Source organism: Takifugu flavidus, chromosome 1 (genome assembly GCF_003711565.1).
Source record: "Takifugu flavidus isolate HTHZ2018 chromosome 1, ASM371156v2, whole genome shotgun sequence".
Taxonomy (NCBI): Eukaryota; Metazoa; Chordata; class Actinopteri; order Tetraodontiformes; family Tetraodontidae; genus Takifugu; species Takifugu flavidus.
The window spans coordinates 8,951,585-9,017,943 of NC_079520.1; the positions used below are offsets into that span (position 1 = coordinate 8,951,585).

The following is a 66,359-nucleotide window of genomic DNA, read 5'->3' on the forward strand; positions in this document are numbered from 1 at the left end:
TTACTCAAACATTCTGAGGAAGATTTATCTGCTGTGAGACTTTACATTTTCGGGGGGGCTATCCTTAGAGAAGCGCCGAAACTTGAGAATTTCTCAGCTTTCAACCGGGTTCATGCCAGTGTAGCAGCAGGGTCATATTTGGACCCGCTCAAACGGCCCACAAAATTCACTGTATTATTAATGTATTTTAATTCAGTCCATTTGCTGTGAAGTGTTGCAGAGATTATTCGTTTTTCCTATAAAATGAATGTAAATATTAATGGTTGGGGGAATATTTTATCATAGTATTATTAACTTTTCGTAAAAAGTCTTTCAGTTTGGACTGAAATCGGCGCAGAATAATGGAATCTGACAGAACAGCCACCATAAATAAGAACCACCTGGATGAATAATGTAATGGAATCATTTGATCAATCCATTTGACCCATCGTTATTATGGATCTAAATATTTGGCACCGGTGCACTGGTTGATCCCATGTCCCCTTTTTTGAAAATGGTTTCTCCCATTAATGAAGGGATCAACTGTGCTGTTAACCAGGGGGGCACTGGAACTGTTGGGCAGACCCTGTGCACCCTGCACACGCCTCCACACCACACACACACACACACACACACACACACACACCACACACACACACACACGCACACACACACACACACGCACACACACACACACACACAACACACACACACACACGCACGCACGCACGCACGCACGCACGCACGCACGCACGCACGCACGCACGCACACACACACACACACACACACACACACACACACATTCACACCAGCACCTACTGTGGGAGCAATTTTAGGTTTTCAATCAACCAAATCTGCTTGTTTTTGGACCCTGAAAGAAACCTTGAGTACCTGGAAAACCCTCACAGGCACATGAGGTTCAACCTTCACACTGACATGTGCCACCACAACACCCTTCTTTATTCATGCTGTTATTACACAAGTGTTGCTGTTAGAAGTGATGCCCTCATTGTTGGTAGTTGTTAGAATAATCTTAAACACCACAGCATTTGTTTCTACTATGATCAAGAAATAGCAACTGGGAGGGAGTTTTTTTGTGCTTAAATGAGATGGACTGACAAGGGTTCAGCGAGGCAGTGTGGGGGGGGGGGGGGGGGGGGGGAATGGGGGCATATGAAATTAAGAAGCATTTTCCTAAATATGACTCATCAACCCTGATGTGTGTCTTTAGTTTGAACAAATCCCTGCAGCGGGATTTCCTCTCATATCCGTCAGCTTCCAAACGTACAGCCCAGCATCATGAAAGCACGGTGGCGCTACAACAAAGCTTTCATGCCAAAACGTTCACAGTTTATGAAGCCTGATCAACCAAATGGAACCAAAGGCAATTATAAATGACAATACCATTTAGCAAAGCATGCCATTTCTGACAAAAGGCTGACAAAAAAACTCATTAGCAGCTTACATGTGCCATAACATCCATGGCCATTTAATTAAGGCGATTCCAGCATTGAACCCTCTCCCCTCTTTTTAATCCACCAGGACAAAAACAAACTATCAGTACAAATTCCACAGTTGAAACTTGAAAAAAAGCAACAGCCACTTAAGTTCCATTGTTCAAATTTGTCTTATTAAACTAAAGTGGCTATTATTTTGGAATTTCTCGTCTGCTACAAGACATCTGACTCAAAACGCCACCAAAGTTCCTGTCGCTCCTCCCGTGCAGCCCTGGAAAAGTCATGAGCGCAGTAAATGGGTATTTGTGCATGCTGATCATGCCGCCAACCGCCACGCAAACAATCGCCAGACAATAGGCCCTAACTGGACTGTGACAGCGTAATTACTGTGTGAACATAATAAAATTCTCTTTACATAGGTCAGTCTGAAAGCATAATTAAAAAAGGGTTATAGATTCTATTTATTAAAGCAATTAAACCAAAAAGCAAAAAGTAATTATGTGTGGAGGCAGTAATAGTGTTGGTCAACAGCATTTATTTTTAGAGAGAAATTTGTCATCTTCACCTCCCTAATGCACAACAGGCGTCCTTTAATTTACAGTGGATGATTTTATTATGTTAGAGAGGTTTTTTTTTTTTTTTAAATTGTGCAACAATTATGTTTATAATGCCAAAACCTGAGCTGCATTTAATGAAATCATTATTGTGTGATAATTGTGAGTAAATGCGAGATCTGAATCATCTCCCTCTACGTTCGGACTTAATGAATCGTTACTATTCAAACTATACCGGTTTATAATTATGTTAAATTGGCCATCTTATCAGCAGTCAGAGACTTGGGATTATCAGCGTCTTGACTGTGTGGAAGGTGCCAAATTCCTCATGGACACCCCTCTGTTCCCTGCACAAAGGGGGGGGTGGGGTGGGGTGGTGGTGGTGGGGGATTATAGTGGGAGGTTAAACTCCACAGTTTCCTCTTAAAGGATGTAAAGAGAGGTAGCACACCAATGTACGCCCGCTTTATGAAGGGAATCAGACAGACGGGTCTGTGGGGCATTAGCATCCACTTGACTTTGAGTGCAGCTGATTTTACAAGCCAACACATACACAGAGCTGACACATCAACTGTGTCCATCTCTGCAATTGTGTCAGGTAAATGAATTCAGATGATATGTTAATGTGGAGGGGAAGTACGTTGCCCTAGTTAGCATATGGGCCACTTGCCTTTCAGAAACTTATTATCATTCAGCCTGCACATTTCTGAAAATTATGGTAATAATCTAATTGTCAGGATGGAGGAGGAAAAAAATGTCAGCGTTTCCTATGGTGAGGTCATTGACAATTTGATTAAAAAAAAGAAGTATTTTTTCTTCTTCTAAGGTGTCTAGATGATGACTGACCTAAACTGGCAGAATATGAAAGATGGTGTGAAAAATGAGAGATTTTAAACAAACATGTACGTCTGGAGAAACACAACCACGTGTTTCGGCTCCCTGCCCCCGGCCCACCGCCACATTATCACATCAGCTCACATGCAGTGCTCTCTTAACACCCATATCATCATCACACACTGACTGAACTCAACGCGAACCCCCCCCAACCCCAGTAAAAACAACAACAACAACAACAACACTGCTCAGGACTGCTGAATCAGACAGCGGCAGGGCCTCACAGGTGCAGCACCAGGTGATCCCTGCGGTTGTGGCCCTCTGAGGTGAAAGTCTTCTGGTTTCCTTTTGTTCCACCTCTTGTCATTGGGAATGTGAACAGCAGAGGGCAGCTTGAATGCATAAATACAAACTAGAAGGGCGCATCCATCAGTCATCGCGGGCACGTGCTGCTTTACGTCTCTGGGTTTCCCAGCATGCCGCTCGGCTCCCGTCTGACAGCTCCGCGGACCACGGAGGGCCGGGGACTGTGATCAGCATAGGCTCCATCTCAGGGCCACGCGGGGGACCTGCTGCAGGGTGAGGGAATAAAGGAAGTCTGTAATTGACCAACTGCGGCCAAGGAGCAGGTAATATTGTGACACTAGTGATCCAAAATGTGAGTGGAATCAGATTTTTGGGACTCTGCTTCTGTTTTCTCTTCTGCAGGTTTCTCAAGCAGGACTCTGTTTTTGTTGCTAAACCATGTGTTGTGCCATTGTCTGCCCTTCCTCCCCAGCTGTCTCGCTATTGCTCCTCACTCAGCCTGTCTCTCTCTCTCCATCCAACCCCCCCTTTCTCTCTCTCTCCCCCTTCCTCCATGGCTCAAGATGAATCTGCCAGCGTGTGCCCGTGCTCTTCATCACTGTCAGGTGCCCCATGGTGGTCCTCCTCCTCTTTCTCAAACTGGGAACCAACCGCTGGCTGGAATTATTCTTCACCTCCAAAACTCTCCCTACTGTTTCTAAATAAATGTGTCTGTAGTAACCGAGGAGTGCTGCTCATCCATCTTTACCGTGCGGTGTGGGGAGCGTGCGGCGTTTGCTGAGCGAGACAGAGAGCCTAATAAGCCTCAGTCGTCGTAACACACAAAGTGCTTAATGTAATTTTCTGACACTGGTCTAGAAAGTTCTCCCCCCTTAATTTAGAGGATGACTTTGTAATTAATTCATATCCAAGTAACCCAAATGGAATTGTCCAACCATTTTCTGCAAGTTTTGTTAGATTCAATTACTTCTCTGTGTGGCTGGAGCTCACTGGACAAGAATGACAGCTGATTTAAACCTACAGCTCGCTGCAAAGGTGACGGCCGTGCCTTCTTTTGACAGAGTCGTGCAACATATAGGAGTTTAAAATGAAAGAATGCCATATCTAGATTCTAAAAGAGGTCTAAATTCCTCTGCTTCTCAGCAGAAAATATTCTTTTATAGAGTGATAAGTATTAAAAAAGTACCTGCAGCACATTACTGACAGTCAACTTGCATGACCTGTAATATTAGACCTTTGCAGGAGGAAAGAGTCTCATCCCTCAACACACATGTGCACTTATTAAGTTCCCCAAGTTCAATTTGAAATGGTTTTGTAATTAACAAGAAAGCCGAGCTTAAAAATGTCACATTTATTTCCTATCTCTGAAATTCAGCGCTGAAACAGAGTGATGTGTGTTTTATAGCGGCTGTGATAAGAGGCTTACACATTCAAAATCTCAATATAGATCATTTGACAAACGTCTTTGGTGGCCACTCGTTAAATTGGTTTCACCCGCATATTTGGGCCTTATTTAAAAGATATCTTTGAATGGTGGTAAGCAGTTTAGCTCCTTTCAAAAGAGGAAGGGTGATGCAAATGAACTCAATTTCACTCTGTTTTGTTTAATCTAAAACAGTAAGTTTTTTCCCCCTCAGTCTTTTCTCCCAGTTTATAGCTGCTATATTCTGCTGTAGATTAATAGAGCTTAGACATACCTTTCTGAATTTAAGTCAGGCTAATTCCCTTCATTGCACATCAAGGACACAAGAACACACTATCTGATGGTTCCGTGCATTCATTACATTAATGAATCAAATATGAATAAGTGTTCCTAAACGTTAATATTAATGCGGTTGTGTGGTGGGGCTGAACTATCCTATGGTATTCATTCTTCCAGTGCTCATAAAAAAGACACAAAATATAAACGGCGGTGCTTTTCTTTTGTGCTAATTGAGGGAAGCGATTTTTATTGCGCAACTAAATGCTGTCCCAGATATCGCAATTAACATGCCGACTCTCGGCAATCTGTCACTAAACTGCAGGCAGATAAAATCTAAAAAGGGATTGTTCCTACTGGTTTGGGTTTTTTCCTCCTTTTTTTGGACACATCTGTGCAGGACAACATTAACAGCTGCATTTGTACCCAGCGTGTTGTGGGTGGAGAGAAGAGGGAGACATGATTGTGTTTTGCATTGTTGAAATCTTTAAAAGGATCACGCTGCATGGCCTTGAAATAACACGTCGCAGCATGGTTCCACACCACGCACATCCTCCCGCCTCCAAAAAAAAAACAAAAAACAGTACGGTGTCTTCTTACTACCGAGGGCATCAACAAGCTGGTTGCAATTCAGGACGACTCAAACGTTGGCTGTCAACAGAGCTCCCATCAAAAGCCGCGGCACCATCCAGTGCCTGGAGCGCCCGGCTCTGTCCTCTTCTCCAGCCTGAGAGCTCCCTGGCAGCTGCACGCTTGCGCGCCGGCTGAGGTCAAAGCCGTCACTTCAGAGGGCACTGTCAAATCTCTGCCAGCATTAGAGGATGTGGGAGTGCTCCCCACAATCACCCAGATGTTTCCAATCAGCTGGGCTTCTCCTCGCCTTTTCCAGAGACATCTTTGTGAGAGATAATGAGCAAAAACTGTGATTAAATGGAAGCTTTTTTTGTAAGTTTGCATGTGAATCATAAATACTAGTTAGCATTGAATCTGATGAGTGGATCTAACTTAAGCCACTTAGATGGATGCCGTCTGTTCAAGGTAACTTAAAAAAATAAGAAAAATACAAATTTTCTAAACATCTAGGAAGTTTGTATTTACAGCCATATGATCATTGGATGCAGCCTCTTTCTGGAAAGTTCCCTGTCAAAACTGTGATGATGGTTTAATTGGCTCCCTGAGATTAAGCTGAACTAGTAAAATGGTAGAAAATGGAATTAAAGTGCTGTAAATGTGTGTGGCAATGCGATCATTTGCTAGAATGGGAAGATCTATAGTGTGATCTTAAGTTATTGCTCCAGGTTAAACTCCTACGGTCGTATTCTCCAAACCTTTCTTAAATCAAGTCTTTGTCCTACACTCTTACATTACTTTTGCTATTATTTGAAGCCTGGTGGCATCGATATCATATCTAAGCAGTAGGAAATGTAAATGATCAGAAGAGAATTCTTTTGTCCATCTGGCTTTAATCTAGTCGAACAGAGCATTATCCTGAGTTGGATACTTGTAACCGCAGGAGCACAAATGAATCATCCTTGACTTCTCAGCCTCGCCACAGTGAGACGAATCCCGTCTCGACCACTGAATGCAAATCACCACAATTTAGACCGTTGTATTCAGTGGGAGACCATCGCTAAACGGTCAGACGAGCTAGTCACAGATATTAAAATAAATTATGTCTAATTTGAATTTTAGTCACGCTGCATTAACTAATAGAAAGTTATTAACATTTCAAAAGACAGAAGAAAAGGCTTGTGCCTGCAAAATTAACAGTGGCTGGGCTGACCTGTAAGCCATGCAGCCTGATCACTGTAATGACAGCATAATGGCATATTTACATTAAAATCTGAGCAGCTAATATGGGCTTCAGAATGGGAGACTCAGTCAAGGATTATTTAGTCTGGCCTGTTGGCCTCTCGCTGAATGTTTCCTTCTTAACTTCAACACAAAGCAAAAAGTTCTAATTTCATGACTATTTATGTGCCTGGTCGCCATGGCGTGTGTTCGCTCGCTCTCCCACCACCCCGATGTTCTCTTTCGTTCCAACCTTTTATCTTTCATCTCTTCTTTCTTTTCCCTCCCTGCTCTTTAAACGCAATTATCATTTCACTTCAGACATGTCGGAATCCCACACTTAAGTTGTATCTTGAAGAGCCTTATTGGGATGAATGGAATTCCTCTCCGACAGAGATGAGTGGCTCTCGCCGGCCAACCCTGAACTTTCTGATACTGGAGCCCTTTCAAACAAGACACGAAATTTCTTTGCATTTCAAATATTCCTAATTCATTTTCGCCCTTCTGTGATTTTCAGCCGCGTTATGTTAAGGATGTGAGCACAGGCATGATAGGATCAGCAGTGGAGAGGTTTTAGGTTTCAGGTTTAATTGGTCTGCAATCTGCGACGGACTGAAAATCTTCTGTGGAACCAACCAAGCTCTGAATATGAAGTCGGGTATGAAGCGTGTGAAGTGCGATATGGACTAATATGGCCTGGTCTTTAAAAAAAAAAGCACTTGTGTTGAAAAAGACATTTGAAAAGTTGTTTACTTATAATTTAATGTTTAAAGTTTGTCTTAAATATCATTTATTGTTTTCACAAAAAAGCACTGGGCAGCTGTCAACCTTACATTTACATTCTATGTATAAACTCAAAGATACCATTGATCAATACTGACCAGGATGTCTGCATAATATAAATGGATTTCTTCTATTTTTGTGTAGCTGGTGCACCTATCACAGATCTGCGATGATACTTTATGTTCATTCTAATGATTATTTTCTGAATTGGCAGAACTGTTCATATATGTATATATATATATATATATATATATATATATACCCACACACATACACATTCATGAGGCATTCATTTGTTCTTTGGCTTTAATTTTATTTGATTTGGGGAGAGCACAACCTCACAGTATGTAAATGTACCATATACTCTATAATAATATATCTTAGTTACAGTCATGAATGTTAATATATCAGCATTCTGAGTGTAAATCTGTTGTCCTCAATCTACCTTCTAATGATGATTTTGTCCTGTTTAAAAGATTCTATTATTGCCACATGCACGCTGCATGACTGCTGGCGACCAGCGCGAGGCTCCTGCAGGTGGGAGGCGTTGACGTGTATTTAAAAGTGCAGAATGACATCGAGTGTTTAGTGTTGCTGCATGTTCCCGGAGTCGGTTTGGACCTGACCATCTGCTCCCCTGGTCAGATGGAGCTCTGCTTTTGGCAACGCTCAGAGCGATTCCTCTGGCCTCCATCTCAAAGGAGCGCCGGTATTATCAGATTTCTCTCCCCTTGAAAGCCCGACAGTAGCGCTACGAGAATAACAATACAGTTGGAGAAGGACGCAGGATAAAATGGAGGGAGTGGCACAACAATAACAACAAGTTATCTTCCCAGCAGCCAGACTTTCACATTACAGATGGACTCACTTCAAATACGCGCTGAATTAATATCCTAATGAAGCTTGGAGTGGCCATTAGGTGTGTGTAATGCGGCTCCAGGGGGTTGCGATGGATGTCCAGCAGCTCCAGGACCTCTTTTGTGTGAAATCACCTCAGCAGTTGCTTTTATTAGTATAACATTAGAGGAAAAGGGAAGATGCCACAGAAAGATAACATTTTATTACTCCAGTTCCCAGGGAGCCATGCTCTCGCTGTCACACACACAGAATGCATGCTGTTTTAGTTCATTTTGCAGCTAAATATCTTGGTTACAAATAGCCCTGTCTGTGCAACAACATTTGGGCAATTATCACCAAAGTGTCCCCATGTTGTCTGAGATGCTTTATTTTGTGCAACACTTCCAGCTGCGAGAAATCCTTCCTCGCAGCTGGAAATGCAGGAATACGGTGTAAATTCCATTCACATTAAAATACTGAATTGTCCTCTTTTCCCCACATCTTCTCCCCTTGCTCCCTTCCTCCCTCTCCTTTTTTCCTTTTGACAGGGATGGTGCATGCCTCTGCTTCTTTATCGTTTCATATTTTCAGGGAATGGATTGCTCTCCACTGTCACTGGGCTCTGGCCAAGAATTCATTTTTAGCAGGTCAATTGTTTCAGAATGTCATCTTTGACAGGAACCAAACGGCACGGTGAACACAAGCAAAGCCACAGCCTGCTGATCTTGTTTTATTTTCCCTTGTTTCCATCAGCGCGCCTCATAGATTGTAACCATGCAGTACAAAAAGCAGACGAGTGTCCATATAGAAATCAATATCAAATTAAAACGCTCCTCACTCATGAATAAAAAGGCTAAAAGAAAAATGGCGGTGGATGGTTGGTCGGGGTGGGGGCTGGGGGCTTCTGGAGCTGCAGGACTCTACAGTAAACTAATGAAGGTTATGTTGCATGGCAGAATTCCGTAATTGCAACGCACAAGTGAGGCATTAGGCAGGATGTAGCTAATGGAAAACAATCACATTTAACATGGCTCCTTGGTTCGAGCTGCTCAATAAGTGAGCAGCAGGTTGGCTCATAGCAAGCAGGAGGCAGGGAGGGGGGTGTTAGCGCGCCACAAGGTTTTAATGTGATCGGACTATAACAGACAATCTATTTACAGTGTGCTCTGGGGAGCTAATAAACAAATGTTGAGTAATTTCAGCCAGCAGTAATTACCCTTGCAGCTGACAAGGAGAGAGTGATACTCTCTCCTTCACCTCCAGCTCAGGCGAGGAGGTGTGGACTCTTCGGAGAGGTCCTCCTCTGCTCATATAGATGTGGCTGCTGGCCAACACTCGACCACGGATCGTTTACAGCACACCAGCTCTCCGTTCACAGCCGTGCGCCACATTCTACACAATTGCACAATCTTTCTCCAGCAACAGAACAAATAATTGGGAAAGAACAGATTTGTCGCATAAATATCTAAAACTTATGGGAACAATTGTGCTTCTAATCAATGTTTCAATACAATGATGAGTAATTGGAACCTGGCCCCTTTTATAAATGATCAGGCAGAAAACAAATAGTAAGTTTACGAAGCCAACGAATGTCTTTGCAGGCTGAACGGGCAGGAAGGCCAAAGGCACCGTTATCCAGGGAGCTCCGTCTTAATCCTCTGGCTTCAGTAGAATGGATGTTTATGCAAATATGTCCCCATTGATTTGTGCCTTTCTTTGATGGAAAGAGATGGAGAAAACCACACATAATTAGATAGAGATAATCATTACAGAATAATCATTGATGGATTATGTTTACATCAGTGGAGAGAGGAGGACGTTGAATGCAGCCACTCGATGCAGTAATGATCACAGTAATGGAGTTCAATTCTTAATAGCAATATTACTAGTTTATGGCAGAAATTCACAAGGGTTTTCGTGCCATGATGCTGTCAAGGTTTTGTGCTGTAAGCAGCTTGAGCGGCGTTTTCTGCTGCAGATCATGCATATAGTGCTTTAGCCTCCGTCCCCTCTGTCAGTTTGACCAGCCTGGCACAAACAATGCCACATATCAGATCGCCGTGTTCTCTCTAGAATAACAAGGGGGTGGGGGGAACGGCGTGCGGCGTGCAGTCTGAGAGGCTGACAGACGGAAAGTGAGGCAGCCTATCCCTTATCCTCAGACAGGCAGATGTCCCCTCTCCCTGCGTGGCCGGCTGCTGACCAGGGGAGAGCCAGGCGGCTGCTGAAATGAAGAAACTTGAGAGCTCCTCAGGGGGTGAGCTGGTCATTTGATGTCCAGCACAAGAGCAGAGCATGATGCTGAATGAGCTAAGGGAGCGAGGCAGCCTCTGCAGTCTGTTACAAAGGCCCGTCATCACGGCTAAAGGAGGACAAAATATAGAAAAGAAGCTGCCATCATGATCCCTCATCTGTGTTGTGAGAGAAAATAGTCCTAGCTAGAATGTGTGGCTCGCACAATAAAGTCTGTCCTGTCACAAATGCTATTATCTATCATTTATTCATCTTTTTAATAACACATGGGACAAAAGAGGAGTGACAGCGACACAATCCTGCAACTCTCGTTCCACTGAAACATGTCAAACTTCACAGCCACAATAGAGCAGCTACATCTTTCTTACCTGGCAAAAGGTTGAGTCTTGCAGGCAGTGGAGGGCCTTTGAAGGCTACAGAGTGTCTGAGATGAGAGGAAGCCCTGCCTGCAGAGGGATCAGCCATGTCGAAGTGCCAGTGCTGCCGCGCTGTAATTAATCGCCAGTGATGGCAGCCTGTCGTCCCGCAGCCTCGCTCGCCGTCTCCCTCACGACAAAACCTCGCGGTCAGGAGACGCTAGGCAACATTAGCTGCCTGCGCTGTTTCCATTTCATGAAAAGGGGCAGCGGTTTGTGCGTGCGTGTGGGTGGAGGTGTCCCTGGATTGGACTATAGATATAGAAGTACCGCCGGGGCTCAGGAAGGTAGAGCGACGGTGTATAAGCCATGGCTGTGTAACTTTCATCTTGGAGGAGATTTGGAGAGGTTTCAGACCACAGAGACTTCTTAATTCTCACTAATTCATTTGCGTTCCAGATTCACTGGGCCTGGGATAACCTGGGAATGATAATGAACTCACAAGGGGAGTGCCTGGTCCCTTGCCTTTGAATGTGCTCAGAATAGATTGAGATAATCTTTCACTGAATCTTTCTGCAGAAGAAGAATCCTATTAAGAGTGATTGCTGGCTCAAAGATGCACTCCGGTGTACGACCTCAAGTTTAAACCTCTCTACCTCAGAGTAGTGTGGATGTCAACAGCAATCTCCTAACACACGGAAAAATTAAATATGGATGAATCAATGACTCCACAGCCATACAGAATTTCAATTCTAAAATCACACTTCATAATGAATATTTATTTGCAATCATCAATCGATACATTCTACCCACAAGCCTTTTCAAAAATGTTTCTTCCTCCTTGCTAATCACGCATCATCCAAACTATTTATTATTGTTACACATGTGGGAGCAGCCCATTTACATTTATGGATTGAGATGCCATTCTGAGTGTAGCACACCAGCGAGTGCTGCAGACCTACAGTATGTGTAAATATATTATTGTTCATTTCTGAAATGTAACAGTCCGTGTTTGTGCTGTGTGATCATGACTGAAATAGACTGAAATAACAATCATACAGTCCATTCTTTGCAGCAGGCTGCCAATGAGTGGGGAGATTTTCAAGAGATTTATAGTTTTGTGGAGTTCTAAGAGATAGCTAGCAAACTCTTGTGTAAAAAAAAAAAAAAAAAAGGCAAGGAAAGCTGCCTTACTTCAGGGCTGGTCTCATCTTTGGTCAAACAGAAGTGAGCTTAATTTGTGGGTCTGCCTGGGGAATTTCAAAGGAAAAAAAGCTTTGAGTGACGCCGAGCTTGAGCTCCCTGATGTTAGTGAGATGAATGAAAGCAGGGTCTATAGGCTACGGGCCTTCTCACACTCCCATATTAACAGAGGCCTTTCAAGTTCTCATCAGGATAATTATATAGGTTGCAGTAAAACAGAGGAGAGTGATTTAAAGGACCAACATTTATCGGTCTGATTAAACTATATCCCTGTTTGTGATGAAATTGAGCTAAGTTCTTGTCTCCTGACATTTTCTGCATTGCTTTTAGTAATTTGAGTCCTGCCCGTGGATAAATTGTTGTATTCAGCGGACAAAACAAAGGGCAGACTTTTTTTTGACAGCTTCTTTTTGCCAAACACACAAAAAACTCCTTCTTTGTCTCATAGTATTTCTCAACAGAAGACTTACTGTGCCGTTGTAAGGAATTGGCTGCCCTTGAGAGAATGACCTAACATTGACAGGACTAAATATAAAGCTTGTCTTTATACGGTGGACAATTCACCAGTTGCAGTCATGGGAATGACTCTAATCAATAGAAATGTGGGTGTAACGCACGGTTTATTCCTGGTTCTGCTTTATGTACAAAGAAATCCTGGGCATTGCTAAGATAATGGGAGCCACTCAATTTCCCCTGAAAGCCTGTGTTGAGACGGTTGCTGCTCTGAGTGTGTACGAACGCTATCTGATCGGCCTCGGAGGCTTCCCAATGAGACGGGCGATTAGGTACAGCAAACAAGCCCCATCGGCTGCTAAAATTGATGACTCAATGCCGGATGACAGACAACTCTATTTGTATCAAGATAAAGTGCCAGCCATAGAGTATCAATCAAAACTGAGTGATTATTGAGCATAAAGGAAGACATTTGTAATACCGTTAAACCAAAACATGCCTCTGTTCACGTCTGGCAGGCAGCCATGCATGTGAAGGTGGATTTGACGGACAGAGATAGAGAGAGAAAGAAAGAGAGAGAGAGAAAGAAAGAGAGAGAGAGCACAAGACAAAAAACACCTTTGGGGCAATCATTCCTGGCAATGTGCTGCCAGCTGTACAAAAGACATGTACAGATAGAGATTTTATACTCTCTCTCTCTCTCTATATATATATATATATACAGTATATGCATTTTTACTGCATGTGTATATTTTCATTTATCCCATTCTTTACGCTTGAGTGCAACATTAGCCTAAAGACTGCCTATGCAAAAAGAAAACATAAGTCAAAGTTTTTTAATTGCTTATTTACGGGTCACTGTCAAAACCAAGATGAAAACAAAAACGTGATGGCTCATTATAATTAGAACAGTGAGCATTTGCCGCTTATTTAGAGAAAAAATGGAAGCGGTTTCTGTATCTAACCACCAGGTGTAGAAAACTGAGGTAGTTTGTCCCCACAAGTGTGTTCTGACTGCCCCGTGGTGGCCGGCTGCAGTACCTAATGATGGTAGCATTCCCACAATGTTCAATCAAATAATATCTTCTAATATCCAATCAATCAAACAAGAATGACCACTTCTGATTTTGGTGTTTGGTACTTTGCTATCTGACCGCCTCGATTAGATGGAGTTTATGAATTGTACTGCACATCGCCACTAGGGGGGAAATGTTGGTTCAGTTTTCTTTGCAGCTGTGTGCCCTATTGGTTGACTGCTAAAGCAGAGAAATAAGATAAAAACCACAGTAGTTGTGTTTAAACCATTTGCAGTGTAGATTCAGACATTTGGAATCAAGCATACAGGCATCAATCAAGGAAAGTAAAGTGAGAAAACCCTGAGACAAAATGTCTTTGATATTCTTCTGAGGCTTTCATTCAAGTCAGCCTGACCTCAGCATCTTAGCCGCTGTTGTTTTCCATATTCCTGTCAGAGATGTTGAGAAAACCAGTGTGCCAGCCAGGAGCATAATACAGACCTCTTCAATAGTCCACTGACAATGTGGCATTAAGAAGTATCTTGTTCCAGGAGGCAGTGATCAAAGTAAACAACATGCTGGGTATAATGTGGTGTCTGCACAGTTTGACATTTTCCTCTGATTTTCATATCTTTCCCTGAAATGACAGTCTATGTAACATGTGGGGACCTTAAAAATGCCACCGCTGATATGAAATCAATTTGCATTTCCCCAGTGCCTGGATAACACAGCCCTGTCAGAGGGCCCTGCAGATCTGCTGGAGATAATGACGTTATGGAGAGCGGCTCGCGCAGTGGAAAGGAAGAAATTGAAAGAGCGGCGTTCGGTGTTTCCTATGATTGCCCTGACTGGAGGATGTGTGGCTAGCGGACGTGCAGCCCCCCCTGTCTTTGCTCCCCATTAGCTCCACTTGTATCCAGACAGAGGTTAAGACGGACTAAAGGGATCCACCAATGTAAACACTGTCTCTTCATCCCAACAGTATCATAAAACTCAAATGAGAGGCCTCTCAGTGCACCTACAGCTAACGCTCTACAATTTATCGTTATTAATCAACACGATTAATAGCAATTAAATGGGGATTTTAAAGGGCCTAATGGGGTAAACACCTTCATGTTATCCCATTTACTGCTGGTTGGAACCATTTACAGGAATGGTGCGTGATCAACACAATGATTACATTTTCTTACCGAAGATTACCAAGTAACGGTAACTACGTACCACTTTGGTCATTTTGCGACCTATGTGAGAGTCCACTAGCCGTGTGTAAAGCCAGATTGAAGTGCACAACCCAGAATCTTTCTAAACAGGGATGGTTGACAGAAGTGACCTGAGGACATTTAGACATGATGACATGGTTGAGGAGATCATGAGGTACACCCCCCCCCCTTTTGAAGCAGCCCTGATTTCATAACGCTCAGGCTGTAAAAGACAGCGGATTCCAGCAGACTTCTCATCACTTTGCTTATTTCTGGCTGTGTTGAAATATTAACCCCACACATGTGCAACGGCTCTTGGGAATGTTTCTGTCAATTGGTGTGAATAAACTGGAAGCCAACTTCCTCAGATGGAGTTTCAATCACTCATTTTAAACACCCCACATGACCTGAGCTACTTTCTCTTTCCTTTACATCGAATTAGCATTTCTACGCTGCCAACAGGCAGGAAATTGGTGAACCTGCTGCATCGCATTTCATTAGTCAACTCACAACTACAAGCATCCATAAATACACCCAAATATGTTGTTTCCTCTGGCAGTTTTGGACTGAGTTTTTTAGACTTTTATGAGACTAATTTTACAAAAATCTGCAAAATCTTTCCGTAAAGGCTGGTGAATTTAATACTTGATTTCATACAGCTCAAACAATGAAGTGATGGCTTTGCTGGTTATGAAACCACTGACATCTAAAGGAGTATAACTTGTTGATGCTCAAGCATTTGCATGAAGAGCAGAAATGGTTGCATTTTTCTTCTTTACTGGTCAGCTCTTCTCTTGAATGTATTCAATAAATGATTAGACTCCTGGGTCACGCTTTGACTCGTGAAAACGATTTTGACTTTGTTTCGATGTATCTCATTATTTTTTTTCAAATCAAGATAAAATTGCCTTGACCAAAAAGGTCACATCACCCAAGTCTTAAGTGCGGGCTGTGGAGTGTATGGCAGGAGCGATGCTGCTGAGGGACTTCTGCAATTTAAACATTGTTGAAATAAATTATCACAATCAAAAAGACGGTCAACTTTGTGCTCCACTGGGGCTAATGTGAATATTATGGCAGTCGGTTGCGCAGCGCCAATAACAATTGTCAATTTGTGGAGGCTCCTATTCACTTTTGCAGATTAGCTCTGCGTGAGGTTCTGCAGCTGCACAAATGTGTGTGTGATGCAGGCAGATGCACACGTGCAGCGCGGAATTACACTTGTCTGTACGGTTTGTTCGCACTCCAGAGATAAAACTTTACATGTTGCTCCCAATTAGCACAGCAGTGACCGTGCACTGTCTCCTGCGCTCAGCTTCTCATCTGAAGAGGGGCTATTTATGTGAAGACTCATGAGAATGTGAGAATTGAGGCGAGGGAGAGAGATGGTGGTGGTGGGGGGGGGGGGGGGGGGGGGGGCAGACTTTGTGAGATAGAGAGCGTTATGGAGGAAAGAGAGGGAGAGGAGGGAGGGGAAAAGAGATAGAAAAGCGGAATTGAAATGGCTTAAGCGTCCATTTTGAGTGGAGAGACAGGTCCTATTAACATTTAGCAGCGTTTGTGCAACTTGGTGCCGAGGTTATGATGCAAATGAGGAGGAATTAAAACTGGACAGAGGTTTGTCATTGATGGATTGCAGTCTGGCGCTGTTCACACTTCCCAGTGTCCATCAGAAGCGATTACTGTGTAATTAAACCTTATTTCTCCACTCTCTAGTGCATAATTACGTTGTGAATGTAACCATCATCTAAAAGCTGCGGGAAAATACTCCAGCACTCAGTCCCGCAGTCACTTTCATGGGCTTGCGTTAGATATAGCCATCAGACAGAGCGAAAGAACTGTCACTTTTAATAAGAGGCAAAATATTAAATGAAACAGTGTGCTTATTACAGAAAAATTAGGCTTTCAAGAGTCCTTTCTGTTATTTGCATAATTTATCTCCCCTCCCCCACACCCTCCACATATACACATGTCCCAAGCTTTAGGCAATTTCCCTTCACGTTTAACTAGATTGCACATTTAAGGCTACTTAAGGAAAATTATCACTTTGCATATTTTAATTGTTATGAAGGAAGTGATTTGAGAGAGGTCTGTGGCTCATCCTCTTGAGCCAGGCGGTTGCGGAGCTGTCTGATTCGTCTGCTCGGCGCTGCAGCTCCGCAGATAACCTCTGAGTTCACGCACATCCACTCCAGTTTCATCAGAATGCAAATGAAGCACAGAACACTGGGACAAGTGGATCTTTGATATTTACAAAATAGCCACTAATAACTCGAGTGTAATTTGCTGGACTCAACTTTATTTCTGCTCTTATCCATCCTGTTTTGTTTTTTTAAACTCTTATTTAAATGGACCCTGTTTAAAATTCTGCAGGAGAAAACAAAGGCCAAGCTCGCTGGAAGCATTTCAGAGACAGCCAGACATGAAGATGGCACAAGTCTCAGCATTAATAAGGTGCTATACATGAAAGGAAAACATGTATTGCAAATGCTTCCATATCTACAAGCAACACTTAAAATCCTTCTGAAGAAAGAATGTTAATGAGGAGTTCACCTCACACACACACATACACACACACACACACCCGCACACACCATTGTTACATCCTGCTCCTCCTCTTCTATTACCTCCACTGCTGGGATGAAGCTTATCCTGCTTTGGAATATTTCTACCCGGCTGCATCGCGTCAGCGTCACACCCGAGCAGCACGATAACAATGTGCATTTCTCTAGAAGCAGAATGGATCTTAATCTACATCTGTACTTTCACGTCGTCAACGACTCAAATCCAATCACTGAATTACCGTGTCAATGTCTGGTTTTAAGGGGGCAGGAGAAAAGAGCGGGGAACATCCTGTTGCTGCCATCAACACGTGCACATTTTGAGATCGTTGGTGTTGGTGCATTCGAGTATAAAAACACAAGTGTAATGTTTTAATGTGACTTTCTTCACTCTTGACCCGGTTTATTCTTGTTCTCTGTGCAAACGATCAGGTTCTGACGGCTGAATCAGAGCTCCTTTAAGCAGAAGTCCTCGGTGGGCGTGAGGGTCACACTGAAACAGACGCCCCCACGTCTGGTAAATGAGTTCCTCTTACTCACTCATTCATGTACAATGCAAGTCTTTATTTAAAAATGCTCTATGCAAATGACAACATTGATTATATACAACATTTTAGTGCAAAGTGTGAATGTAAAGATTTGGCCTAAATGAAAGCAGTTACAGAATGACTTTGTATGGTTATCACCCTTAATAATAATAATAATAATAATAATAATAATAATAATAATAATAATAATAATATAGAGTGGATACGTGTTTGTAGATAAACTGCTCCCACAGCTGATTTTAATGTGGTGTAATGATAGAAAAAAGAATTACTACACTGAAATGACACACTGTGTCCTTTATCATTTATATCAATTGTACATAAACTTTCCACTCATAGAACACCCACAGTTTACAGCATAAATGTAATTGGAAGGATGACTGTTCTTTTTCTAATAAAATAAATGAAAAACAGCCAGAGTGTGTTTCTAATATATAATGGAACATGAAAAAAAATTGAGGGGGGGGGGGGGGGGGGGGGGGGGACACACAATAAAGCAGAAGCCATAAAACCCAACACTGCAAACGGCTGAAAACTAATTTGTTCACATTATGTGACGGTAAGAAAGATGTGTTGTAACACTGGCCAAAGAATAACACAGGCATGAATCAATCACACACTGCAAATTTAATCAAGGTACAAAACGTTTTCCAGTGTTTTAGGCACAAAAAACAAAGCCAAACAAACATCTCTTTAAGTACCTTTAAAAGAAAGCACGTTTAAACGGACTGAACTGTAATTATGGCAATAATGCAAACACACATACAAACTTGTGAATGGTGCATCTTTTGTGTTTTTGCTGCGTATCATTAGTAAATGTACACCCCGCACAGCTATGTGCAAGTTTATTCTCTACATAGTGAAAACTCCAAAAAGTGTTTTTTTAACCATCCCCCACACTTGCATGTTTTTAAGTGCACATGCACATTCAATATGAGCACGACAGCAGGATTAAAGCGATTTATTTGTTATTTTCCAGGAATGGATTTGCATTGGTGACCTGCAAGGCCGACACACTCAACAAGTCAATGGAAATGTGATCTTTACTTCATTTTTCTCCTCAACGTGTCTTATTTGATCTGTGACTTGCACTCGACAGTGTAATGACAGTCTTTTTTGAGGTAGACTGCTCGGATTGGTGTTTTTCTGATTTATTGAAGAGCTTTTATTCTTTTTTTTTAGGTTCTATATTTTTTTATCCATAAAATCATGGCATTCAAAAATGACAGGACATACTGTAAGTACTACATGTACAATATGTAGTAATGAGGTAGAAATGTTCTTCAAAGAAAACCAAAAGCCAGGATATAAAAAATTCACAAGGATGGAACCAAAGTCTTAAGCAGTTCTCAACAAAATGTAATCACTAATGTACTTACAGATTACACAAAATGTTACTAAACGGTGCGTTGGCATCACTGTGGGGTTCGATGTGCTTATCATAATCTGCTCACACATCATTTGATTCTATTGGCCCTTTAATGACATCTTGCTCAACAAAAACATCAAAAAAGTGAATGACACATCCTTTATGTGCATTGTTTTACTCATGTCAGATGTTCCCGTGAGCACTCGTCACTGTCTAGTTGTGCAACACCTTACAACAACTTTTACATCTTATCCATGTGCCTTTTGTTACATTGTGCTGTTGTTAGCGTGACACGTGTCATAAAATCCGATGTTGACTGGTTGTAATTTTTCAAGCACTAATTGAATTATGTAGAACATTTATGCTTTTTTTTTTTTTTACATCCCTCACAAACAACTTGAAGTCTTCAAACACATACTTAATGGCACTTAGGGCTCCACACCAGTGTCAAACAAACTGACAATCAGGAATGTGACGTTACACTGTTTTCTTGCATTTGCTTTGAAGCCATTTTCTGTTTGTTTTTATTAATCCAAGTGGAGGCAAGCAACTGTTCTCGAATTCAGACAGAATACAGCTGAAAAAAGGTCGATAAGATCTGACATTAAAGGATAAAGGCAGCTGCCCTGTGAGGGCTACAAAATTGCCAATTTCAAAAATCCTGCATCTTATACAGTAGCATTAAGGACAGTGAGATTCACATTCAAAAGAGTACATCGTAATCAAAAGAACCTTGTACTTTGGCTTAAAGGACGTAAGGATTTCGAAAATGTGACGGTCTTGCTTGCTCAAGGGTAGCTGTGCAATTGTTGATGACCTGTTTCTCAGTTCAGAGCAACAGAAACAACAATTCCCTCATGATTTATTATAGTGGAGACTCCAAAACAGACATTGCTGCACACCTCTGTGACAAAAGGGAACTGCACTTTGTATTCTGTTGGTTTATGTTCATGATAAATTTGGAGAGACCAAAAGAGCAACCTAGCAATTTAGATATGACGATGACGCTATGCAATGATGATGCAAAATATGATATAGCTGGATGCATTTTTATTTGAACACAACCTATATCAGGTTATTATCTTTCAGAAACTGGAGTTCCCACAACAAAAGCAAGTTCAGTGCCTTCCGCAGTGTCCACCACTAATATGATAATATGTTCGGAACTGACCTCTACAAATGCGAGAGTTATGAAGTTACATCAATATGTCTGTTAGCTAGCTTGCTAGCATTTTACATTGCAAGTTAGCTTCTTTAGCACTGGTGGATGTTATCAATTTATGCAGGTCTGTACCGAAAACCCAAACAAAGCGGCAGCAACTAATAAGCTCCCATCTGATAGAAAAACAATAAATAAAACATGTGCAACAGGAAACAAATGTGAGGGACCTCCACTGAATATTAACAAGCTCATTCTCATTCCTCACTTGTAAAATAATGAAGGTTGATGATGCCCTAACTCGTCAGAGATTGACACTTTTGGTACTCCTGTCGTGTGACTATTTCTCATTCTCAAACTTGCCAAAATAAAATTTCCCAATAAAATGCAGTTTTACATTCAAGCTAAAAGTCCTCTGATGCTTGATGGTGATATATTTTAATGACCCTACCCTAAATGTAAAACCACTTAGCTTACATACTTAGCTTATAACTGCATTTTAATATTCAGTTCATTCAATAAAAGTCGTGACTCGTAGTTGTGTGGAGACTCAGCTGGCTCTGACCAAGCGTCATTATTTGTGAAGAAGGGAGTGAGAAGATGCAGATAAAAACACAGCTTGCTAGTATCTTTCTGGCTTTACTACTCAGAGGATTGTAAGATAGTCAATGAGGTTTATACTTGCCAATTCAACTGTTAGTGTCCCCCTTTAATTGTTAAAAAAACAAAGAAAAAAATGTGCAGATTAAGATGTTAATTAATGTACAAAGTAAACTAATAAACCACAATCTAAGCCACAATCTAAACAGCTGTTCGTGTCGGGATATCACTTAATTTGTTACTGTGAATATGAATGAATAGACTGAATTGTCCAACAGGGTCTTTTTCAAATTGAAAAATAATATAAACAAAAAACTCTACTTGACAAATTCCAAATTGGTAGTTAATGCACAATAAACCATATTTAAGACACAGTGTATCTCCAACTCTATAATTAGTGGTATTCCCCTTTAAACGGTGGGAAAAACTGGTGAGATCTCAGATCAGTGTAGCTAACAGAATTTACTGTTGGGTGTTTTCCAAAGGTTTCTCACCCAACAAGAAGAGCGTGTGCTGAAACGTAGCTGTCAACGTGAAATCATTTCCCCCCGATTGATAACATTGGAGGTAGAAAAAGCAACTTGGGCGATACGTAATCCTCAGTTTCCCATTAATGGTAAAACTGCGGCGGGATGAAATGAAATAGCTCCGGGCCATTGTCATCCTCAACGGCGAAAGATGTTTGTCTTTCCAGTTTCTCCTTGCGTCATCTGCAGCTGAAATAAAGAGGATGAAGAACCAAACAGAGGACCTTTAGTCCTGTAAATACACCAGGAATACTCACATACATTCATCACAGGAATCCTCTCTTCTCGTTTGAAAGTTTCTGAGGTATTATAAAGCCTCACGTGGTTTAATGGTGGAAATGACAATGTCATGCAAATGCTCTTGTAGTGCCTTGACAAAAGCTTATGAGGTACAATACATATTATTATCATCACATTCCTGAGTTTAGCAAATAGAGAACATCAAACAAATGTACATGTATGTGGAACACTGTAAATTAGCACTAGCAATATTTTAACAGCAATTACATACTCATTTTATTGTTCTGATTGAAGATATTTGTGGAAAATTGTAACTGTCCTTGTAAAATGATGAGTTCTTCAATGGTGGAAAAGATTGTACAGCACCCGAAAATGAACGAAACATCAATGTCATTATTAGGTCAAAGATTTACACGTATGTAAAACCTGCGTGAGGTGATGAAATACAGCTGTGGGGGTGTGGATAAATTTAATTTAGCTGAAATTAACCACGACTGTTCACAGAAAGCACAAAAACAGACACAGCGGTAGAACACGGACCCAAATGAAGAAGGAGAAGCAAGTTTTTTTTGTCTCATTTTAAAGCTTTTTCTATATTAGCACATGTCACCTATGAAGATTGTAAGAAAAAAAAATCCAACAGCACCATCTCAGGCACTTGATAGCAACTAAATATCGAGCAGAATAGTATGTAGATATATTTATATATATGTGTATATACAAAACAAGAGGTGTCTCCACTGGGATGTTTGAGTTGTGACCATATGGCATCAGCCACATAAAGCATTTCATTTACACTAGTATCTGATGTCCAGACTGTCGGGTGTCTAAAGTCTTCAAATCTTTAACTTTCTATGTTCAGGTCACCGCTGAAGGCCAAACAAGGATTAGGTTTATTCGACTTTTTTGTTCGACGGGCCACCCTCATTGACTACAGCCAAACATTTTATTCCACTCCGTGTATGTGTCAAGTTCTTTTTGCGATATGCTAGGCTGGAATTTGCAGAACACATTGTCAAAGTCTTGATACGAGACTGGTCTCATCTGATTGGGATGGATTGCCGACAAGTCGGAACTGGGAATACCGTGAAGGGGACCTACCGCAGCTTCTTGACAGAGCTGGACTACATCCAGTCCTGAAAAACCCTCTGTCCTTTGAACCAGTAGTGACATCTCTTTGTCACTGAGACAGTAGTTGTGCTGTGAGAGCAGTTGGCTGATGATCTGGTGTCGTGCTGTCCCGTCAGGCAAGGGGATGAGCAGTCGCTTGGTAAAGTACCTCCGCAAGGACTCTGGGATATCTTCTGGTTTATTTGTAGAGCAGACCACGAGGACATGGTCCTCGGCTGAGGTCAAAATACTGTCCAGCTGCATGAGCAGCTCAGCCTTGAGGCGGTTCACTGGGCTCTCTTTGCTAAGCTGAGCCGAAAGCAGAAGGTCTACCTCTTTGATGAACACCACGGCTGGCTGGCGACACCGAGCAACCAGGAAGGAAGCCTGGATGATCTTGTCACCTTCCCCTAACCACTTGGTCACTAGTGCTGAGCTGTTGACCTGCAAGAAAGCAGCCCCTAGTTGGCTGGCCATGCAGTGGGCCAGCAGCGTTCTACCTGTTCCCTGAGGTCCAAATAATAGGAGGCTCCTAGGTAACGTGGTAAGCCCACTAAACATGTCTGGCCTTAAAATGGGCCATAGTATTTCCTCTTTGATGGCGGCTTTGGCCATATCCAGACCAGCGATGTCAGCCCAGTCCACTGGAGGCCCTTGCTGAAGGATTTCTGTGGTTACCATCTCCACTAGGTTGGAGTCACTGTTCTTCAGTTGTTCCTCTGCAGCATGGATTGACGAGGTAGCCGTTCCTATGTCAGGACCTGTGAGGGGTTGAGAGATGTGCTGTCTGTGCTCATCAGTTTGTTCAGTCATGATGGGGGATCCAAATTTGGCGTAGGACTCACCAGAACTTTTAGATGAGGCATAGGATGGTGGAGTCAATGCTCTGCCGGAGTGTATGATAAATTTTCTCTGTTGATCAGATGCCATTGGCTGTTTGGATGGCTTGAACGCCAAAGACGAAGCCTCGGTGTTTCTGTCAAAACTGTTGCCTCTGTTTGAGTCTGAGATGCCACTATCTCCCGTCCTGTACATAGGGCTCTGTGAAGAACGCTGTTGGTTATAGCTGAAATTGCCAAAGCTGGGGTCCATATCTCCATGTCCACTCATGTAGAAAGCTTTTCGTTTTAACGAGTTGGATGTGCTGCCGTTCAAAGGTGTTGGTGCAATCGGTGCATGATTATGGGCTTGGTAGGAATATCCGGACATAGTTGCGGGGGGGATTGGAGTTGGAGCTGCAATACCGGACGGCAGATAGGCAGAAGGAGGAGGTGCTCCCCCGGGGCTATAACTAGGGCCAACAGCCGTCTGTGAAGGATACCCTGTTGGAGGATAATTGTAGTTGGGAAGGTTTGGGGACCCAGTGTTATAGCTTGGAACTAAGGCGGGGGGAGGTGGTGGCGGTGGTTGTAAGAGTCCAGAACTGTGCAGTGGGGATGGGTGGGGGGAAGGGAGGGCTGGGGTACTCTGACCACTGTAGCTAGAATGCAGGTAGGAACCATTGAAGCTGGCAGTATATTCCTGAGCGGAGAGGCCCGAGTGGAGAGTAGTGGCTGTGTGGCTCCCACAGTTACTGCTAGAATAGTTTGGCTCAGACAAGCTGCTGGCCACCCCTGGGGAGCTGCCTACGCTAGCCGACACATCTGTAGGGGGTAGAGCAGCTGTCATTCCGGCTTTGCTCACAGATATAACATCTGGAGCACAGTTCATTGGGTAAATCCCCTCCTGCCAGGACTCATTCTCTGACTTGCGCCCATTCATGAGTCCAGTGGTACTATCAGAGTAAGAACACAGCAGGGCTCTTTCATTTGGGCCCTCTAGGATCCCAGAGTATTTCTCTGCATATTTCTTAAGCAGATTGGAGGCAGTCAGTGCAGAGATGTCATCATTTGCCCATGCATACTGATATGTTCTCTGTAAGTGCCCCCGGTAGGCCTCCACTTTGTGTGCTGGCGAGCGAGTAGTAGATGAGATGTCAAAGTGTTGCTCTGCCCATTGTGTGTGCTCTGGGGTCCACTGCATCTTTAGACCTAGATATCCATAAAAGAAAGAGAAATTCAGATGTTCACATAGACTATTGGAGAGTTATTTTTTCTGAAAGTATAGTAATCAGTACAATACTACTACTACTAACAATAATATTAATAATAACAATGATAATGATAATAATGAGCCTGTTTTGTACAACAGTAATGAAACGATGGAAAATTACAAAACAAAATGTAATGTAATGTAAAAAAAAATCAAAATAAATGATAATGAAAATGCATGTCTCTGTTTTGATAAACACGCAATGCTAAGTGTACACACACGTTACGCTAAGAAGGAGGATGTTGGGAGCCATTCTGCTCTGCCAAACACACAGCGGAATGACACAGACATTGTGGGTCAGTCTATAACCCAACTCTCATCTGAGGCATTCGGAGACAGTTTCAAATCTGCTTGGAGGAGAGCAGCAAAGCAATCTTCCTTGGCAGCGCTCTGTTGCTTTCATCGCACAAACCCCTCAGCCCAGCATGAATTACATCCACATCCAGTCTGCCCACTGCCTCATCGTCTACAGAGTGAGGGAGGGGGAGAGACATGCTTCACTTGTCTTTCACTACAGCTTCCCCTGGCTTCTCTGCATGGTCCTAAGGGTTTAAAATGACATAAATAATCAAGTGTAATTGTAAATTCTTATCTGAAAAAAGTTTCTACACAGTCTGCTGTCTTTAACTTGCAATATGAGAGGTTGTATGATACCCTCGAAGAATATATAGACAGATTTCAGCTCAGAACACATACAGAGAATTTGCTGAAAAAATAATCGGACCAAAAACTACAAAATGATATGAGCTCTGGTGCCATGACCTAAAGTTTCCTCATCTGTTACACGTGTCCGTGCACTGACTGTGCAGCTGTGTCATGCTATTGTTGCTCTTCAATAAACGATGTCCGTAGCACAGGATTTAGGCACCAAATGGCCAAAATCCAGCAGCAGATTACAAACACGCTTTTATGTCTGTTTGTCTGACTCCCTTGCTGCACACCCCCAGTCACTTGCCCACTGGGCTCATTAGACAACGGGAGCTAATCAGCAGGATGATGCTGCACTAATTGTGTTAATTGATAAGGTTTTAGTCAAAGAGATCTGTGCTATGGCTCACCTGGTCTTCAAGCATCGATGTGAATGGTAAGAACAGGAAACGGGACAGAAAACAACAAGCCAGGAGATAAACATAAACTGGTTCTGGTGGAACAGAACCATTCCTGATGTGATAAGAATGACTCTAGGCCTGTAGTAATTGCTTGCAGTAGTTTTCCATTCAGCTAAAAACTGATACAAGGCCCTGACACATCCAACAAACTCGCTGTAATTAGACACACTTCTACTGCTGAAATAAACATCTCTGGCAAATCAATGAAGCACTTTTACAGAAGGTTTCAGAACAAAATAACTGCCAGCACAATATCTGCCTGTTTAGAGGTACGGATGAATCTCTCAGCAAGAAAGAGGAGCCTGTGCAGCAGAAAAGGTGCAACCATTGAAGCTTAAAAATGGATGACGAGAAGCGATGGAGTCCGCCTGCTGATGATTAGCAGGGCGGTTTCTTTTATTTTGGGATTTTTTTTTTATCTCACTGATGTAAATTCAGGTTCTGTTCTGGTTGGTTCAGCTTTATTTGATGGTAAATGGGGTGAAACATCTCGGTGACAGCTGATCTCTGCTCTGTGACTGGGATGGATGAGCGACGCAGCTCAGTCACCTCATGATGTCATCAGCATTATTCAGAATAACTGAGCAGGAGTTTTCAGTACTGGGACAGGAGACAGAACCATCCTGAAGGAAAGGCAGAGAAATGACAAGTCTACAGACACTGCAGCTCAAGTATCAGGATACCAGAGCCCTTAAAATCGTTCACTTCATTAACTCTAAAGGCACATTTCATCAATAAGAGTGCATTGAGTGACATTCTTCAGTTACTCTTAATTCTCCCAGAACAATGTGGACAATCAGAGCAGAAGAACGCTCAAGAGTGCCCCTGAAGTCTCACCCAACCCGAAATGAAGATTACAAATACAGAACTCTTCCCAAAAAGATGGTAAAAACGGACAATTATTTCATGACGGGATGCTTTTCTCTGCTGCTGGCAAAACATTTTTGGTTTTAATACCAAACGTACACAAAGAAAGTAGAGTGGAAACTGCAATTCATACCCACATTAAATAAAAACACTGTCACTATAATTGTGTCAAACAGTTTGCTCTGAGTTATATATTTTTAAGCGGGCTGTCGGAAAAAGCAATCTGACTAGAAAAAAAACAAAAGATTAAAAACACTTAATGCATTAAAAACAGGCAAGCACACACGTACGCGCATTAGCATAATGATCTGGCACTGTGCTGTTACGGTTAAGCGTTGTCCTCTACTCCTGCCTGGAAATTCGAAAACAGCAGCCACAGGTTCCTTTGTCTTTCTTTGAAATGGTGTAATTACAGAGCACTCCATTAGTGGAATGTTTTCAGATAGCCTCGGGCTCAAATTCCACCGATCAACCGCCAACAAATAGTGTCTTTGTCAGCCTAATATGTGCGTTAATTCACAGAGCTTTGAGAAGTTTTTCCTGCAGGAAGATTGTGCTTTCAGTTAAAACATTTGAAGTTGTCGCAGCTGATTGAGATTCACTTCAAGTTCTGATTTGAAGAGCAATTATATGTCAATGTAATAATTGTGGAAATACATGTCCGAATTTATACATTTGATACTAATTATATTGCTGGTAGTTGTCCCAGGTGGAGCTGAAACGCATTTGATGTGTGATGCCATGCTGCTACGCTCCACCGTGGGGTCTAATTTCTGGTTCAGTGATCATCGTGGATGAAACAGGGATGCTGACCTTTTTGGGAACTATTAATCTGGTAGCCTCGGCTGTTTTTAAGCAAACAAGACTGGGCCTCCACTCTGTCCATCCAATTTCCCAGTGCGTAAATTGGACCACTGCTTGCACAATTCTCTATTCATTACTGTGCTGCTGAAAGGAAACACAGAGGTGGCAGAGCCGTTTTCTTCTCTTTCCTCAGAGTGTGTGTGAAACAGAGGGAGGAAAATGCCTCCGAGGAGGATTCCCAGGCAGAGAGAGCCGGACTTTCCTTCCTCCTTTTTTTGTGGGGGGAGGGTGACGGGGGGGTGGGTAGGGGAGTGAAAGCTGTCTTAATTGAAACATGGCCTAATCAGACTCATTAGCATTTTCCCCAATTTGGTCCACCAAAGATGCTTATTATAGGTAACTGTGTTTAATAAGCTCGTCCAAAACTGTTAGACTTGAACACCAATGTGCAGTGGAGGCGTTTTGCAGAACGTGCACGCCGGCGCCACATACATGTCATTATTATACTTGGAAATAAAAAAAACAAAACAACGTCTGCACTGCGCACCAAACAACAGCAGCAGCCGAGACTGCAGACGTGCTCAAAACTTTTCCTAATTACGGATCATTACCAGCCTGGGATTTTCAGCGCTGGATGTAAAGAGAATATCACGGGACCTTCCGCTTTTATTCTGCGGGCGCCGAGCGCTTGACTTGACAAGCGTGCAAATATTGCAGACAGACTGTAATTATGTTTATAAATAAAAACAAGTTTATATTCATATTCAAATCTGGTGGAAATATTCCAAGCAGGGGTGGGGCAAAGCTTTCAAATACAATGGGAAATGGTAATCGGAGCGGCTGCAGAGTCCCATTCATCTCACATATCAAGTTAAGACTATTTAAACTCAATTTGGAGCTCCATGTGGCAGTAATTCCAATCTTTAGATAGCAGGGTGCCATTTAACCCCTCATTTACTGAAGATAGGCCTGCCTCCCCTCACTTTGTGCCTTTTCCAGGGGCTTCTGCCCGTATATTTCTGGCCAGCCGTGGCAGCAAATGATTACATGTCTCTGCACTGTTTAAGTCCGCAAATCCTGCTGGATTCACAACTAATCCAAACATAAAAGGTGGAAACTGACTCAAGGCACTCATACAGTAAGTCCATTGTAGTTCATCTGCCTGTCAGGGAGATAAGTTTGACGGATCTGGTGATGCTGCACACACCGAAAAACTCAGAATCAAGCGTTTATTTATTATTTATCAAATATCTAAAAGGCTCCTACCACAATATATGAGCAATTCTGACTGCATCATAACACTGTAACTGTAACACTTGAATCAATACTGAATTTATAACTAACTGGTAATTCATTCTAATTTGATTACAAACTGATTATGGATGCCAATGTTGTTATTACTGATCAATAAACTGAACACTAAAAAGATGGTTAAGATGGAGCATTATCATTTTAGACTGATTAGACTGAAAAATTATGTCAAACAACAGATTTTCTTGTCTCACGAAATACAAAATTTAACATATTGTGTAGGCAGCTCATATGAGACCAATTTGCATACACAAAAATTGGCTTTTTCTGCGTACATAGCAGATTTCATAGTTTAAAAGTTTGACTTTACCATTAAAGGCTTAAGAACAACCAGTGAGCCCGTCAGAACAAGAAGAAATGGCAATAACACAGTGTGCCTGCATACACACACACACACACACACACTAATGGTGTATATTAGTAGTTTGTCTTCGACAGAATAAAAGGCTAGCAACTATAGAGGTTCTAATAATCTGAATAATTCATCTGAAATGTAACAAAAAGGAGCATCTCTCCACTTAAACTACATTTCCCACTTCTGTACATTTGGATTTGGATGTCTAAAGAGGTAAAACAAACATGTACAGAATCGAGTGCTGGTAAAAAAAGACACTGTTGACTGCTAACACAGTCGGCAAAGTTAGACTTTCTCTCTTTAAACCGCTCAGTTCTTTTAAACACAATTGTATAATACAAACATATGATATCAATTAGGAATGAATGGACTCGGAGGGGATTGACAGGAACGTGCTGTTAAGCACAAGCGCTGTTATTGGAATCACACATGTGCAGCTCAGAAGGATGGAGGCAGCACATAACGCCTCCATTTATACGATTCCCGCTTGATTTGTTGTGTCTATAAAATCGAATGAGAGCCGACCGTGATTGCAGCGTGACGTTACACTGAAGAAACATTTCTGTGTTGGAAATATCCAGATACACTGTTGAGTAAAAGCTCCGCTGTTGTGTTGCATTGCTGGATATTTTTCCCCTCCCATGGGTTTTTGGGCTGAGCTGATGATAAACGCTACTGCTTGAGGGGAGCATGCATTTTTCATATTTCCCTGTAATACAGTAAATCTTGGGGTTGAGAGATCCTCTGAGCTGTCATTTCTGTGTTTCAGCGATCCTAATTAAACCGTGACTCTTCAGGCCAAGAGACCCTCGAGGCTACAACTTCCATTACTACCTCGAGTATGGCTAAATCCATACATATGCTAAACTAACAGCTCTCCACGCACAAGTAGAACTTGTGCACTGAATAAAATAGGACAATTATAGGTGGCAGGTTTTCAGTGGCTTCTGTAGTGTGCACGAATGACGCACAATCGAAAGGCTTGTTCGTTAAAAGAATGCGCACACTTCAAACTTGTTTCGGCGACGGCGGTTGTTGATTGCCTCGATGAACTCTGAGCCTCTCCAGGGATCACTTAAGCGCTTGAGGAGTGAAGAGCGGTGGATGGTGACATACATGAAGGCGCGTCTACCAAATGCTGCATCTTCAATCCCCAAAGTTCTCAGACCCCCAAGGAGCACCCTAATCACAACAGCAGGGTCCAATCAGGAGAATAATGCCACATTAACAGAGTTTATATTTATTTTAATCACTACTTCAGTTTCAGTGGAGATGAGATGTTGCCAGGAGCTCTGACTCGACACTTTTAACATCAGGCTTTACAGCCTGGTGTAGCCGTGAAAAACAGATCGCAAAGGGAAGATCATCAACTCTCTCAGTTGTAGTGCTGTGACCACGGAGCTGAGTAAGGACGTTTTTAATTCTTTGTTTCACAAAAGGAAACTCAGAGCTGTGTTCGTATTCCCATTTTTCATGCAACAAACTGATTAAAGGTTTAAATAGAGCTCTGATTGAAAGTGCTCAAGTGACCAGCAGAAGGATGTTTGGCTGCAACGTCCGCTGTTTTTTTATTAGCCGAAACCTTCTGAAGCATTGTGCGCTATCGACTTCAAGTCTCAAAGAAGGTCACTTCACCAACACAGGCCAGACAAAAGGTGAAATGAGACAACTGAAGCAATCTTAGGTCAATATGAAATAGAAATCTCTCAGCTGTACTGTAATAAAGTTACTGAAGTGGAGTGGTGAAGCCATAAATGGGAACTTTTACAAGGAAAAGTGCTGTCTGGAAGATTGGTTCGCCCACTGGCCAACACTGGCACCTAGAAACACGGAGGGCACGGTGAAGGTAAATACCAGCCACTCTTTAAATCTATGAAACATTCAATATTGCTTTGGAAAGCTACTGCACAAAACTGAAATCCTAATCATTTCACATTGAGAGTCTTTCTTGTTAAATTCATCATCATCATCATCATCATCATCATCATCATCATCATCATCATCGTCATTTTCCAGTTGGATTTTTGATTAAAAAGCATATTAAAATATTTTTATAAGGCTACATACAATGTTTGGTTTTACCAAGAAAATAAGACTATAAAAAGTCACAAGGTGATTTCTGAAGATCTGATATAGAAATAAAGAGAAATGGGGGATCGAGGAAGAGGTGAGTGTTTTATATGAGACTGAAGCTCCTGCACACATTCAGCCGTATCTAATAAACAGAAACAGAACGGCCACAGCGCTCATTCAGTTAGAAGAGATTACGAGTACGCACCAATTTGCCTGTTGACTGATATGCAGTGATAATGAATAAATATGTTGTCACTGACAGCAGGTGTCACGCGTGTCTGAGGCGGCGCCGCACAATTTTATCACAGCGAGGTCCCGTTTGGTCAGCTTCAAAACATCTGGCCAAAGGAATGTGGCTGAAAATCAGCCAGCTGGCTACGAGACTATTGGATTTAGGGAGCTGCTGCTGAATACCATCTCCTGATTGATGAATGCACGTAAGGAACCATGTTTCAGTCACTGTCTTAATACAATGTTTTACACATTGTACATACATCTTTCCTTGCTTTCTGCCTTATGATGATTGGCTAACATAAATTTTTAGCAACCCACAGGCCTGTTTGAAAATAAAGTCTTTGCCATAATTGATGTGTACGACACACATACACGCAGACGCAGGCAGATCTATTTCTGACTGACGTCACGTGACAACGTCTAATCTACACTCAGAGCAAAGTGGGCCAGGGCTCGTGCTGGCATGTTCTTTGGTACTTGAAATTAGCGGTCTGGAACACAAATAGGTCCCCTTTACGACAGAAAGTACAAGGTAGAAAGCGTGCCGAGACACTAACCCCGCTTCCTGTTCCTGCAGTGTCAGAGAAGGTGGAGTTTCCACGATGAAAGAAATATCTAAAGTAAAATAACAATGTTAAGAGCGACAATGGTGAGCTGGTTTAGCACCCAGGGTAAAAATCGAGTTATTCGACCTAGTAAGAATGTTTTTATTTCTCCTTCTCTCCATGACCTTGACTGAAATAAGCTTCCATACTGTAAGTACAGCAGGTGACACTGCAGTGGACCTCGAGGAAAAGTGACATCTGGAACATCCTGCTGCCACCGAGTCGCAACCCCAGGAGAAGAAGATAATGGCTTATGAAGAGACTCATCTGTCACATGAGTGCACGTGAAGTGAAAAAATAACAGTAGATCAGCTTTCAGTGCAGAGCAATTGTACTTGAAGCAATTGAAGGTTTCATAAAAATTAAGTAACGGATTCACTCCCTCTAAAAAAATAAAAACCTGAAAAAAGGCACACGATTTCCTTAAGCTATCCAAAAATGTCCCCATCTCTATTTCATCTCTATGCCCCCAATTTAGGTTAAGAGAGACGCACTCAAACTGTGCACGTGCTTGATCTGTCGCTGTGCTGTGATTCCAGCTGTGTGGACATCAGAACATCGGCCCCTTCACAGCCTCGTCGCTGGACTGCTGCCTGTAGCCAATCAAATGCTTCGATTAGACGCCGCTTTGCACTGAAGTCATCGACTGACACTTCTTGGCAACGCCAGCATGAGCCATCTCTGCGGCGGTGATGTCATGTCGTTACTCCTAATCAATGTGCCAATTGACAGTTTGGAGTGATTCTATATGAAAAACAATAAAGTTGATAACCAATAAGGCACAGGCAGGATAAAAAGGGCTAATGTTAGCACCTATTTGTGATGCAATAACAAATCTGTTGCATTGCAAAGGTATTCTAGATTTGGCTGCACTGATCTTCATGTAAATCATTTAAGGCACCTTAGTTTATGATCTTTTGTGCTGCAGGGTGCTAATGCCAATGCACTGCTAATCCCAACACGACCAGCTCAGAGCAGCAGGAGCGGATTTTCAGAGGGTAAATTGTCAGTGTCCCAAACATTAAATTATTAACAGTTATCAATAAATGAATACTAATAATATCAATATGCCATCTTACATCACTCGCGTCCATCTCAAACACATTTCTCGATGGGAATTCGGCTGGAGTTCACCAGCTTAAAATGAAAACAGATATGTTAAGCATTTATTTGGATGATGTCAAATGGCAGAAAAGAAAAGGGTAAATGTTCTGTTGCTGTTGTTTTAGATTAAAATAAAGCTCCCTCTCAAGAATCAATGCATTCATCAGTTTGATGACATCAAGCTGATATTTTGCAGGTCAGGATGACATCAGTGGATCCAGATACGGTCCAAAGCCCCTCTCAACCCAGCCTGTCGGCCTGATCTACATCCTCCTGTGGCCCAAATGTCTCTGCTCCTGATAAATTAAATCTTATTTCAAAGTCCTTCCCATTAATTCCCCCTGAATGAACTGTTAACGGAACATCAATTATTTACACAGATCTGTCTGTCAGAAGCTGCGCCTGGTGCAGCGGAGCAGCGCTCCAACAGCTCCGGCAGCGTTTAGGCGCCTGTTTAAGACACCAGAACTGAGGGGAGAGGACCAGCTTTGATAGGGACGGACCAAGAGAGGAGGAGAGGGGGGATCAAACTGGGTTAATCTGAGACACATGAAAAACAAACAAGGATATCAGAAATGGAGAGGTATCTCTTTAACCAGCCCGGTTTTTGATGAATCACTCCTGAGATGTTCGCTGCCACAATACAAACAAATTCAATTACCACGACCAAGAACCACGTATCACCCAGCTGACCTTGGTGTGTAGTCCTTTATACCATTTTACGTAATGATTGTTCTACATTGTGCAGCATTTGCATGTGCAGAGTTCAAGCAATTAAAATCTAATTAATTAGACGCAATTCTATTAAGCAACAAATCCCACTCATCAATACACACAGCCCAGGGTTGCCCGACGCTCGGTTGTGAATTGGCTCTTTGCGCCACGTAGACTGCAGAAAAGCACAATAGCAGCTCCGTAGCCCACAATGAACAGTTTGGCACAGATATATCTGATGGAGCATGAACTCATCAGTGCTGATGGATTTCAGGTCCCTGGACGGAGAACAAGACCAGGAAGTGCCACATGGACAAATGGCATGAAGCGATGAGGATCAGCAGAAGGGCCAGGTGTTTACTCTCACAAACAATCATTCGGAACCACAATAAGCAGATGTTTGTAGGAATAATGGCGCCATCTCTATATCTAAGTCCCTGTTTTCTCAATGGATGAAACCGTATCAGAAAAAAGCGTCGCAAAGGGAGGTTTGGAGTCTGTCCCAGCAGTCACTGGGTGAGAGGCAGGATTAGGTCAAGGGTCCATCACAGGACAGGTTTTTGGACTGTTGGGGGGAAAACTGGAAGACCCGGAGAAAACCCACACGGGCAAACCGTAAACTCCACTTTAACAGCCGGGACAGACTCAAACCCAGAACCTGCTGCAACACACTGACTGTGCCAACCCCCCATCCTCATCTCTGCGCTGCCCTTTTCTGTCTCAATGAATACTCAAAATAGAAAAATAGGAAAATGATCTTCTGGCCAAAAAATGTGCAATAATAAAAAACAACTTATGCCGTTTATTTGTTATGCTCGCCTGTTTTCCTGCACGGCGTTAAATCAATCTGCCTCTGGCGAGTGCGAGATTGCTTGATGAATTGTGAATAGCGAACGCTCCGTGTGTACTGATCCACTTTCTACAGGGCGATTTGTACAGCCTTGCTCATTTGGGTATGCATGAAATAACAATATCCTACTGGGAGCATTCGGAGTTTTAAACGGTGGGGTCAACTGCACAAGCAGATTCCACATGTGCAGCCTGTGGCCACTGAGGTCTGGAATCTACCTCCCTCCTGGCTGGGTGACGTTGCATGTTCTATTTCCAGACCGAGGGTTGAAGAGAGGCTGCGGGGAGTGTAACACTGACCCACATGACCTGTGGCCTAGAAAAGCCGCCTAAAGCTCTGCAGACTAAAAACTCCTCACCACTTTTCCACAACCTTTCAAAAGAAAAGCCAACCTCTCCTCATAGCATGTGTCTTTTCATGTCAAATGATTTGCATCCGTTTTTTTTTTTTTTTTATATATTCATGTCTTTGACTTGTCAGTGGATTCCGCGCTGCTCTGGAGCCTGATGCCCACTCTTTGAAATCTCAAGCGGTAAGAAAGAGAGAGGAAGACAGATTGGCGAAACTGCTTTACTTTCAGGCCCCGTGTCTGCAGGCCACATGTCTCCAGTCATCTGTCACTGGTTTACATACATACAATGACACTTCCTCTCTCTGTGGGAACCCGTTGTCACCACTTGGCCGCCAGCAGTGGCTGACTGGGTGCTGGATAGGTCTCCCCCAGGTACCTCTAGGGAGCCACATAAGGCCTGGCTGACAGACTGACAGAACACTGCACACACACACACACACACCACACACACACACACACACACACACACACGGGTACAGGCAGGAAAACACACATGCATATGCACGCGCTGGGTCACTCCTCCCACTGTACTCCAGCTCACATGCGCTCCTAAGGCTCGGCACACTTTGCATAAAACAGTGACTTTGCTCCGTGTCTGTTTTTTTTCTCTTTTCTTTTCCCTTTTCTTTTTTCCCCAAACACAAAATAATTTTTCACCCTTCTAGCCTCTACATGCTACATGGAAGTTTTGAAATGAATAATGGAAACCACAGAGCCAAAGGCTCATGGGATCCATTTAAAAATGTGGGAGAGGCAACACAGTCAGGGTTTGGACCACAGAAACATCACGCTCCGAGTAAATGAATATGCTATTGTTCTGTCAGATATGGAACTCCTTCTGTGAGCCGACGACAACAAGCTAACACCTCTGCTTTCGATGACGGGAGGAACAACACTGCAATGAGGGAAAGGAAGACAGATGGGAGGTAAAGAACTTGAAACCGTTCCCGACAGTGGGTTTCTGTCGATGCACTCCACTGCACCGTGCAATTTCAGACGCAGCATCACCATTAGCTCAGTGCTCACAGCATTGTTGAAACAGACAAACTGGACTTGATTTGTTATGTGTAGTTTCTCCCCTCTTCCTCACTACGTGGTCAGTAATTCCACCCCACCTCCCCAGATACTTAAAAATAGGATGTGGGCATGCACGTGAGTGAGAGCGGGGCAGTCCTGTAGCGGCTGCAAAGTCAACATGACTCCCTGAGGTGATTTCCTGATAATGAACACAAAAAGAATGTCAGCTCTCATCAGGCTCCACCAGTATGCTGAACTCCTGACTGTTCATTTTCCTTTTTTTCCATCACTGTTATTTCATGGATTTAATTTAATCCAACTCTGTGTGGACTCTCTTTTCCTGCTCTTTATTTTAGGATTCGACATGTGAACAATTTCTTATTGGCAAATGGTTGGGCTAATATTTTCAATACAAACATGGCAAGATTTCATATTCATATTTATCCCAATACTTGATTTGCAGTGTGAAAAGGTCATAAATGATCAACCATCAAACATGGATGGACATTTTTAAATGGTAGCTCTCAGTTACTTTAGACATACGTTACTGGGTTTAAGCTATTTCCTGAATAAAAGATGCAAATATTAAATAAATAAAATCAAGAGTTAAAATAACAAGCATCCATTTTGCTGATCATAAATAATTAAAGCTGGCAGTGATTTTGGCTGGTGATTAGATATATATTGATAGACAAGTACAGGAATATTTCTAAGGTCTGTTATTTATAGTTAAATATAGAAACAACTACCGCTGTCAACAGTTTATAAAATGTTTATAACAAATTAATACTATACAGATACTATGTAAAACTAATTTCTAAGAGGAATTTAGAGAAAAAGCACTTCCTGTTTTGTCCATAGAAAGAAAAGCTTGACGGCTAATTACACTCCCTGCGTTTATTTGCGGCAAACCTTCATTTATGACTGATTTAAAAAAAAACACAACGGCTGATTTTTTGGTTGATTAAATCAGCGTTTCGTCTCTGTCATGAGTCGTTTGTCTCTGGAGCTCGAGGAAAACAAAAGGTTGCCTGGTTGGTATCCAGTTAGCATGTATGATGCCTCGTTATCTGCAGCGATCCAGATGTCCTGCGTCGCTTCTGCTGCCACGTCACGATGTCGCCGCGGACGCCAGCGGCCTGGGCTGACCCCTGCCAACCCATCCTCCTCCTCCCCCCTCCCTCCCCATCCTCCTCCTCCTCTCCCGCACCATCGGGGAGACCTCGCCCCAGCCCCGCCACCGTCACCCACCGGCACTCAAGGCTCCCTCTGCCAGCGCCTGGCACGGTGCCAGCCTGTCAGCCGCCCGACTCCACAGGCCACATGCGAACCACTGAGAACGTTGCAGAAAACCAGCGACAGCTCACATCTCGTCCGACTGCCGCTTCAGCTAATTGTCTCCCAATTACCATCAGATGTAAAAAAAACAAACAAAAAAACCCCCAAATGAGCCTGGAATTTAAGAAAAACATCTAAAGAGCAACTTAAATAAACCCTTATTTTATTCTAACATCTATTCATGCATTTGAATGAATGAATTATGACACGATTAAATTCTTAAAAGAAACCCCAGAACAAAGATATTGCATAAATGTATTCAAACTCTAATTTTATTCAGAACTTTTTTCCCTTCTTTAATCTCTTATTAAATGTATAAGAAGCTAGACTTTTATAGGATCAAAGCCGCAGGATCACACGCTCTGGGTGTTATCATAATTGAAGGGTTAGACTGATGAAGACGGGGCAGCATCAAGAGAAATTTGTGGGCACGAAGCGAATAAAAGCCCATTTCAGACACCTCCCACTTCAATGTTCATAAAACGAAGTTGCAGAAGGGGAAAACAAGGCGGCTAAGTTCTCTTTTTCCTCGGTCACCAAAGCATTCCAATAAAAGTTTTCTGTTACCCACTCAACGCTCTCCCCCACAAAACAGCGTTCCACAACAATGATGGTAATTCATAAAAAACACCTTGGTGGAAGGACAAGAAGAAACACCTCTTCTCACCAAGGTTGTTTAATGATAAGCAACAGTTCTCTGCTGCACAATGGCGGCTCCACGCGCTGACTGTTTTCAAAAGCCACATAATAGCAGATTTTGTTAATCATTGCCCTCGAGGGGTTACAGGCACAGCGATAGAGGTGGTAAATAATCTTGCTAAAGACATCATTTAAAGGCGCTGATTCGTGTTGGAGGAATGGAGCCACTCCATTCAGACCTCGTTTAAAAAAAGACACTGAAGATGGAAAGACGAGTGTGTTAGCAGGAACACGCCGCATTTTATATCTACTAGACCAGAGACAGTATGATCACCAATTTATGTCACCGCACGGCAAGAAAATGTCTGTAAATAGCGTAAAGAGGACATCGGCCTGAGCATTACAGAGACAAACCAATGGATGTGCATGAATGTAGCAGTTCAGATTAGAAGCCTGAGCGATAAACCTAGTTTAGTCCACCTGGGGATTTGCCTATTCTCGCCAATCCCCAGCAGACTCGGCGCTGCCTCGTCCCCTCCTGAGCGCAGAGACGCCTGGTGTGAAACAAAGCCCGGAGTTTCAGGTAACGAATGCTTGGTTTATGAACGCACGCTCGGCAGGGTCCGGGTAAACCAGCGTTCACCAGCGTGGCCCAGGGACGTGGTTCTCTGCATGACGCCGTTGATTTTTCCACACAATCATGCAATAAACATGTGAGGAATTGCCCGTTGCAGACAAAGATTTTACTGGTAATAAGGAAAAACACATGCAGCAAATGTCACATGGAGTCCCTCGAACTGGAGGACGAACTGAGAAATTTAGCTGTGGACCTGCGTTACTTGATTAAAGTAAATTGAATTGAATAAGAAAAAGGGAAGGAGGGGTAAAAATAAGCAACGTAGGCACGTATAAAAGATCTCTGCCATAAGCTGCCACTCAGAGCGAAAAAAAGGAGAAACAAAAACCCCAAGTCTGAGCAGACAGTCGCTGTGTCTAAATGAGATGGGAGGAGGAGGGGGGGGGGAGGGAGGATGTCAAGGATTCGTGGTCCTTCATCTCTGCAGCAGAGCAAACACATCCCTCAGTACAGCAACAGACAGCTGCCTCCACTTTCCAGCGCAGTCCATCTTAGATCACTGCAACAATTGTCAGCGCCGAGAGAAACACACAGAGATAACATAGCAAGCTGCCACGCGGGAGCGGAACGAGACGTGGATACAAGAAAGGGAGACAAACAGCCGAGCACAGAGAGGCGGCAGGGTGGGGGGAGGAACGCGGAGAATACTCAGAAGTGAAATCGGACTTTTGTGTCCCTTCATCTGGGTGTTTTTTTAAAGATGAAACCCACGCAGCATGTTTGCATTAAAGTGGCGTTTTTGAGCAAACAGTGCAGAGTTGGAGTCTAGTTCCTGGCATATAAATGGATGAGTAAAGACTGATATGTCATCCATTTAAAAGATCCCAGGGAGTGTTTACACAAGGTCAGCTGGAGATGGTTTCACTGCTTCTGTCACTTTCAATTTCAGATTATTGACTTCTGATCGCTTCAGAAACACACGACTCGGCACATCAACTCCCATTTACAGTCCTGCAGGTAGACATTAAAACTCTGGAAAACTGCTGCTTTAAAGAAAACATGGCTTTGTTTTTCCAAGAAAGCAGAACATTTCAAAATGACCCAGGCTATTTTCATTCCTCTGCTTTAGAAAAAAAAAAACCCAGACAAGCAAAAGTCACCGTCTGTGAGCAAATCCTGCTTTCTCTATATCTCCCTGTCAATGGAAACTGGAGGATATATTTAATTAATTCACTTCTCGTTTACTATAAAGTGTGAAAATGCGTGACACTCGGTAAAAGCGTGAAGAAAACAGAAGAATCAGCATCTGTTAGACCTCATGTCAAGCAACAACTTGGGTTTGCAGCAGCAGTGCTGTCCTATGAGAAATAAACAGAGCTGTCAGCTCCTCTCCGTGCACGCCAGAGGTGTCTGGGGTTAAGTAAGGACCTGCAAGAATCACCCAACACGCTGCAGGAGACCACAAACCTTCCAGGGGCTGGAAGTCAGAGCTATGTGGTGACGGATAATTAGGAGATGCAAGAAGAAGGAGCTAAAAGATTAGAATGATAAATTACAAAGGAGAAAAACATCGCTGCAGATTCATAACGAGGAAAAACAGCAGCTAAAAAAAAAGTAGATGTGAGATCTGCAAAAACACTGTTTGACACATGACTGAGTTCCAGACCGGAACGCCTCGGATCAACACGACCAACACCACGAGCAGAGATGTGCTGGAACGATCAAACACATAAAAATAAAAAAATAAATAAAACACCAACAAATTTAATACCCACTTTACAAAAACACATTACAAGCAAACACTCGAGCGTAATGAATGTTGTCGTAATGTCCAGGTTTTTCTAGCCGCTGAGTGATGGATGTAGCAACGATGTTATTTCTGAAGAGGAATGAAAACACACTTCAGCTCACTGCTGATGATGTTAATTTCCTCTCACAGCCCAAACATGCAGATGAAATGTGCGATCACAAATGAGTGAATTGTTCCACGGAGGTGGGGACGGTTCAAGCAGGACAGCTTGTTTGCAAAACACAGACGCTGCACAACTTTGGTGACTTGCTGCACTTTGGGTGCGCGCACCGAGCCACAGCACCAGGAGCCGTCTGAGCTGCTGTTTGGGCTGCAATCTCTGAACGCTGCCATCATAATCACTCTGTAGGTTTACAAATGAGGCTACAAAAATCTGAAGGTGAGTTTACATGAGTGCCAGCCTCTGAAATATATGGATCGCATCATATCTGGCAAATTATGACAAGATTATTATCAGCTTTTATGACGACGCATTGCTTCAATGTTGTTGGATTATTTACTCCGCAGGAGTTGACCTTATATTAATAATTCATCTACAAAATATGTCTTGTGTAAGATATTTATTATTATTGCAGATATTAAATATTACTTGCAAGCAACACAAAATGGTCAAAACTGTGAGGTTTCATTTCAAATTACATTAACATCTTGTTAACAGATGCTGATATTAGACTTACTTAACTAAACATTTGCAGGAGAGGCATTTGGATTTTTATTTACATTTTTAAAATATATTTTAGGTGTGTGTGTGTGTGTGGTGTGTGTGTGTGTGTGTGTGTGTGTGTGTGTAGACGATAATCTCCACAAATCAATGTTGTGCGGACAGATCATGAGAAAGAAAAGCCACATAATAAATATATAATGGTGAATAAAGAAAGCAAAGGAAAGTCAAATGTGCTCAAACACTCAAACGTTCACGTAAAGCTCACCGATGATGCCACAGATTGTTAAAATAGCGTCACTTCAACTCGAGATTTATTATGAGCAAGTTCGGACAATGGCTTAAACATGCACAAATTAAAATAGCAATACTAAAGCTATAACCAGCTATTATGCACAGCTTGGATTAAAAATGAAGAACATGGAAGGGTCACAACAATCACAGCGAGAATTCCAAAAAAAAGAACATACCATAAATACTGGTGCTAGTGATCATGTCTTCAAGCCTAAAAACAAGAGGAGAGGGGGGAAAAAAACAGCAGAATCGGAATTTTCACGAGGAGGAATTCCAAAGGTTGCTTCTCATTACAAGCACTTCTTTCCTGCAGCTATCGGGTTTCACAACTTAAAGAACGCGCGATCCCGGCTCTCTCCTCGCCTTTTCATTTAGATGCTGGAATTGCGCACAACGCGGCACCGAGCACAGCGAGTAAACAGCATTTATGCTCGGATGGTCTGTGCGTGCGTGCGTGCGTGTGTGTGTTGAAGAAAGCCGTAGACGAGGACGCGCGGAGCGCAGAGAAACGCGGCTGCAGCCTGTCACTTCTTGCGCGAGTTGAAACAGGAGGAAAGGAAGCGTGCGAGAGGTTGGATGACACAAAACACACATTCTTCACGCCGCCTATTAGAGGAAGAGGCTAAGCCAGCGTGATGCCCCCTCCCTTTACTTTAAAATAGATTACTTGCTGTTCCATTGTGCGCGCAATGACAACCCATCTATTAACCCCCCTGCCTGCGGTTATCGCTGCAAGTTTTATCCAGTCTGACGTGCCAGAACTTCCCATTGCAGGAAAAGTTATTCACGGGCTGCAGCCGCGTAATGACCACATCCTCACAACTACCGAGGAGTGAGATCTCACTTGCAAACTCAAACTCTGCATGCGGTTTGTCTCCATTAAACTCTGACAGGAGGTTTTAGCCGTCGCGGTGCGCAGGCTGCACCGCAGATCCGCGATGCGCGACGCGGCGTCCGAGCGAGCGGCCGCGCGTTCAGCCCCGCTCCGCTTCCCGTTTTATTTTTTTTATTTTTTTTAAATTGTCAACATCACCGGTGGACAGCGCGAAGGCTTACCTGTGGGGGTGACAGGGCGACGTCAGGGGTTAAAGCACCATCGATCCGGTGAGTGTGCAGATGAACGGCTCGCTGGAGGTTAAGCGCGGCTGCTCGCGATTTGAAACCATTCCAAGTTTGTGAGAGCAAGACTGACCACAGCCTCTGCCATGTTGGAATTCCAAACCCTGGACAGCTGCTCCACTGACTGAAGGCAGCACGCCGCGCACTGCGCATGTTCTCTGCAGAGAGAGCCAAATTTAAAGGGAATCATCTCGAACAGGGTCACAGGAATCCGGTTCGCTCCTGACATGCTGTATATGCACTGCACGAACATGTGCATACGTTTTAAAGTAAAGAGGCTCCAGAAGTTCAACTCCAGAGGGCAAGTGTGAATTAAGTAATTGTAAACTGTTAAATTTAGACCTTTAATACATGCTGAAAAACATAGAAGCTTAATATATTTCACGTAGCTTCCATAGGCTAAATTAGAAACATATTTTCATGCTGCTTACTGCTGCTAGTGAGGTACCTCTGTTATGTATTTGTGCTATACATTTTTCTAATTATGACAGTTCTTTGTATTTCTATCTTTTTCAGCTTTTGTGGCAAACTATTTCTGCAATAAATCTATGCAGTCCAACCAGTCTGCACCACCTCAGTCAGGAGGTGGAGCCACAGCAGCTGCCCTTGTGTTGCATCCTATATATTAACCACGGATATAACAGACACGTGAACACTCATTTGTGGTACCACTTAAAAATGCATGGATTACAGGAGTTCTGGCCTATGGTTTTATCTTTCACTGCTGCCAGCCAGTAGAGAGTGTTCATACTAACTTGGTCTAACCCAAAACATCCCACCCAACCTCCTAACCACCTAATCCTACCCCAATTCTAGCCTCAGCCTTAAACCATGGCTTAACACTGAAACGGTCCTTTAAATTTGAGGGGACCCGTCCAGCCGGCCCTACGTCACAGAAATGTCCTCACTTTGCTAGTAGAATGAGTATTTTGACATTCAAAATTTATCATACCACATATATGCACACTGACGTGGTAGAGGAGGAAGATATAGGAGCAGCAGCTCTTATATTATCTTTGGTTTTTGTAACACAGCCAAATATCATCTCACAAAGCTCCAAATCATCCTTCACACGCTGCACTATCACACAGTACATCGAATAAAGCTCGTGCTGCTAAGCTAAGCCAACTGTACAGTTTTAGCTAACTCTACATTTTTACGATCAAGAGATGGTGAAATAAATAAATAAATGCTAATCAGATTTTTTTTAGAATCTTTTAGAAAAGATTTTGGCCATGAATCTCCAGTTATTAAGAAGAGTTTTTACTCGTGATTCACACACACACACACACAAACACACACTGATTTTGGCAGGTTGCTCCCCCTCCTCTAGCATCTGCACACAGCCTTGAAAGCATGCGTGTGGTCTCCAGTGCTTTGGGGAAACATTGAACGCAGACCCTGGCTAGATTCATGATACGGGGATCGCCACCATAAGTCCCATTATGTCCGTTCATATCCATACTCAAGGCCCTGTGAGTGATGCATTGATTCAGCCTTCAGTGCTCCCTTGACTTTGCCATTTTAATTCCAATCGCACGAGGTCTTCAGAGAAATCCTACCCAAAAGGAAGGACACAGAGCAGCCACTGAGCTGGCGTGGACAGCGTCTGCACCCTCCATTATTCCCTCTCTTTCCAAAGGCAAAAATAATTACTGTCTGGCATTTAAAGACAGAAATAGCTCACATGAGGAGTGTTGCACATTTAATGTTATTTGTTCAGATATAGACGAGGTGAGCTGGTGATCAGGAGATTTCAGTTCTGCTAATGCTCCGCTAGAAACGAGCGTCCATGCTGGTAAGAGCAGCCCGAGAAAACCTGCTTTGGAGGTCACAGGGACAACAACGGTGGTGTGTTTCCAGGTGTAGCCACGTCCATTGTCTCCTTCCACACGCGGGCATGTTCAGCGCGTTCCTTTGTCCTTGTGTCAGCAGGCAGGACGTGCTAAATTATTTCGCTCAGCTGCCTCCCTGAACTATTGCTACAGCACGTCAATACACACATGATGCAGAGCCGCACACACACAGCACCGAGGATCACAGTTCACGTCCGTCACACACTTGAGTCCCGCCTGACACGTTTCAAACGTGCAGAAATAAAGACGGGAGCCGACTGTTGTCAGTTGCTGTCGGCTCGTTTTCTGATCAAAGTGTCAGGGATCTCCTCCTCATCTTCCCGACGAGCACCTGAAAAGCGTGTTCATGAGTGGAGTCTTGATGACGACGTGTCCTCATTAACTCCTCTGCTGTCAGAAATTTGGAATTAAACGACGTTATCGGATTCATCTCTGTCAATTACTGCAACGCATACGTGGTGGATTGTTCCTCAGCGTGGGATCTAGGGGTCTGAAAAGCACACAAGTGGCTTCTGCCTTCCGGCTCTTATGTCATGTGTGATCATTTCAGCGTTGTTGCTGGGCGTTTATTGCTTCAGCCATGTGAAACCGGCTACGCGCTGCCATTTTGTCACGCCAGCACACATCGCTACTCAGGAAAGACTCACATTCTCCTCCGTTATTGACTGGAAGTGTTCTTCAACTCTGGTCAATAACTGCAACAGTGAATTTGTTTGCATTATTGTCTATCCTTGTGCAACTTCCTCTCAATCTGAAACAGTGTAAACAACATCACTCGAAGTGTCTCTGGGCTATCACAGGTAGTATTTCATCAGTAATAGAGATCTTCAGAACTAATATGACGCACACGCAGGCTTAAGACAGTCTGGCCACAGCAATAAAACCTGTTTTTACAGCAGCGGCCATGGTGACGACAAAGATGTGCATAAAACCACTGGCCCGCTTGATTTCTCCCATTATCACAAGATGTGTCTCCAAGTCTTTGTATGGACCGGGATAAAAATCCTAATAGGTACAAGCTTGAAGTGAATAGAACCCAGAGAGGATAAGCCACTAAATCTCGCAATAAAAGCAATGTGATTTACAGTAAATTCCACTAGGCTGACAGTGGCACAGCTGAGGGCATAAACAGCCCTTTCAGCGCCGCGCCTCAGCTCTGTCCTCTGTGAACTACAATCACATCGGTGCGCCGCTCGCCAGTGGTGACTTTGATAAATCACCAGGAAGTCCCACTGTTGGCTTCAAACTAGAACTTGTTCAGTTGCAATTCTGCATTTGTCCCTCTTTAATGTGTATGGAAGTGGCTTTAGCAGTAATCTGTCAGTGATTGATTAGGTGCGGCCCAATCCCTCCTCTCCTCTCCTCTCCTCTCCTCTTTTTTTCTCCGCCGGCTCCACATCCAGCTGCAGCTGTGTATTTACTGACTGCTGTATTAGGGTTTCCCGCAGCATAAACATGTTTCACTTGGGCGCCTTGCACACGCAGGTGGAGGGCCAGTAAAACAAGAAGCGAAGTGTTGAATTCACGCAACAGTGGGTAAACAAACAGGCCCACAGACGTCTGGATCTGCCGTCCGTGACATCTGCATCACTATCAGCACACGCGAGATCAGCGGAACAATTTCAACATATTTATTTTGTATGTGACACATGAGGGCGAGAAGGCAATTTAGACAGGGCAGTGGATATTGATCACACTTACCAGCAGATCCATTTTAATTAAATATTAAGAGACCAGCTGCATTGATAGCAAGTGAGCAGCGACTGTTTCTTTGCTGAAGGGGGGAAAAACCCAACATGACTGAACCCCAAAGAAAGGACATGCTTTAGTAACACTCACATGTAATTAGACTTGAAGTATTAAATGAGGGCCAGGTTGAATCTGAACCATTCCGTATTCAAAGAATATTTTTGTTATTTTTTTTTTTTTAAAGAAGCCCAGAGTATGAACATCCGTGCATGAATTTTAATGAAGATACTTAGATGGTAATTATTCCACTCAGGCTCAAACGTAGGTAACAAATGGTATTCAATCAGTGTCCGTGCATAATGATGGTCATTAGGAGAAAGAAAATAATAATGACATCCTATCTGCATTAAACCTGCAGACACTTTACACAATGATCCTACGGCCATTATTGATCTCCATGGAGATAAGCAATTGTCACTTTTCAGCATTGTGCCTGAATGTTAAATACAGCTCATTTTGTTTTTCTGCAAACTGTTTCAGCCGCCGCTAAAATTCCATTTAATTCATCTGAAAATGGGGCGAGAGAGTGAGTGCGACAGAGCGAGAGAGGGTGAGAACGAGAGAGAAAAAACAACCTTGGTGTCATTGAACATGGTTGTAATTTTAGTTCTTTGTCACAGTTGCGTCTCCTGGTCCCAGATCAGATGAAATCCAGAATTTAAAAGGAATGTGTGTGTAATAACACTTGCTCGGCTGTATGGCGGCCCCCATGCCTGCAGGTTTGGAGGAGATGGTGCGCGCTTTAAAGACCGCCATCTCAGTTTTCATCCCTTTTGTAACTCCTTATTAGTTAAATATTGAAACAGTTGCTTACACATATTGTACAGTAGGCAGCACACGTCTCAGTCCTCTCCAACATGTGCACTTGGGTGAGTAATTAAATAAGTTCTCCAATCAAATGATCCATGATTTGCAGGCCTTCTGTTTCCAAGCGGCTCCATCTGTTTGGTTTTGAGAGCTCTGACACGGTGGCTTGTGTGAGTATGATAGCGATAATGTAGCCGTGGATGTGACGGATACAGCAGATGATGCAGGCGCCGTTTGAAAATCTGCTCCGGGCTTTCGGTGTCACATGGTCTCTAAGAACGCATGACAAAAACGGTTTTAGAAGAAGCTGCCTATTGTCTCTGCATCACTCTGAACTGTGACTCTTGCATTCACCTCGGTGCGAGATGGCGTTAAGAGCACCTCCCAGAGCGCGCCGCAGAGTTAGCATGTCATAATTGACTAGCAGGTTTCGGAGCTCAGAGGGTGAAGGACGACAGTGACGAGGTCAGTTTGGCTGGAGGCCAGCAGCGCACGCAGCGTGGGCAGAAACCCCGCCGGAGTACGCATCAGAAGAGACACAATCGACAGTTGCTGTTCAGCCGTCGCCAACAATAAGACGCTTTTCAAGTGATCTACTTACTTCAATGTAGATGTAAAATCATAGTCTTTTTTACTGTCCTTGAGCCTCATAATTGCAAACTATTAAATAAATGAGTGATTTCTGGACATCTCAGCTAATTAAAAAATAGATTTTAAAGCCAAGAAAAGGATGAAATGTTTGTGTTTAATGCTCAGAATTTTGAGCCCAAATGTCAAAGGGCTGCACAAATATGCATTACGGTATTTTGTAATTACAGTGATTGTGATTTTAAATGGCTAGGTTAAAGGAAAGCAGCATATTTGGCATGTAGTTGAAAATAAACAGGGTTCCAGGGAAAAGTTATTGGTTTTAAGAGCTTCTCCTGTCTCCGGTGACTGTCTCACAGTGTCTCCGGTCCGTGCTTTATTTATGTGCCTTCACATCCCCCCATTCTTACAAAAGAATTAAAACTATTACTACTAAATATTGTTAGGAGCACAAGAATGAAAAACCCCCCTGAACATTTCATATCTATTGTAACATACACAAAGACGGACAGTCAGTTTGGGAAAAGTGAGTTTGACTCTTGGCAGCCTTGTGAAACGCGCACAAACATGAACAAAGCAGGACCAGAGCACCTGCGCTTGGATTCATTTTGCAAAGCAACGCTTCTCCAAACAGCTCTAAGACTTCCTGATCAGCCCTAATCCCCAGCTTTCACACATAAGTCAGCCAGAGCGATGGAGTCCCCTCTGTTTACTCACTCCAAACCAAATGATCTTCCACAAGTAGACCACTTCAGATGTGGAATGGAATTTGCTGGGGTGTTCTACCTCGAGCCCATTTCTCTGTACACTCTACCCATTCCCAAACAGGCTTCAATCGTTCGCAGGTAATGTCTGCGAGGATTGAGCCCGGCTCCTCCGCTGCCTTAATGGCCCATGGGAAAAGCTACTTGAGGGGAAATAAAGAAGTCAGCTTAAGGACGAAGGATTGAATTTCATCGTGGTTTAGTCACAGGACGGCAGAGGATGCTGGTAGCAGTCTGAGAGCGATGTGGCAGATTTTTTACACACCCGAACAGATCCATTTAACAAGCGGAGACGTGAGAGCACATGCACTTTAAAATTCAAGGGGATTGTTTTAATATAAGCTAACAGTCAATAATTTCCTCTCAAAAACAACAGTTTATAGTTGAGCCTGTCAGGTGCTTTGAAGAGTGTGGCTGAAGGCTTTATCTTTGCAGGGGCTGACAGCGTTACGGCTTCAGAACGTAGTTATGATAAATGGTTGTTTTAACGGCGCTGCATTTACTTTGTGGCGCCATTATGGGAATATTATGTTTGAGAAAACAGTCATTAATATTCATTATAATTGCAAACTACTGAGCTGAATGCTGATGGACTGTGTTTCAATGGCCGCGCAGGCCTCTCTCCTCCCCCACCCCCACCCCCACCCTGCATGGACAACAATCGTTCAGCACATCAGCAGAGGGATAAATGTAGGTGTGCGTAACAGAATCTTGTTTTATTCATATTTATCATCAGTCTGGTCTTGTGGGGAGTCCAAATTAAAATACAACAGCACAAACAGCTTTATTTTTACATGGTAAGATCTGCAGTCTGAAATAGGAAGGATCATTTACTGTGACTCACTGGAGTTAAGTGCACGTGCTATGTCTCCTAAGGATGGCCGGTTCGTCCGGTGTTCTGGTTTGTGTCTGGTAATTGGCTCATCTGATATGTTTTACAGTTTATGGCGTGAATGAGGCTCGCTATGGAGGCGAAAGGTCAGGCCCCGGCTCGCCTGTCTCCCCCAGGGCCCTCAGCGGGGGGGGGGGTTGGGCAACACTGCACAACACTGCAAACAATTAAAATGTTGCTTCTCAGGGTGCAGCAGGCAGCCAGTCTCCCGCCGGTCAGATAAGTTTTTACGTTACTGGGCTGCTGTTGGTCACACTTCACAACAATAATCTGCCAGCCTGAGCAATCAATACAGCCATGACAGCCCCAGCGTCCACCTCTGGAGTGCCTGTGCATGAGCGAAGGAGCATCAGCACACACACACACACACACAAACACACACACACGCGAATATATTCAAGCTCATGTGCAGAATCACCCACTCAGACATAAACACATGGGTATCTACACACATATATCATTCAAGTGATTCACATCATCCTGATTATCACACACACACACAGACACACAAATGAACAAAAAACACAATACTCATATTTTTACGGACTCTGTTTATAATTTGGTTGACTTGAACAAGCTCCAACTTTGGAGCTACTAAATTAACAAAGAAATAAGCAAAATTTTAGCAAAGTCTCAGGTCATTAAATATGCAGAAAAACAATCTGTTTATCTGCTCAGAACAACTGTGCAGGATAGAATTATCATTTTCACATGATATTAGCAACAAAAGTCAAATTTACCAGTAGCTTCTTTGGTTTTATTTAAAAGTCCCCCAGATTGCTTAAGGGTTGATTGAGGCGTTTGGTTGAGTAACAATGCATTTATTTCCTACAACAGCTCTGAAGGTGACACTTTTTACAGTACATCTTTCAAAAACAAAATTGAAAAATAAGCCAAGCAACTAAAATAATGAAGGTGTGTTGAAGTATAAAGCCCTGCTAAGAAATGGACCAATACCCTTCATTACCATATAATCAAACATCCCTAAATTTTCACGCAAAGCTGAGAACAGAGACCCAAATATGCCTGAGATGCTAAAATACAGTAGCAGTGCCAACGCTGTGTCACCTGTGTTTCCTGAACAGGTGATCATGACAATGAACCGGCCTCTGAGATCAGCTGGAGAATCAGTCTGTGTGCTCGCGTCTGCAGCTCTGGCACCATGACGCCCCCGTGACGTGGGGCAAACAGCGCTGTGTTAACTTTAGCATGACGCAGAGGTGCCTGAAGCAATGAACTCTGGGATATTTACACAGAAATGGTTGCACGTTTTGCCTGCCTTGCTAATTGCTTCATCTATGCCGACAAAGACCCAGTGAACTTCCTGTGTGCCTGCTCGCTGGTGAGATAGCAGAGCAGCGTGGATGGTGGGGGTATGCAAGCTCGCTTTATGCTCTTCTGTGCTCTTATCATCTCAGCCATATCTCAGTGTGGACAATAAGGTGCAGAACAGCCCCGTGGGAAGGTGATTCGCAAATTGGATACACACCAACAAAAAAAATTAAAGAAAAAAAAGGACATGCTTTTGTGCTGCAGAGCTGAAAGTGATAAAAGAATCCGAGGAGTTTAATCCAAAGCCCAGACTCTTTTTTTGATCTATTGTGCAGTGAAGAGGTGGTTTAACAGCTTCAGTGTCAGCGTGTTGATGATGTTCTGTACTCACTGCTCCTTCCTAAAGTAATTAACCTGCCTAAAAACACATAAGGAAACTAAATCAATGTAATTTGAAGTTTAAAAACCTCTATATTTTCTCATGTATATATTTTCTTTCTAATGTTCAAACCATTTGCATGTATCAGGATAATCTTTTGTCCTTTTTTCTTTTATGAACCGTGTGCGGTCACAGTCCACTGCAGGTTCAATTCCTCTTAATTGTTCAGTGACCTTTCCATATACCCTCAGCAATTAGCTGATGAGTGTGCCTGTACCAGGGGTCAGTATCATTGGAAAATAATCAACACTAACACAAGAAAAGGAGTGGAGGAGCTATCTTGGCGTTCAGCGACCCTCACCTTACTGCATTGTTATCATTAAAATATGATATATTTTTTCTTCTGAAGATGCAAATACAAATGTTGGACAGAATTTCTATTAAAGCTTCTCATATAGTGTTGGTAACTTCTGTTGAAGTCACAAGTTCTTTCCAATGATTCATTATGTGTGTCAGTAATGTTACAATAACGGCAAGATAATGAGAACTGAATGTTGCTTTCGTTGAGGACTGGCTCAAAGTCCAGACCAGAGGAAGTAAAGGAGATGCTATTACAAGATGAACAGAGTTTTATTATGGAAATACCACAGACAAGACAGGCTTAGAGGGCCTGACAGGCCTAGAGGGCCATAACACCCCCCAACCTCAAGACTTCTATTTCTATTTTCTCCCCATATCAATATTACAAACCACAGGGTGTAAATAGCTAGTGGGTAAGCTAATATCATTTTCATAGGTAGGTAACCAACTTACAGAGTATTACGGTGAAAAGTAAGTATATATCATACTCTGGGGGTGTACAAAAGGAGCCCAACTTTATTATAAGTGTTTTATTTTTGTGTAAACTTCATATACAAAATTCAAATTCCGCCAAATCATTAGTTCCTGACCTCAGGGTGAATGTTGCCAATACACTTTTTTAGTGCCATTGAGAGTGCACGAAGGTTCAAGTGAAAAATATATGTTGCACAAGAATCTGCATTCATGTCCGACTGAAGTGCATCAAGTCTACATGGTGTCAAATAGATTAGAACCTTTAAAACGATCATCTTATAATTGTGTCTGGAACTGATTTGTCCTCGTACCTAAAAGTCGTTGATGTGCAGCATGGGGTGTAAATAGTGCTGGGGCTTGAAAGGAGAGCTTAAACACACAACAGTGTGTGCCCATTACTGCCTAAACTGGCCATTAGGTGTTGGAGTAGCGGTGGAGTAAAACAGATGGAATTAAATCAAAGATCTGGTCCTGGTATTAGTGATAATGGGTCCCAGGTTTCCTCTTTTTGACGCGCTCGCTCTCCATCCGCTCGGTCTCACCTAGAAGTGGCTCCACTGGGGGCGGAAGCACCAAAGGATGCTGTTGCCGTCGAAGGTTGTCATTATTGTGTTACCATGGAGAAGAAGTGTCCCAAACTCTGCTTTAACAAGGGAATGCAGCTCGGTAAACCATCGACAGAGTCGCCGCTGCTCTGTCTGACTGCCGCATTGCTCCATAGCTTGTCTGACAAATTCCATGCCTCACCTGCAAGCAATAATCATTATGTGTTGATGTAGAAGCTACTGCACTGGCAACTAGACAACAAATCAACACGAGCCAGCGTGACTGAGTATCACCTGTGTTGTGATATTCCTTTGAGGCTGCAATTACCAGAAGATTAACAAGTTCACACCGCTACGACAGGATGCTGTGAGAACACAGTTCGGTTCCAGGAGCACTTGGCTGTTTTCCATCTCTGAAGGTGACAGAAATCTTGCCGATCTTGCACGACAGTGAAGTGGGGGTTGGGTTGGGGGTGCGGGGTGGGGCTTGTGAATCTGAAAGTCATTGCTGTTTGGGCTTCCACCCTGCCCTCGCTGCCCCTGTCCACCAGATCAGCTTTACTCAGCAAATTCCTCTCTGGTGGGAAACCGAGAGGGGGGGGGGGGGGCAGCTGAAAACAGCCGTAACAAGAACATGGCCGAAGCCCCCACCATCCTCATGCTAATAATTGATCAAATGATTAGGGAAGATGAGATTTTTTTTAAAAGTGAGAGCTGTGATTGTGCATCACTGGGCTGCCTAAAGAGATCCGGCAAAAGATCAATACTTTCAATCACGCCGGCGAGCTCTTCTGTCAGTCACTCAGAGTAAGGTGATTACAATTGAGTTTTAAGACAATGAAGAACCTCGCAGGGCTTCCTCAAGCACCCTCAGCTTCCTCGCAGGGACTCTAATGAACTCAGACCTGCTAAATAGGTCCCTGAATCCACTCCTGCAGAGCTCCTGATACAGCGGTACTGCTGCACCCGCGCCGAAATCACCAGCTGTCACCCGCCAGCATACAGGGACGAATGCACGGAGGCCAGCTCAAAGTCTGACTGGAGCAGTAAAACTTTCACTGGTGATGGCAGCAACTTCTATATACACAGCTCATCCCGGCTAAGAAGGATGGCATCATCAGAAAACACAGACTTTCGTTCTCTGTTGCTAATGGTTACACTGACTCGGTGTTTTGTATCCATCAATTTAAAGCGGCGGCTGTGTTTTCAAGTCTTTTGACACTGGCAAATAGCGAAAGATTCATATGTTAAAGATCAAAAGTTTTCTTTCCTCTGAAAGAGATGAAGAGGCACAAACGGACCTGAAAATAAAGACTGTGAGCATATCTCTGCAAAATAGACAGGCTCTCTTACAGGTTTTCCAATGCAACCCTTCATCCTTGGCAGAATAATTAAAGTAACTCTGACATGAAAACCCAACTTTATACAGTATATATATATATATTTATATATAAAACTGCTGTAGCATCTCATGATTAATAATAATAATATATAATGTTTAGCTAATGAGAAACCTCTGGTTCAAACATTAAAGGTAAAACAACTAAAAGGAGCTATATGTTTGTCATATTGAGTAGAGTGATGATAAAATGGCCCTGATGTGTCTAGTGTTACATCACTGACAACGATAGTCCATCCAGACTATGCTCATTACAAAAGCGAAGCATCAGCCTGTAAATACACTTTTATGCATTGCTCTGTTCCACCAACAGCGGCAAAGACCAAATTTTCTTCTAAACAGGTATGTTTCAGCCAAGTTTGGTCGGCCTAATTCTTCTTAATGTAGGCGAGGAACATCGAGCTTGAAGCGCAAACATAATCCACAGACGATAAACGTACAGAGTCGGACCCGGCGCTCACCACGGTGTCGATGGATCTGGCAACATTACTGACAATCTCTACTCCGAGGGGGAGGGGACACCACGGGCAACAGGATTCTGAATGTGACTGCAGTACCAGTTTTGTCCACAAAGCAAGGGGCCGAGCTAAAACCAGGGAAACGTTGTATTACAGCCCGGCAAATTTCAAGCCACAGCATTGCTTTTAACGTGAAATTACATTTTTTATAACACAAAAGGTGAAGGGTTTCATCATGAGCTACAGGAGCATTTAAGAGAATAGGCAAAGGATCCTGTAAGGTTGTTAAAAATAACAATGAGTACTTCCGTGTGCTCTTCATCCTCCCTTGTTTTTAACAGGCAGTCGGTATCAGTGTCCATCCCTCTGTGGCTGACAACAGCCTTTCAGGGAGCAGGTGACTTGTTAGTACTCTGAGCAACAACGGGAACAGATGTGTCCCTGACAGTGGATGGATGGTCAGGGTCCATCTGGTCAGTGCAGCCCTGGACAGGAATGATGAATACAGCTTCATCAGTGAATAGCTGTCATCAATCGCGTGGCGCGGCGATGGCGGCTGACAGCCACACGCCAGCAGTGGGCCCCAGGTGTGGCCAGCAGAGACCGGGCCGGCTCCGGAATGCAGGTCAATCAGGCGAGCCAATGTTACACATCGCAATGTAAAAAGCATGCATTACAAAGAAGATGAAGTGCATTGATACAGAGGCAGGCCGCCTCACAGATTTATTTCTTCAGCAGGTTGTTACTGAGCCGGCGTGCTAAGGACGAGCACACGGCGTCTAGACAAGTCACGGCTCTACATTGTCTTCCCCTCCAAATGAAATGTGCTGCATCCTTGTGCACTCGGCTGCATAGACATGGAGAGGCACTAAAACACTGACCTTGCTCTGGAACAGTCTGAATACGTTATTGCTCTCTGTTGCCTTGAACTGTCACAACTTTAATCTCAGCACTTTTAATGGATCTATACACGGCGCGGTGATCATTGCGTAGGATGTCACGCCTCCTTTGGAACTAATTTTTACTGCTGCTGTGCATGCGTGTAATGGTGGTTTCTTATTTGGCGGTACATGCTAGGATATAATTGCGCTAGACCTGTGCGTCCTAATGGTCAGACATACCACGGTGGGTGTGTTTCAGGACCCCGGTGTCGGTGAAAACAGGTCACTTAGGTCCGTAAAAAGCAGCAGCTCAGTAATGTGCACTGCTCTGGCTCGGCAAGTGAAGCAAAATACTGCAAAGTTCTCCTCACATGTGAGTTAGAGCCACAGATTTAACCTATTTCAATATAAGAGAGGCCACCCAAAACAGCAGATCCTTGAGTTCTTAAAAATGATTACGGTTGATCGCTCATCCCGTCACAGCTGTCGCGGCAGGACGGGAGGATCACATCAGATAACGTCTACCACATGACCTACAGACGGGAGAAACAAAATCTAATACATATTTATTGGCATATTTCACCTCTCCTGCTGTTGAATATAAATCCGCACCATGCTCATTTCAAGTCTGCTGTTTTCCCAAACCAAATCGATATTTTTGACTGGCCAGAGTCAATGTTGTTTAATTCGCAGGCTATCAGATCAGTTGCATTACGGTAAATATTGCTGATCATAAACTTGAAATGAATCATTAATGCAACACGGTGCCGTTATTTTCTGCCATTTAATCATTACATTCTCATTTGTTACATTTAACACCATTTCTGCTCATAGCGTATCGTTTTAATGAAAATGATAGGACAGAGCTGTCGGAATCACAGATTTCTATTTTTTTGTTCTTTTCAGAGCTCTGCCAGGTTAAAGCCAGTGAGGATGATTGCTCGTCCTTTAACTTGACATTTTCTCTATCAGCGCAGAAAGGTGGTCGGCCGGCGGAGGGCCGCTTCTGTGCAGGTTTTTGCTGCCCTGTCATTTTTCTCAGCGGGGCGCCTCTTGGGAAATTCAAGGGAAGGGAAAAGCCAATGGGGGAGGGTCTGATAAAAAGAAAAAAATGCACAAACATGCATCACATCTCAAGCAGACCAAAATGTTTGCTCTCTGATGTTAGCGTGTGATTTAGCCTCCACCTCTAACGAGCCTACATCTGATGACCCTGTGGGTGTGTGGAGCCAGCATCCTAGCATATAGCTGATCTATAGGACTGTGCTTACACCCCCCACCACACACACACACACACACACACACACACACACACACACTCACACCCACACACAAACAGACGTGCTCCTTTTCCCCCGAGCGATGTATTTGATGACTGTATCAACAAGATTCACTCTCAAGTTGGAATGTGGACTTTGTACGGCTGCGTCAAACTGACATTAATCCACTTTTTCCCCCCTCTATGGACTGACACGAGCACAGAATGGAGGTGTCATACATCCAGGCTGCGTCGGCTAATGTACTGCTGCTGCCTCTAACAGCCCGAGCTCTGCGCCGGAGATCATCTGGGAAGAGAAATCAAACAGCTTCTTGTAAAACTATTATTCAACATTTATGAAAAAGTGCGTTTTTTAAAAGAAAATCGATGGGACATCCCCAGAATAATGCACCGCTGCGCGGGGGGAATAGGCTGTTTTACATGTGGCCAGACAGCATGGTTCACATCTTCAAACAGAAACTCTGCGTCTCCCTGACAACTGCTTGGCTGTTGAGTTTTGCCAGGTTGCCCCCGTGTTTATGAGAACATGTGGGGTAAATTGCACAACCTGGAGGAATTTGACCCGGTCAGATGCAAAGATTAACAACGTGTATTAAAGTAATACTTTTTTCTCGGAACGCTCGTATCGGCTTCTTAGCGGGAAAACATTGTTATGAGTTCATTCCATCACTGACAAAGGTCTTGGGATTTCCAGGGATTTTTTTACAGTCTGGGGGATGTGCCTGAGTTTTAATCCCAGTACCAGTGCAGATATCCGATCTTTCATAACAATTATAATCGGTGTTGGATGATAATTGCATGACAATGTAATTTAAGTGTCTTTTTTTTTTTACAGAGAAAACATCAAAATCACTAACAGTGACATCAAATTAAATTAATTAATAGGATGGCCTCAATGGATTCCACTTTTAATTTGAGATTTCTACAATAGAAGGATGATTCTTTTCATCTTTTAAAGCCCAAATGACTTCCAACTGTGACTGGAGTGAAAGAGAATCTGTGTTGTCGTCTCTGTTGTTGTTGCACCCTCCTTGCCTTGTGGAACACCAGCCACAGTGACAGCTTTTCTCTGCAATCTCTGGCTGTTGGCTGGAATCAGTTGAGTCATTTGGACGCGGCGCTCATCTTGTGTGGTGATGGCAGAAGCCTTCAGCCTGCATTAAAGCAGACATCAGCCTATGAGAGAGAGTGGCCCGACAGAGAGACCTACAGTACAAACTAACAATGGCAGCTGCAGTTTTTTGTTTTTTTTTATTTATAGCGCCCAGCAGGTGTCAGCCACAGCAGCCTCTCTGCCCTCTTTGACACCCCATGGCTGCTCCGCTCCACCATATGAAAGGAAGACGGAGGGGAGGGGTGGGGAGCTGCCGCCTGGGATTAGGTACCTGAATCCAATCTTGAGCAGCAGTGAGCTCCAGTGGAGTTAAAGTGTTTTCTGGAGAATTTCTCATGTGCCCCACTAGCTGATTATTTCCAGATTTTAGTTCTGCCTCAGTGGAGATGAGCTCCGTGCCGTTTTTCTAGTCTTGGTTAAGATGTTTGACACTCACCGGCCACACTCGGACAACTTGTATAATCCCATTTAGAGCAGCAGAAGCAGATCCCAGAGGGAAATCATAATTCCCCAAGATGCTAGCATCACTTGTTGACAATAGATAGAATATATTTGCCAAATGCGGCAGATTAGGCACTAGAAGGAGGTTGAAAATGTCTCTTCATTTTGCTTTTCTGCCTTCTTTCACTGGAGTTAACGCTGCTCTGTCTACCCGTGCTCATTAACCTCACTCGTTCTTCCACTTCATAGCTTTGCTATGGTCCACACACACACACACACACACACACACACACACACACACACACACACACACACACACACACACACACACACACATTTCCTCATATTTCTGTCTTTCTGGGGACTTTCACAGACATAATACATTAGCCAGCACCCTAACCCTATCCACCCCCACTAACCCTCTTAACTAAACCCAAGTCTAACCTGAACTTCGAAAGAAAATCTTCAAACTGTCCTTTGTTGTCCCAGCCAAAATAGCCCCACTTCTCAAAAATGTCCTCAATTTGCTAGTAGAATGAGTATTTTTGTACTCAATATGTAGTAAATACAAGAACACACATTTAAAGGATTCTAAATTCTTCTTTCCTCCTAATTCCCTCTCTGTTGATCAGTAACGCATCCTGTGTTCTGAAATGATGACAAAGTCTGGGTACAGTAAAGGACATACCATCAATACAAAGAATCTGCTGAAGCAACTATGAAATTGCAAATAAGAAAAAGTAAGTTGAAAGGGGACATTGAATTTTCTCCCGATCCAGTGATGAACTATTGGACATTTAATGATCGCGTGATCCTGACACTTTAACTAACGCTTCAATGCCATTATGATCATCAGGTTTAGGAACAAATGATCCCAGTAAATGTGCTCTTTTAGAAAAAATGGAATGTTTGAATAAAGCTCCAATCTTCTGACTTTTCTGCCTCTTAATATTTCTCAGAGAATCGTAGGTTCATTGTTAAAGGCATAAAATAATAAAAACATGATTGAACAGTGAAAGAATAAGGACACAACTGAGTCAAAGATTCCCCACAGTGGCAAAACCAAATGATAGCAAGTGATTCCCACTGCTCGGATATTGGTTACCATAGAAACTGTATAAGCTATAGCTAGATGCTGTCATTACAATTAACCCCTTTCAGCTTTTTAAATCAAACCCATGTCTGGTTGCTTAATCAGATAAAAACCTTTCACCCAGTGCCAATTTGAATATATGGTCTATCAAATGGTCCTGAATCCACTTTGATGCACCTGCTGTAGCTCCTGAGAGATGGCGACACAACATGCTCAAAGGTGGTGATTAGCGTTTGTTGGGCGCGAGGGGAAGTAGACGGAGGATTTAAAAGGAAAGTGATGATGACCTATAAATGATGTGTATTATCAGGAGCCACGAGCAGCTGCTGGTCTGAGGTCATGACCTCCTGAGAGAGAGAGAGAGAGAGAGAGAGAGAGACGGGCGGGCGGACGGACAGACAGACAGACAGACAGACAGACAGACAGACAGACAGACAGACAGACAGACACAGACAGACAGACAGACAGACAGACAGACAGACAGACAGACAGACAGACAGACAGACAGACAGACAGACAGATAGATAGATAGATAGATAGATAGATAGATGTTGCCTGTGTGTTTAGTCTTGATATACACTTCCTGTTTAGTGCCTGTACATTGTGTCCAACCTCGTGTGATTCACGTTTGTCCATTTATCTCTGCCCTCCTTGTCCTTGAGCTCTCCTTTGTCAAATCACTGTGCCTCACATGTTCCATTTGCTGCTTCATTCCTGGCAACTCTCTTTTTTATATTTCATGTTGCTCTGTGCAAACTGCACAATGCAGCATGGTTCACTTTGCCTGATTAGCTCACCAGTTTCAGACTGTTTCACTTCCTGCCTTTGGCCGAGTCTCCAAAGTAAGCTGTCTGTTTCTCACACCCGAACCTCTGACTCCAATCTCTCTCATTTTAACTTCAGTATTTATTGTGTTCTACTGTGGTTTTATTCTTCTACTTTGCTTCTTTTATTCATTCAGTTTTATTTCTGTTATTATAAGTCGCCTGTGAGGCGCTCCACACAGCATTAATGGAATTAACTGAAGAAATTCTACATCTTCCTGCCTGTGATGTGAAGAATGCATTGTCAGAGCATCTTCAAAAGCATCTAAATGAAGAAGCAAGGTTACACCTGGCAACTTCTTACTGTTAGGAGAACTCAAAGTGACAGCTCCATTTGAACAGCTTCTATATGAGGCTTCAAACAGCCTATACGTTACCAGGGCTGTTATCTCCAGGGCCTGTCTGCTCATGCAGCTACAGATGTACATTTAGAATGATGGAAAATCCAAATCACTTCAGTGACAGAGCCAACAGGCAAGGAGCTTGAATTCTTTGCTAGACTAAGAAGACTTTTTTTTACAGCACTGGGCCTGTTAACATGACCATAAAAATCCATTCAGTATCTGATTTCTGGAGTTATCGGATTATTTAAGGGATCATGTAAACAGCATCATGTGATAAGCTTTAGCAGAGATTATGAAAGATCAGGTTAATTTATCCCCTAATACTCTTTCTGGGCATGTTTACCTGTTAATCTGATTTGTTTCTTTTTTCTATTTGCATGTGTGTGCAAAAAAGAGTTGGAGCCATAAGTGTAGCAGTCAGAAAGTGGGTGGAGGACCAAAGACAGCAAACATGCCGTGCAGCCGCAGAAAGTCAACAAAAAGACTCTTCTAGCCCGGAACCTTTTCGGTCTCCCTTCAGCACATGTGCACACACTCCAAAAGAAATCAAAGTGGCTGAAAGATGGAGCGTTTTGATGATCACCTGATTTCTGATGCCTTTGTGACCACGGCAGGTCTGAGTATTGCAGCCATGTGATTACTGGAACGGGCATGTAAATGGGCCTGGTGTTTATTGTACAATGATGGCGGCACATTGAGCACAGTAACGATGACAAAGGAGGCCGCCTTGGCAGAGACATCTGAGGGGAATTCAACAAAATGTTCATTAAAGGGTCCAATAATTCAAATATGGAATAATTAGTCCTACATCGATTTACAGTGAGACTTTAACAAAGTGGGGCTCTAATTACCGAGCCATGATGCCGCAGGATGAACCATTCTTGTCACATTTAATGAAAGAGAACATTTCTTTAACGGCTTTTTAAATTTCTGACCTGTAAAATTTTAATGGTGAGAACAGTGGGTGTCAAACGTGGATTGGTGGCTAATGTCTCCGTGGCTGGTTAAGTGGCTGTACACACCGGGGGCCTGGACGCCCTCTCTCCAGAGGGACCGCTCAGGGTTACACTGTTTAAACAAAAATTGCATTCAGCAGCCTCTGCACAGGCACAATGAATAATTACTCCAGACTTGACTTTTCTAGTGTTTCAGTGCACTTTTTCAAAGCCGGATAGATTCTGCGAATCATCCAACCCCGAATGTTTTGAAAGAAGCACGGAAATGCAGTTGTCAAAGTTCTTTGATACCAGCACTTTTTGTGACTGGCATTTGGTGGTTAGTTAATGAAGAGGTGTTGAACAGAAATTGAATCCTATTTTCCACTCCATAGAGTCAGAAAATGGTGCTTCAGACACTCAGGAATCCCAATTTTCCTCCTGAAATTGAAAATGTGTGGAGAGGAGAGTGAGGTTCAAATCATCCGCAGAGTTTTGGCTGACCATTGGCAGGCTTCAGAGCAACGCTCCGCCATCCATATGTCTCCCTCTGACCGCCACAGTGCTGCGAAATATGAAAACGCTCGCTCAGGTTTGCCGGATTTAAAGAGGAGCTGGATTTGCATCGGGCCCCTTTGACACTGCTGCTTCCATACAAATGCAGCAGATCAAACATTTCCTTTTATTTCAACATGTTTTCCTTGGTTTAACCAGCTCGGCGTTACCTTCCAATCACCTGTGAGAGGTTTTCTGGGTGGAGGTTTTTGATGCATGATTTGCAATGATTAAAACATCCTAAACGAAATGGAAATAAAGGTATCAGGTTAACAGAATGCACATAATGGGGCACTTTTCATAAATTACTTTCACAGAATCACTTAAATCCTCCCACCGACCTCCCACATGATTTGTCGATGGTGCGGTTATAAGATCTGCTCTGAAGGGGAAAAAATTAAATAAACGACAAAGTGGACGTACCTGCAGCATTATGTATTACAAATCTTGTTTTATCTTCTTGTCACTGTGTTTGAGTGAGGAAAATTTGCCCTAAAGATAAAAAAAAATCAAAAAATCAAATCACAGGAAGTCCATTCTGAAAAGGCTGAGGGAACACAGCCGACGCCTTTCATATTGTAATGAGACCTGAAAAGTGTTGCACCTCTGTGATTTTGCTGCATCAGAAACCGAATCCTCCCCACCTTTGTTTGCACCCAACATTAGCATTTCAAAAGGGAGCCGCTGGGATGCCATTTTTGCATATTTACATCTGATTAAAAGCTTTAAATGATTATGGCATGAAAAACATCATGGCTGATTTGAGGGAGATTCTGCACTTTGAAACAATGAGCAAAACTCTTGTTTAGGATGTTTCTTACCGTATCGAGTTATATTACGTATCTTCCATTTTAGATACAATTTCAAAAGTACAAATACATGAATAATCTGTTTCTTGCCTGTAACTGGCAGCAAAAGACTTGAGCCTATCATATTTCCTGGTGTATTCATCACTGAGACACATTCAGATTTCATGGCCGTCCCTCCGTGGTCCCATTATGATGTATTTTGTACACATTCAGCCCATTATATGGAGTAAAGGCAGGCTGGAACGTGCTGCATCATTAAAACAACATTCTTGCATTTTGGAGAAAGAGAAGATAAAGTTCACAGAGTTAAGGTAGGCAGAAAAGAAAAAGAAGCCTTTATAAATGTTTCATGGAAGCTTTGTTCTGCTGATCTCCAGACCAGATATAAAATATGAACTAACTAGGTGATTATTAATTGGGCCCATTGTAATTTGAGGATTCTGGACTGCATATTGTTGGCAGCTCTCCACGGGGTCTGTCTGTGCAGGAACGTGTCGAGGGGCTACCAGCCAGGATGCCTCAGCCATTTAGAGAGCAGCTCGCCACTCGCACATCGGCATACCAATGAGTGGGGTTAAAAAGGCACGGCTCCACTCACAGACGGCCCTCCTTCTCCAGCTTGGCTCCAAAGGGTCTCCACGGACTAATTTCTAAAACCACCTCTTAATGTGGGCTTGTGTCAATCACCTGAACAGACAGCTTCATCCCCTGTTATGAAGTAGTCGCACAGCCCAGCCGGGCAGAGCAGCCGAGAATAACAGATTTTAATTCTGCATGCATCATTATGATTACTGTTATTTAAAAAAAAAAAAAAGTGGTCGCGTTTATGTTCAGCTTGTAAAGCTGATTTTGTACCCACATAAAGTAACAAATTCTTGTGCAGTAATTAGCTCACATTTGATGACAAAGCTGGCACCATTATCTTTAGCACATCACAGTCACAACAAATTTGGACCAATATAAATAATCATTAAGCAGAGATTAATTAAAAACTACAGCCTCCCAGAGTTGGACGATCAAGCGAAAGCTACCTCAGCTGGGGAGGTGGCTGCAAACATCCGCACACTCCACTTAACTCCTAAACGCAACTTATCATAACCTTTTAACACTCGGCCGTCTCTGAACAGCCAACAGCCAGGAAATCATCTCCCATACCGAGGTTTTCGCTGTTTTGTGTTACAATCCAAGGTGACACGCGACACCGAAAATGATGAGAAAACTGCAGGGAGGCTTCCAGCAGATTGATTCTCCCATCGCTTTCATTCTTTTCTTGTTAGTCCTTCATTGGCTACAAAGGTAGAGTCCTTGTGAGGCGGAGCGAGGGATGCGTGAACTCGCCTGGCCCGTTTAATCCACGGGGCATTGAAAGAGGGTGATCACTTCTTAAGAGCACGGAGGCCTACAAGGAAATCAGTTCAGTCTATGAGATCCCAGAGCTGATTTAAAGAAGAGATGTTCTTGCTTGGGCTCCGGCCTTTAAGGCCATCCTCTAAAGCTCTGGAGGACAGCGCCATTCACGGCAGAAGAAGAGGAGCTCAGATTTAAATGGAGTCCTGTGTCCCTTATTGAAAGCAGGAAAAATGGTGACATCGGCATTATATAACCCGGAGCACGTTCAATACCAGGTAACCATGGCACGTTCGGGTGATGCAGATCTATTTTGTCATCATGCTCGTGGAGCGCATTGTTGTTCGTATTCATTTAACAGACAGAACAAATCCATCTTTATCCAGAACCCCAATTACAGCGGAACAGCGGCGGAATAAAATCCCACATCCATTTAGCCACAAAGAGGGAAGAGAAGATAAGGTTATTATTTATTTGACTGTGTGCCGCGCTGCAAAACAACGCCATCAGATGTATTAAAGATTAGCCGAGCGAGACTTGGCTGCGCAGCCGGGGGCAATTTTAGGACATAATCAGCGTTCAGAGGTTCTGCTGCAGCTTTGTCTTCTTTATTTCAAAGGCACTGATTGCACTTATAAGCTCTTATCCACCTGATGATGAGTATTCATCCACACAATATTAACATTATCCCCAGATGGTTGTTTATGAAATTTATTGATATAATGCTCCTGGCCCACTGAAACGCACACTTTGAGGTGGGGGGGGGGGGGGATGTGGAACTCTGTAAACAATGTAAAAAAATTCATTAATGCTATTATTTAGTCACCTTTGTGGTGCGGAGTTTATGTTACAGCGTTAAATGTTAAACTAACATCTGAAATTTAAATACAATTATACAACGGTGTTAGTCTGACATGAAGCAAACATGTTTGTGGGCCTTAGGAAGTGTCAGATTGACTGGAAGTCACATAAACTAGATGCTGCGGTTCATTTTTGATCTGGTGAAAACTCGTTTCAGGTTGTGTCCAAGAGCAACCAACAGGTTTATCACATGTATACACACGTTGTTGCACGTAACAAATGTAATGCAACTGCGTTTTCACACACATTTACATTACCGATACATTTAGAATATGTTCTGTGTCCTCAGTGAACAGCCTCAATGGAGAATGAATCAATATCATTATTATTTTACTCAAATTATGATTTATTTTTGCAAAGTCATGCTTCAAATTCAGCACAATTAACTCATGCTGTGAACTTAAGGTCAAGGATGACTTAGCAAATGCAACATTTAGACCCTGCAGGTTTGTATCAGATTAAAGCGTATAACTGAATTAAATCCACATGCAGCAACGTTTTGGCTCTTGTCGCATTCACTTTGACTGTGAAAACAAGGCAGTAATCTCTCCCAAAACTCTCTGGTTCTGTTTGTGGATGTGGGGTAAATCTACATCGCACATAACATTCACTTTTGTTAAAAAACAAAGAGGCAGATCTGCTGTCCACCCTGTCTCAAATGTTTGTTCTATACTGCACAGACACAGACTCCAGCTCAGCTATACTGGCTTTATTTAAATTGTGTCATGTGAGCTCATTTCCAAAAAAATATTTAAGTGGAAAGTTGCCCTGTGGCTCATAGTGGAGACTCTCAATTTCTATTTTTCTGGCTTTTCACCATTTCCAAGTCAAGGAATTGCTTCATCAACATTTACAAAAGTTGTAAGACAACAAGTTACAAGGTCAAGCTACAGTGGGATATTGTTCTATTTTTAAAAGGAACAATGAGAAACGGGATAAAAGTACCGGTACAAGAATAAAGGATCCATATTATGTGACAAACAATACTATAATGCCAATGCTAGTGCTATAAGCTTTTAGCCTCCATAAATAATAACTATCTCGGATCAAACCTGATTTGACTTGGTAATTATTACTCATTGGTGCAGGCAGGATGAAGGCTGGGTTTTTAGTTTCAGTCTGCAGCAGCACCTGAGGGAAACACCCACCTTATCTGCTGCGTTGACCTGCTAGCTCACATCGACAGCTAACCCTGACAGCAATGGTGATTGTTGTTAGCACGTGTGTTTCTCCATATGTGGGGGCTTTACTCACACCAGGTTCACAAACTGAACATTGAATTTTTGGATGAAGAAGTATATTTGACAGTAAAGTGGAATAGACGTTATGCTAAGGTTGAGTTTGAAATAAACCAAGTGGGGTCAGAGTGAGGTTAGGATGAATGGGTGAATATCAATGTAAACAGCCCCCAAAGAAAAACCACACACAGATTCTTACCTTAAAAAATGATGTTGCCAAATAAGTTCTGTTGAAAACATAACAGCAATTACTGCCCAACACCCCGGCAAACCATTAAGCGATGTAAACAGGTTGTGATCTCCGGGTTCAACCATTTCCTGCAGACAAAGACACGT

At 43.0% G+C, this 66,359-nt stretch overlaps 1 protein-coding gene and 2 long non-coding RNA genes across 6 annotated transcripts; 1 reads left to right on the top strand and 2 right to left on the bottom strand.

Annotated features, from left to right (window-relative positions):
- Window positions 1-3,123: 3,123 nt before the first annotated feature.
- LOC130529904 (uncharacterized) lies at window positions 3,124-3,851 on the top strand. Its single transcript, XR_008951680.1, has 2 exons — window positions 3,124-3,454; window positions 3,534-3,851. It is a non-coding gene; the product is annotated as an uncharacterized LOC130529904 (long non-coding RNA).
- Window positions 3,852-7,670: 3,819 nt separating this feature from the next.
- LOC130534872 (uncharacterized) lies at window positions 7,671-11,381 on the bottom strand. 2 transcript variants are annotated; one of them, XR_008952984.1, is made up of 3 exons: window positions 10,863-11,231; window positions 8,273-10,603; window positions 7,671-8,155 (listed from the first exon to the last, which is right to left on the bottom strand). It is a non-coding gene; the product is annotated as an uncharacterized LOC130534872 (long non-coding RNA). The 2 variants fall into 2 exon arrangements; XR_008952981.1 differs by lacking the exon at window positions 7,671-8,155 and having other exon boundaries at window positions 8,443-10,603; window positions 10,863-11,381.
- A 6,444-nt stretch (window positions 11,382-17,825) lies between these two features.
- On the bottom strand, window positions 17,826-42,894 carry fign (fidgetin). 3 transcript variants are annotated; one of them, XM_057042921.1, is made up of 4 exons: window positions 42,697-42,894; window positions 41,817-41,851; window positions 23,681-24,865; window positions 17,826-23,596 (listed from the first exon to the last, which is right to left on the bottom strand). In XM_057042921.1, the coding sequence occupies exons 2-4, from the start codon at window positions 41,839-41,841 to the stop codon at window positions 22,650-22,652; spliced, it is 2,157 nt and encodes a 718-aa protein (XP_056898901.1). In that variant the 5' UTR covers window positions 41,842-41,851; window positions 42,697-42,894; the 3' UTR covers window positions 17,826-22,649. The 3 variants fall into 3 exon arrangements, with proteins under 3 accessions (XP_056898901.1, XP_056898882.1, XP_056898892.1); XM_057042902.1 differs by having other exon boundaries at window positions 17,826-24,865; XM_057042912.1 differs by lacking the exon at window positions 41,817-41,851 and having other exon boundaries at window positions 17,826-24,865.
- Window positions 42,895-66,359: the final 23,465 nt, after the last annotated feature.

Bases quoted from the DNA above. Each gene is read 5' to 3' on its own strand.
- fign (XM_057042902.1), bottom strand. From the start codon at position 41,841: ATGATCACTAGCACCAGTATTTATG. The intron at 24,866-41,816 runs GTATGTTCTTTT...ATGGATATCTAG, and splicing joins CACTAGCACCAGTATTTATG to GTCTAAAGATGCAGTGGACC.